Source organism: Arvicanthis niloticus, chromosome 23, assembly GCF_011762505.2.
Source record: "Arvicanthis niloticus isolate mArvNil1 chromosome 23, mArvNil1.pat.X, whole genome shotgun sequence".
Taxonomy (NCBI): Eukaryota; Metazoa; Chordata; class Mammalia; order Rodentia; family Muridae; genus Arvicanthis; species Arvicanthis niloticus.
In genome coordinates, this window is record NC_133430.1 from 30,141,890 (window position 1) to 30,213,978 (window position 72,089).

General features: G+C 43.5%; 1 protein-coding gene across 10 annotated transcripts; it reads right to left on the reverse strand.

Moving 5' to 3' along the window:
• Positions 1–1,875: 1,875 nt before the first annotated feature.
• Gpatch2l (G-patch domain containing 2 like) lies at positions 1,876–49,810 on the reverse strand. 10 transcript variants are annotated; one of them, XM_076921596.1, is made up of 10 exons: positions 49,531–49,797; positions 46,143–46,814; positions 35,108–35,172; positions 31,228–31,404; positions 30,294–30,373; positions 26,673–26,740; positions 24,741–24,780; positions 22,812–22,897; positions 11,993–12,087; positions 1,876–4,892 (listed from the first exon to the last, which is right to left on the reverse strand). In XM_076921596.1, exons 2-10 carry the CDS (start codon positions 46,802–46,804, stop codon positions 4,717–4,719), a joined length of 1,449 nt encoding a protein of 482 aa, XP_076777711.1. In that variant the 5' UTR covers positions 46,805–46,814; positions 49,531–49,797; the 3' UTR covers positions 1,876–4,716. The 10 variants fall into 10 exon arrangements, 8 of the variants coding, with proteins under 8 accessions (XP_076777711.1, XP_076777710.1, XP_076777712.1 ...); XM_076921595.1 differs by lacking the exon at positions 49,531–49,797 and adding an exon at positions 48,743–48,888; XM_076921597.1 differs by lacking the exon at positions 49,531–49,797 and adding an exon at positions 47,111–47,243.
• Between the last annotated feature and the right edge of the window lie 22,279 nt (positions 49,811–72,089).

Sequence of the window (72,089 nt, forward strand, 5' to 3'; positions counted from 1 at the left end):
CTAGAACTCAATATGTAGACCAGGCTGGCCTCAAACTCCTCTGCCTCCTCAATACTGGGATCAAAGATGTGTGCCACCAGGCCCAGCACTATCAAGAGACTTTTGATAGCTATTTAGTAATGCTGCCATTTTTTGCGACACGTGGTTTTAATTGGTCTTTAAGATGGGAAAGAAAAGCTGTGTCCTGTTCTAAATGGCTATTAACACTTGAGAGCCAAGCCAAGGCAACGATACAGGTAAGAGTATAACAAACAAGGCTAGACAGTGCTCAGACACCTTCCCAAACACAGTGAGCTCCTTCACATCTGTCTGGAAGGGGAGACTTAGGTTGTGAGCTCTGGCAGTGGTCAGGACCTGCCTTAACTATGATGACTAAATCATGAAGAACAATGTCCATTTCTTTTGAAGGCTTCAAGATGAGATTATCATATTCTGAAATGCTGAAGCCATGACTCAGACAACAAAACAGTGTGATATTCCTGCTGGATTCCAAGCCCTCACACCCGATTAGCTGTGTAAAGCAGCCAGGAGAATATGGGTGGGCTGTGAAGAACTGAAGTTCTGAGATTAACAAACTCAATAGATGCTTATATGCCTGCGATGAACCTGAGGTTTTTTTTTTTTTAATTTTCATTTTTCTGAGCTTTATATCGAAGTATATACATCATTATGGGGTGGGGGGATTTGTAAGGCTTTTCCCTGAAACTAAGATTTAATGAATAGTGTAAGCTCACAGGTGGCTGTATCTTATGTAACGTTTTTATACTGACAACTCCTATCTCAAGCCACTCCCATCTTCTCCTGTGGCCACTGGGACAGCTTCTTCCACATCATCCTTTCTCAGTAGTCATCTTTCAGGTGTCTGGGAGGAAACACATAGGGAACAAAGCCATTTTTGAGAGTTTCTGCAAGGAATCATACACAGACTCATCTTTGCCGAGTACGTAGGCAGACCCTGTTACAGGAGACAGTCTAACTGGGACCACCTGGGCTGCTGAGGCTTTATGGGATGCCCGGGTGCCAAGTCAGTAGGTAGGTGCTGCTGGTCTGAGGACTGCCCTGAGCTAGCCCTTTCCCTTCGCTGGAGACTGTTCTCCACGGTGACCATCTTTAGCACTGAGCTCCCTGCTAGTCTAAGGACCAGTCTGAGGCTCTGCTGGGAGCAGCCCTTTCCCCTCTCTGCCTAAGATGGCTCCCCTTTGAATCCTCAGCATGGGCTTCATCTTCATATCTGCTGCTCTGCAGAGATGCCCACTGTGAGGAGTGTATTATTCTGTCCATTTGCATTGCTGGGCTCCACACCTTCAGCATCACTGCTCCTTTTTCTTCCACACTGCCATTCCCAGGCATAGGCCTGGGAGACCCTGACACAGGAGCCATCCCTGGTGACTAGCAGCAGCTCTGCTAACTGCAGCAACAGGAGATAAAGAAATACTGACAAGCAAAACTGCTTTCAGCAGAGGGAGAGGCTGACTAGACTGAAATGCTTCCACTACCTCATTGTCTATGAGGTATGTCCCCAACAAGACAGCAGCCATGTTTGCTAGAGCCAGTTTCTCCGCTCTCAGCCCAAACAAGGTTCCTAAGACACTGAATGCAGCCATGACCACAGCAGCCTGGCAGCTTCTCCTAATACCTGTACCTCTCAGTTCTGAGTGGCTCCTGTGATGATAACTCAGGTGCAGCAAAACTTCCTGGACATTGGGAGGAAATTTTAGATAGACAGATAAATAGGTAGATATTGATAGGTAGATATAGATGACAGACAGACATGCTTAATGTCTCTCATCCCCAAATGCAAAGCTTAATCAGGACTGGTAATTAATTTAATTACTTGTTCTCCATTGAGCTTTACTTAATAAAAGGCCTCGTTCATAAGCACCACAAGTTAAGACGCTTTATTTACTTTGGGTCATTTGCTGTGAGAACTGCCTTGTTTAAGAGCCAATATCATCTGAAATTTTTCATAGCAATTGACTTCTAAAAAACTCAAGGCCCAACCACATGTCACTCAGAACACTGTATTCTGCCCCTCCAAGTGTAGCACCATGTAAACAGCACTGAATTCGTCTTCTCATCAGCTCTGACCAAAGAGCTACCCAGGGAGGGCGGTACAAATGAAGCTCTTTCTGTAATGCCGAATCTGAAGACAGTCTCAGGGCCCGTTACACTTCCTGGTAAAGCTAACATCTTGTGAATGGACTTCATGCAAGAAGATAATGTGACTTCTGTCCACTATAGAAAAAAAAACAAACCAGTGAAATTCAGAGAAACATCCATGTAGTCCATCAGGATATATCAGAACATGGAAATGAGAGCCGTGGCACTTGGCATTAATTCTGATACAAAACGAATGAGCATAGTCAATGGCCATCTTTAAGGCCTGTCAAGTGATCTTCAATACTGAGAACAAACATGATTGCAAAAGCGCATCTCTCCTTGAAAAGCAGACCTTCATTTATGACATTATCCACTGTGCCATAAAGAAATTGTTTTAAATGTAAGGTTTAAAATACAACTGATGCTAAAGTTTGCCCCAAAGCTGGTTAACATAGAAAATGAGCAGGATAAATGGCATCCCTAAGCATGCATTTACACTTTAAAATGAGCATAAATTACAACCCTGTTTCAGAAAGAATTTATGTGCTTAATACTCTATTTTCTTTGTAAATAACTTTATCCCCATACATTATAGGTAGATGCTGTAATCTTGGATGATCCCTGTCAAAAGTATTCAGAAATGTGTAGAAATGCATGACAAACAAAGATGATAAACAGTCATGAAAGCGCTTCATAGATGTGGGCCTCAGGATGATTCAGGATACCAATGAGAAACAACAGATTCTATAACCAGGGCAGAAGAGCATGAACGTCTGTTGTTTCCGTTTGGGCTCACTCGTAATTGAGTAAAGCATGCAACTCTGCCTTCACCTCTAAAAATTGGCATGGCTTCAGAGAGATATTTAAAATATAAATAAATATGTGTATATAAGCTACTTTAAATCCCAGGTAAAAAGAGGACGACAGGCAGTGTACCACAATGTACCAAAAGGAGAGCCACTGGAATACTTTTGCACCTAACTGTGGAGGTCATCATCAGGACCAATGTCTGCATGAACCAGTATAGAAACATTTAAAAAGCATCGTCAGTAGATTTCTCCCTCAACCCAACCCAGAACAGTAGAGGTGTGTTCCACAGGCCACTGCAGGAACACGATGGCACACGTGTCCACTTTCATCTCTGAACTTGCAACAGTGCCACAGTCCCTATCTTCTGTGGATGCAGCTGAGACACCCATAAGACAGCAGTCACTCCTTGTAAGAATCAGGGTGATTCTGGGGGACAGGTTTTAGTGTTACCCTTCTCATCCTATGATCTCTTTCTGCACCCCCCCCCCCACACACACCACCACCACCATTCTTGCTATGGTCAGCTGATACATTCTCAGCCATCCACAAGATCTATAAACACCGAGCTTCAGGTTCCCCTTTGCAAACAGACTCAAATTCGGCCCCTGTCCACCTCACGGCTGAGGAGTCAGTCACAGAGCATCCTCCCAAATGAACACACTGATTGCACTCCGTGTGGGAGGGAGAATTACCCTTTAGGAAGAGGAGGCACCGGACCACCTGGTAGCTGTCGTAAGGAGAGGTTATTCTCTCCTACATGACCAAGGCAGTGAGCATTTAACAAACACTACTGTTGTGTTTCAGAGTCAACACACTCAGCTGATAAAAACAGAGAGCACCCTGTCAGGCAGGCCCCTGATTGACAGGCGCTCCGGATGACACTTCTGGGAAATGTGGCTCTTCCCCAGCAGCTCCAGGCACTCACTTATTCCTCACCTTGACAAAGTAGCATTGACTTCGGGCAAGACTATATATACAACTGTGCTTGCATCTGAGCAGCCATAGACACACCACATAGAAAGGCATATCAGAAAAACATCTTTCCTTCCTAAACCATGGCCCCAACCAACCATTGTCATAACAGATAACAGAGCACAAGTTTCTGCTTATCACTGGTTACTGACCTATAAAACACTAACAATGACACCGGGGTCAGAACATTATCCACTATGTTGCTGAGCACCCAAACCCCCATCTGCACTGTAGTACACAGACCTTTGTGCCCTGTCAGTAGACACTGAGCACGAGGAGGGGGTCAGGTACAATGGAGCTGCTGGCCATCCCCTCAGACCATGTGCAGGCAAGGGAATAAACTCCCAACCCAAACTGCTGGTGTCTCTTCTAGGGCCCCAAACTGAGAACTTGGTGGATGTATCTTACTGGCACTGAGTGAATCAAGGCCCCATGGCAAGCCTCACTGCATAGACACAATTCCATCCGGGAATGTGTTTCGAATTGGCTGCAAATTTAGGACTTCACCAGTGATATTAAAAGCTTTACACAGAAGGTAGGCAAAAGCTGTTACTAGATTTTCAGGAACAAAGACAGCTGCCAAGGAGCAGTAACTCTAAGGCGGCAGCTGGAGGTGAACGGTGGGCTAGCAACAAAGGAAGGAATACAGCAGAGGATGCCCTGCCCATTTAAAGAAAACTTTTTTTTTTTTTTTTTTTTTTTTTTTTTTTTTTTTTTTTTTTACAAAAAGATTCCCCTAAAAGAAAGAGTGACTGCTGCATGTGAGGAGTCGGTCCTGATGGCATTAGGACCAAGACTGCCAATCAGAACAGTAAGACTGTACAATACAAAGGCTCAACACCCATTGGTTACTGGGCTCGAGCTGCATCCAGAGCTCTTTTCCTGCGGCGTTTTGAAAGACGTGGCTGGAGGAAAGGCAGTGGCTTTCTCTGCTGCGGAAGTCCCGTCCAACCACTCTGAGTCAGGAGGCTTCTGTGCTGGCAGGGCTGGCTCCAGAACATCTGGGTGCACTGTGTGTCACAATGGAAGGGGAGATGAGTTAGTGTAAGAAGTTAGGATAAGAGGCATTTAGAAATAAGCTTCTTGGGGGCTGGAGATGGAGAGATGGCTCAGTGGTTTAAGAGCACTGACTGCTCTTCCAGAGATCCTGAGTTCAATTCCCAGCAACCACGTGGCGGCTCATAACCATCTGTAATGGGATCTGTTGTCCTCTTCTAGTGTGTCTGCAGCATACTCACATATATAAAATAAATAAATCTTGAGGCAGAAGGAAGAGGAGGGGAAGACAAAGAAAGAGGAAGAGGAAGAAGAGGAGGAAGAGGAAGGAGAAGCTTCTTAATCTTTGAATTTCATGTCCTATTGACCTATTACTGTTTTCTTCATTTAAAACATTTAGAACAAATTTACAATATAGAAAAACCCAAAACATTTCACCCACAGAGCATACATACATGTGCCAGGCACTGCTCTGCTAAACATTGCACACTCAGGACTCCCTACCCCACTATCCCTCCTATACCATGTGCGTGTGTTTCTTTTTTAAAATAACATCTTATGAAGTAGCCCAAGATGGCTTCAAACTCATGGCCTTCTTGCCTCGGCCTCCAACTGCTGGGATCACAGCTGTGCCATTCATTATCTGCATGACCTAATTTCTTAACAAAAACTCATACAAGTAGGCACTGTCATCCAAATTTTATGGATCAGAAAAAAAACTAATGAGATCAAAAGTAGCAATTTATGCTCAAATATTGGGCTGGAAGCCCTATGGTTTTCTTGCCACACTGGACCCCAAATATACAAGGAGATAAACAGATTCAGGCACAGTACTTTAAGGACGTGTCGTGAGACACTCTGGACTGGGAAATCAGTGCTGGTGCAGAGCTGTGCTGTGTGCTCACAATACTCAGCACCCAGGACCGGGTCCACTGAACCCCAATGGCATCCCACCACAGTGCTGTCATGTTCTTCACCTCTCCAAACGCCAAAGTGGATCATGACAGACCACCCACACCCCACCAGAGTGTCTTCACTCTGCCAAGAGTAAAATACACTGAGATATAGCAAAATACAGCACAGTTTAGATTTTTCTTTCCCATCCAGTAATTCTACCCATGTGTGTGATGTGTATATATATGTTTACATACACACACACACACACACACACACAGAGAGAGAGAGAGAGAGAGAGAGAGAGAGAGAGAGAGAGAGAGAGAAAGAGAAAGTGAGAGCCTGAGAGCAAGAGCGAGAACAAGCGAGCCTTGGTACGTTTCTAATAGTGGGTCACAAAAACAACTTAGCTAAGTGGCACTCCACGTGTAAACGCACTGTCTTTTGATGCCCATGCACCTGGCCATGCAGATCTGGGCTGCTCTACTGTGACCAATGCTTCTGTGAACAGCAGTATAGGAAAATCTATGTTTGGGGCTGAAGGGAGGCTCAGCAGTTAAGAGCACTGGTTGCTTTTTCAGAGAAATTAGGTTCAATTCCTAGCCCCCACAGGGAGGCTCACAACCTTAAGTAACTCCAGTTTCCGAGTATCCAACATCTTCTGGCTTCTGTGAGTTTTGCATGCATGTGGTACATAGACATACAAGTAAGCAAAACAGCCATACACATAACATGATAACAGTTTTTAAAACATTTTAAATTTTCTTCTTTTAATTCTTTAGGTGACATAATCAATAAACAGAGATGGTAGATCTCATGACAGTTTTATGATGACCATCTTGAGAAACTGCACGATTTTCTACAGGATACAGTACTTGACATTCCACAGAAATGCTCTAGGGTTCTGACCATGTCTCTGTCAAGTACTGTCTGTTTTCTGAGACCACCATCAAATGAGCAAGAAGTAACCTAGAAGAATGTCTATGCCACCCCACCCAGAACAGCGCTTTTCACAACAGTATAAAATAGGCCATAATCAGTAGCCATCAAGAACATTGAGCTGTGGCACAGGCCTCCTTATACACTGGAATACTCTGTGTGTGGCAGTCAGAAACAGAAGGATTTCATACAAGAAAACATGTATGAATGTCAGAAACAGAACTGGGTGAAACTTGTCAATATGAATTCTTTTGTACAAGGTCCAGAAACACTAAAAAGTAGACAACATATTCTTTAGCAATATCTTTAAAGAAGCATGTCTGTTAAAAAACAAGGGACGGTTAAAACAAAAGACACCAGACAAGCAGGAAAACAGCTGCTGCTGAGCAAAGTGGGAAACCTTTCCCAGGGTGAATAAGACTGCACGCTGGCCACACTGTGTTTCTGTACACCTTATGTATCAATCGTCTTTTATAGCAATTAAGTCTTTGACAAGGGGTTAGAATAACTTGGAGAACATTGTTTAAACTTAAAAACAATTAATTTAGATATATAAATTGGAGGTTGGCACCCTATGTTCAGTTCTCTCACATTCTCATCAGTTAGTTGTAGCTAGCTGTAATGGTTTCCAGCTATCGCAAAAAAGGAGCTTCACTGAAAACTACACTTAAGTATTAAGAATGCAGTTAGAGATTACACTGATTTAAGAAAGTGGCAGTAGATTTCCTTTAGGTTCTGACTCACTGATCATGCGTAGTTGGCTAGGTTTAGCGTACCAGCCATAAAATCCTTCCTATTGATCATGCCTTAAGACCAATCATAGGGCTGGAGAGATGGCTCAGCAGTTAAGAGCACTGGCTGCTCTTCCAGAGGACCAGAGTTCAATTCCTAGCACCTACATGGTGGCTCACAACCATCTATAAAGGGATCATATGTTCTCTTATAGCATGCAGGTGTACATGCAACAGAACACTCATACAGCTGTTGGTTATTCCCAATATATAAGTACTACTATGCATTATTGGTGATGTCTTGTTGTCACTTGTGGTCACTGTGTACAACCTAACCTACATCTAAGGCACAGAGAACATCAAGAAGATGGAAGTTGGGAGGACTGCAAGAGCGAGAGGACCAAGACATCTCCTGTGAGATTGTCCTCTACAAAGAGGGGATGCCACACCCATAAAAGATCAACAATATGTCTGCCTAAACAAGACCTAGACAGTGACATCAACTGACATGCCAGCATGAATGGAGAAAATCAGACAGGGCCTACCTCTAGACGAAGAGCTATAGAAAACTGATGACTGCAGAGAGGGAGAATCAGTCTCCCACAGGGATGATACCTTAAGTGGTTATCCCAAACCCAATGGTGAGTCCCAAAATCATGTACATATGAACAACACTAAACGGATTCAATAGGTTGTTCACATATATACATATATATGTGTGTGTATACATGTGTATGCATGCTTTGTATGCATGTATAAATATATGTATATGTTTATGTGTACATCACAGAAATAATGAAAGAAACTGAGAGAATATATGAAAGTAAAAGGAGTGCTTAGAGGAAAGGAAAGAGACAGTGGGAGGGAGATCAATACATGGTAATAGGGACTAACGGTGATCAAAGTGTATTGTCTACATGTGGGAAATGTCACAATGACACTAGTAGCTTCATAAATGCTTATAAAATAAACAAGATATCGTTGGTCTATTTATAAATAAGTCTGTTGTAGTGCCAGGTGTCTTGTTAAATGTTGGGGGTTAGCAGTGAACAAATGGATTAAGAACACCTACCCTTCTAAATACTCAGCTGGCTTGCTGCTCAGGGTAAAACAGCTTCTCAATGGCAGTCATAATCCCAGGGAATGGAAGGTTGGGGGAAAGGCTTTAGGAACAGCCTAAACTATCCAGGCTCTGAACAGAATCTCCAGTGGTCCTGGTTCCCCTATTCTAAAAACCATGGTTTAGCTTTTGAAGGGAAAGGAGTGGTTGGCATGTCAAGGGTTCTAATGAGGACAATCACTTCAAGCAGCATGGTTCAGTCTAAACCTGGGTGCCTTAAATTTCTTATAGCCTCTGACTCTCAAGGTTTGAAGAAAATGGTTATTTCCACTCCTACCCCCAAATACAGTACATTTAAAGTGCCTAATACAGCTAGTTTGATCCAGCATGCAGTACAGCATGGGTACCAGTCTTAGAAAAGGCTTGCACACTTAACTCTCTAGGATCCAGGAAACAGCTATGCACTAAACCTCTACCTGCTATAAAGCCAGGGCGGGAAGGGAAGCAGAGACAAAGAGAAGACAATAACAGCGCTCCAGTTCCAGAAGGATCTACCTAATGGCTGAGAGGGCACTTTCCCAGCCTTTGCGCTATTAACACACACACACACACACACACACACACACACACACACACACACACACACACACACACACAAACAAGGAAGACCTGAGTGTCCCTTCCTTTCTTCACCCTCTAGCCTTACTAAGATCTTTAAATTCAGTCAATTTCAACTCAAAACTTTCTACGGGTGGGGGAAGGGCAGAGATTTGTGGCTGCATGCTTAAGAAAGAAGCTGAATTCATCACGATGACAGGGAGAGTGTTGGCAGAGATCTGAGCTATTTATTCTTTTAGGAAAATCCTATAAAGAATGACACAAGGAAGCCTCTATCTGCAGTCTTGTTCATCACACGGGTGAAGAGCTGATAACAGATGTGTGCAGCTGTGTGATTTAGTGCCAGGAGCTGGCCCCTGATGTGTATTAATACAGCGGCAAAGCGGGACGCACCTCTCTTCATCACTCATTTCTATAAAAGAGGTGGAATCCGAGATGGCCCGATGGTAGGCAGAGCAAGCCCATTTGTTCTCCTGACTGATGGCGCAGGCTCAGGCTGTGTCCTTCACCTCCATGGGGCACTCAGGTTGTGAGTAGAAAAAAAAGAAAGAAAGAAAGAAAGTGCTCGGCGAAGCCGGGCTTAGTCAACAAGTTCGGGGAGGAGTCGGCAATCGGAAAGACGTCTTCTTTAATGCACTAACTATACTTCCTGCTTTGAATGTGGAATAAACTCTTCCCATGATTCTGCTCTCATAAAGCACTAAGGCTGGGCTGGGGTGGAGCTCAGTACAGCACTTGCCTCTGGACATGAGGGCCTAGGTTTGATCCCCAGAACTGGGAGAAAAATTAAAAGCAAGAAAGAGGACCAAGGTATTAAGGAGGGGGGAAAAAAAGAACAGAAATTAAGAAAAAAGGCTTAAATTCTTTAAACAATGCAGGCAAGACAAGGAGTGAGCTGAGTTTCACAGTCTGGAATAATCCTATTATACATTCAAAGGACGGCCAAGTGTTTAAAGGGCGAATCTAGGGCATCAGGACCCTGTAAGTTACGAACACTTGCCTTCAGAAAGGGACTTACACTTACCCTCAGTTTTCTCAACTATCAGTGGGAACAGTAAGAACTGCATTTGTCCTTAAAGCTGAGGCAGAGGCTAAGTCAACTACTATAGACCAACAGGGCCTGGCCAGGCGGAAACCACAACAAAAGTTCACAAGAACTATTAGGCCTGAGGTAACTGTTAGGCCTGAGATAACTGTTTAGGATGAGCCACAGGGTAACAGTCACTTCAGACAGAAGCTCAGAGGGCCACTCTAGAGCATGAGAAAAAAAGTGTCCACACTTGCCTGCCCTCTATCTTCACTCAGCTCACAACTGATCTCAAGTACGTGATATGTAGCACAGCTAGTTAAATAAGCTTCATCCCAGCTGTCTGGGTACAGAACTGCTTTGGGTGTAGGTCTGTTTCACAAACATCTTATCCTCATAGCTGAAAGAGGTCATTCATATGATTTGTTACCACACTTGCTTCTGACTGCAGGCCATCACACAAGCCAAGTTGAGAATTCAACTTACGTGTGCATGTCAGTGCTCAAAAGTTTCTCCCTCTTGTTTTTCTTTGTTTGGTTTTCAAGGCAGGATTTCTCTGTGTTAGCCCTGGCTGTCTTAGACTCACTCTGTAGACCAGGCTGGCCTAGAATTCGTAGATCCACCTGCCTCTGCCTCCTGAGTGCTGAGATTAAAGACGTGTGCTGCTGCTGCTGACTGCTTTCATATTTCAAATTGCTTCAGAGTTTGAATTTTTTAAATTAGGGACATTCAACCTGTAGTTTATCTAGGGAAACTAATTTACTTACATGGGCTTGATATTCAATATACTTGATAACATATGTGTGGTAAAGTATACACATTTTAAGTGTAAAGCTAAAAAACATTTACATATATAAACACCCATGTCACCCGTCTAGTCAGTAATGTAGACCATTTCCAGAGCCCCAGATTTTTCTGTGTCCTCTCTTGGGCACTTTCCCACCAAGGATAGCTGCAATCTTGGCTTCTACCAAACTAGCATAAGTTTTATATAGAAACAAAAAAGGTTTATCTGGAAAATTTGTTTTTAATCAGACATTTCATGGTGAGTAAAAATGAGCACACTATTATACATAACCAGTGAGGATGCACTGCACTGTATTCACCAGTGAAGAAAGTAAACAGGGCCAGGCATAGTGGCACATGCCTTAGGAGGCAGAGGCAGATAGATCCCTGTGTGGTGAAAGCCAGCCTGGTCTACAGTCTATGTAGTGAATTGAAGGACAGCCAGAGCTATATAGTAAGACTCTATCTCCAAAAAAACAAACAAACAAACAAAACCAAAAAAAAAAAAAAAAAAAACCAAAAAACAAAAAACCAAACAACAACAAAAAAAGCAAACAAGGACTAGGAGATGGGTCAGTGGTTAAGAGCACTGGCTGTTCTTCCAAAGGACCCAGGTTCAATTTCCAGTCCCCATATGGTGGTTTATAATCATTTATAACTCTAGTCCTAGGAAATTCAGCCCTTTTCTGGCCTCTATGGGCACGAGGCACACATATGTAAAATAAAATAAAAATTATTTTTTAAAGAAGAGAGTAAAGGAACCCAGGTAACCACTGGCCACTGACCAAGCTGCTATCCAGTTGGGTGTGCTTCAGCATGGACCTCACTCCAGCTTCGGACAACTGGGACAGCTGACAGAGGAACACAGAAAGCCCAGTGACAGGAAGCAGACTCCACTGTCAGAGAGACTTGTGAAAATTACTGTCAGCATTCAACTTCTTACATAAAACAGGATTAGAGATTCCTTATCACAAAGATCAGAGGGAAAGGTATATAAAACACGTAATTTAGCATTCGGAACACAACAGTGTTCTATAAATGACAACTGTATATAATCACCTGTACTAGGGCTAGAAAAAGATGCTGAGGCCACAGGTTTCCGTTTCCTTTTAATGTCACGTGAACATGGTGGTCCCCAGTGTACACTTGCCTGCCTGCAGAAAGAGAAGAGAAAGAAGAGGAAGAAGAAAGCTGTTAACATTGCAGTCCTTGTTATGAGGCACTGTGTTGTCCAGATGAAGTCTTTGCCCTGCTATAGATATATGGTAACAAAGCAGGCATCATCTCTTGCCACTCGTCACTGCAACTTCTGCACATGCTCAGAATTATTCAGAACCCACAATACATGGCACTCTCAACTATTTTCCAGATTTCAGGAAAGCAGAAATTCGAGTTTAAGTAAATATGTGTTTCATTACATCATGTTTTTTACATTGCTTTCACGTGAAAATTCTAACTGCAATTGAGCTGAACTTACTAAGAAAATATTTGAATCACACGATTGAAAAGTTGTTGATACCCTGTGAACAGGACATTTACATAGAATTATAAAAAGTTTAACTCTGCTGGGCAGTGGTGGTGCACATCTTTAATCCCAATACTCTGGAGGCAGAAGCAGGTGGATCTCTGAGTTGAGGCCAGCCTGGTCTACAGAGTGAGTTCTAGGACAGCCAGGGCCACACAGAGAAACCCTGTCTCAAAAAACAATCAAACAAAACAAAACAAAACAAAACAAAAACAAACAAAAAAACCTACCACTATCACCATCCCCACTCCACCCCCAAAATCTTAAAAAAAAAAAAAAAATCCACACAAAAAAGTTTAACCCTGTTGTCACTGGATAATCTGAATTTTTATGTGTACAGGTGTTTTGTCTACAAGGATGTATGTACATCCTATGTGTGCCTGATGTCTGCAGGGGTTGGAGGGGGAAGGACCTGCATCTTCTGGAACTGGAGTTACAAACAGTAGTGAGCCATCATTCGGGTGCTAGGGATCCAAGGATTCTGGACCACTGGGCCAGATGTCTAGCCCTGATAATCTGAGTTGTCTTCTTTTTATTAACATTTTATTGGTCCCTTGTGAAGTTTAGTATCATGCACCCCAATGATAATTTGGATTCTTAATACTGTTTATATCACAAGTTAAATATTTGGTTTCTGTGACCTTAAAAATATAAATTGTGTGTCAATGACGTCAAACTGTTATATTTTCAGCTTATTTCACAAATGAAACACCTAAATAATTTAAGGAAGGAAGGCGAGATTCTCCAGAACACGACAGTCTTACCACTGGACTAGCTGCCATGATATCCTAGCTCCTACCCTCCTCCTTCCCTGCAGTCTGATTAAGCTTCCCTTCAGCACTGCAGGGCTTCCGTGCCACGAATCATTATCTGACTGGTGAACATACATGCTTCCCTAATGAGGCTTAATCCCCTTGAGATTAGAACGGGGATCCTGAGAGCAGGCACCAGATTTACGCTTCTTTCATAATTACCCAATGATCTACTATCCTGCGCACAGGGCGAGCTGATCCTCAGTAAGTATATGGTAGCCAGAACTTACAGGAAGAAGAATTTTAAAAATCAAATGGTCAAACGAATAAATGTACCCTGAAAAGTAGATTAAAATTGTAAAGTTTATATTATTTATATTTTGTCACAATTAAAAAATAAACAGCTATAACCCGTTTTTAAGAAAAGAAAAAACAGAAACAGGAAGTAAGTCTGGTGTGTGGGGCTGGAGAGGACAATCAGGAGTTGCAGAGAATCCAAATTCCCTTCCCAGCACCACATGAGGTAGCTTATACCTGCCTGGACTTCATCTCCAGGAAATCCAGTGCACCCATATGTGTGCATGTGTGCGTGCGTACGTGCGTGCGTGTGTGTATGTGTGTGTGTGTGTGTGTGTGTGTGTGTGTGTGTGTGTGCTCGCGTGTGTTGATGCACATGTTAGATGTCTTAGCACTCAGAGGACAAGCAGAAGGAGCTCAAGGCCAGCCTGGGCTACACAGCTGAGTACTGGACTGCCAGGTCTACATAGCAAGGTCTTTTCTTCCCCTAAAGCTAAACAAAAGGAAAAAAGAAAATCGATTTAAATCATCTTTACTGATCACTCTGTCCTTACATGCAAGAGTTAACTTCAAGTTATATACTTTATGATGTTAATTCTGAAAACAATTAATTCTGAATAAATGGGAAAAGTAATGAGAACGGCTGATTTCTTATACCTTACACAGATCCACTGAACGGCTCTAAATCAGCATGCCGACTTTAATAAATTAATGTAGGTGACTGAACATCAAAAGCACACAAGACTTCTGTCTGGAAGGAGGGACAGACACTTTGATGCCAAGACTTAGGCAGAAAAAGAGGTGGCAGTACAGAATTGTGTTCCTGATCTAGAGATTTGTACACATCAAAACTGCATCTTTCCACGCCAGGGCTCTAATTACATACCGACTGAAACCCTAACTGCTTGTGCTTTCACCTAACTTGGGTACACTCAGCCAGAGTCTTCAGGTGTGTATTAGCCATGTTTTCTCTTCACCATAAACTTATCAAAAAAACCAAAAACCTACTGACATCCTTCTCAGCATAAGTGTTGGGAGCAGTTCTTAGATCAGGACAGCAGGAAATGGAGAGAGGGGTGGGTGCAAGAGGTACAGGGGATTATGGGTTCTTCCTGCCAAGATTTACATTTTGCTGGAGGGATGGCGTGGTGATTAAGCACACTGGCTGCCCTAGCAGAGGACCCAGCTTTGAGTCCCAGCACCCATTTAGTAGCTCACAGCCACTGTCGCTCCAGCACCCTCTCGAGGCTCCCCAGGCACTGCACACATGTGGTGCACAGACTACTTGGCATCAAAACGGCCACACACGTAAAACTAACAGATGCAAAATGAGATGAGTGGTGTTTATTTATATCACATTCGTCACTTTCCCAAGCTTTGCATCTTTGGTTTATGTCTGTAATATGGTTAAAGGCCCAGATTATCAACTTCTCTGTGTACTCAGGAATACTTACCACACTTTCAAGAAATATATTTTAAGTAAAAAATTGAATTTGTTAATGTATCAAAATGTTAAAATGTTAACCACTTTAAGTATAACTGTATCAGTTATAAAAATACTTCTTTTAGCAAATGGAATTAAGTGCTACTTACTTGCAGTGCACATCAGCATGTGCACTGTATGTCCATGGGGCCTCTGTGGACTGGCAAGCTCAGAGAAGCCCACACTCTTCTGCCCTGGCCCTGGTGAGCAACACCAAAGACTTGAGGGTCAGCTGCTCCTCAACTAAACAGTCCCAACGTCCAAACCCATCATTTCTCAAAGGCTTATTTCTATTCCCACCTCTAACAGCTCCTGGGATGTTCTAATTCCTTCAACTTTTGGAACTCTCTCTAGTTATAGAGGGGAAAGAACTGCAGGATTCCTAAGCAAATCAAGCCCCCACCCCAATCGTTAGTTGATCATTTTACTTGATTGTCCAAGTTTATTTTGTTTTGTATCTTCTATCATTCGCTAAGCTCTAAGTGACTACCTACTATATGCCACACATAGTACGAAGCACTAAGAACACAGTGATGAGCAGTGTCTCTGCTTTTATAAATCTTCCAACCAAAGTCTGATCTGCAGCTTTATGGCTTTTCTGGGAACAGACATACGTTGGGATCAGTGTTTCTCCTACTGGTGTCAGTCTCGTACTATGGATTGTGGGGGCATTTGCCAAAGATTGGAGATTAGAAGCTGGAGGAGTGGCCAGTGGCTGGTAAAGTGGATGGTGCATATTAATGAAGGGCTGAGTCTGGACCCCCAACACTCACATCAAGACCAGGCACAAGAGCGTGCATTTGCAATCCCAGCACTGGGAGGTAGAGACAAATGGGATTCCTAGAGTTCACTGGAGGGTTGGTGAGAACTCAGTGGATTAAGGTGCTAATGCCAAGCTTGATAGCCTGGATTTGAGCCCCAGGGCCCACGTGATGAAAAGAAAGAACCAACTCACACAAACTCTCTGACCTCTGACCTCAACATGAGTGCTGTGCACACATGCCTCCCACCTCCACCTCCAAAACAAATAAATGCAAAACATAAAAGTAAAAACCTAAGACACCCAATGGTGACTTTTGGCCTCCATGTTCAAGCATGTGGACACACACACACCACACAAACATGTACATACACACTCAAAAAAGCAGGTGTGGAGATAGGTAAGAAGAATAATTATTAATAATTAATACACCTTAAAAATATATTCCTTCATAAGCAGCCTCTAGATTCTTCTGTGAAGGTGAATGGTGAAGATTAACAATTAATGAAAAGAGAACGCTTTCTATGCTCCTGTAAACACAGCATTTCTACTTTATTTGTGGAAGGGTCAGGTGAGCTGCCCAAACTGCAGGTTACTTAGGTGACTAGGCTGATTACTGTGTCCCAGGGGCAGGAATGTACTTTTAGGGGAAAAATACTTTGAGAGAAATACATGCATGTTTAATAGAACCAGTGCTGGCAAAAATATTAAGAAGAAGAAGAAGAAGAAAGAAAGAAAGGAAAAAAGAAAAGAAAAAAGAAAGAAAGAAAAACAACTCAAGTGACTGTTTCTGGTTTAGAACAAACATACTGAGAGTCACTTCAAGGGAGCAAAAGCAGTCTTTGACTGCCAATGGCAAGCTAATGTAAGGAATAGTTCACCTCCAAAACCGCTTGTTTTTAAAAGCTATAGAAAAGTTCATTTTTTGGTGTTAAAAAAAAAGAGGTATTTACCTGCTACATTTTCTTCTTATATAATACCCAAGGAAAAACTGATATTAGTAAGAACCAAAGGTCATACATTTTATATATTGTAATTATTCTTCTTAATTACAAATCCATTCACCTCAATTTTTTTTCAATACAAATTTATAGACTTGCTCTGTGTAAAACCTTATGCTGGAGGCACATAGTGTCAATCCATGGTGACTGCCAGGACCTTGTCCCCAGGAGCTCAGAGCATGGTGGGAGTCAGAGAACTAACACTTTTGAGACAAGGAGTCATAATCAAGGAAGAAGCCAAGTACTGGGTAGAACAAGGGAGCAGGCGGCTACACCTGGAGAAGCAGGGGAACCCTCCCTCACCTCTCAGTGTTTCTTCAGGGTTCCTGGCATTTATTAAACACCCAGTAGGAGAAAGATCTTCCTTCATCTACCTGCACAAGGGCTAAAAAGGAAGGGCCATGGCAGGAAGGGAAGAAACCCACGAGCATACAAGAGGCAAGCGCTGACCTAGCAAGAAGAAAGCCTGAAAAGTCCTTCATTGCTTCCTGCTTAAACCTAACCTCAGCAGCGTATGGCAAAGGGCTCCCCGCACTTAAAACTGCCTTTACAGTCTTCCGTTAACAAGGCCAAGGCAGATGTCACCCACAGGAACAGATGACTTGGCATCCTTTGAGAAGATGTGTATTACAGTGGAAAGACGGACAGACAGAAAGTGCTTTCATCAATCCACACAAGCAATAACATGGCAGCCATCCAAGAGCTCCTGCAAATAGGTCCTTCTAAGAAAAGATTTAAGAACTGTGTGCTATATAGCAGGAGGTTGCACAACAGCCCCGATGACCTATGGATGTATGTGGACATCATTACAGCAAAGCCCTTCCTCTCACACAGCTGAAGCCCGGGCAGGCACTAAAGAGTTGAGCTGGAGCTGCCGTGTGCCACAACATCCCACATAGACAGAGGACTAATAAAAGGTTCCTTCCCCCAAACCCTGGGGTAAAACCTGAGGCTGTTTATTATGGCTCCAAAGGTCAAAATTAATAGCATGAATTGAGTCTTCTTCTTGCTCTTTGAAACTCCTTGTCAAGTGGTACAGCCAGCTGGGCACACAACTCTGATATGCAGATTGTAAGGCTGATGAACAGATAAAATGAATTACAATGAGCTAGGCCCATCATATTTCAACTCTCTAATGGGCAGGAAGGCCCCTCTCTCATTCTACCCAAACACTGTCCAAATGTTTCTTAAGAGTCAATTTGAGGCCATTTAAAGTTCTCAAGAATCTGCATAGCATCTTATTAGCAACGAAGTCTGGAGCCAGCTCAAAGGTCTTAAACTTGAAATCATCCTAAGGATAGGACAGGGAAGTAACTCAAAAATAATGGTGGTTGTCAGGCTACTGAATATTTACATACATCCTTTCATTTTGATCCCCACTAGTCCCATAAGAAAAGTTCCACTTCAAACATGTGGAACCTAGGAACAAGGAGGTTACATGCTTGCCCAGGTAAAGCCGGCATTCTCTCCCAAGTGCGTCTGCCGTATTTGACACCCATGCCCATAATGTCATGTCTCCCTCCAACATCGCACAAGCAATGAAGACCACAGGAGAAGCTATGTGACTTTTTGTTCTCTCATGAAAATTCATGTGTATTCTATGAATACATGCCTGGAAATCTATCATCCTTAATCAACTGAAAAGAAGATTTCACAAGTGAAAAAATTACTTACAAGGAAACTGGTTCATCTGGTGCACACATGGGGGCGGGGGGCACACATGAACACTAGAACAAGTGTTTCCCGACTGCAAAACTTAGGGAATAACTGGAAATGGATGGATGCATTTCCAAATCACCCAAAACAGAGGAAAGGTCACAGGAATCAGAGAAAACTGAAAGTTTATAAAGCATTCAAATATGTGGGCCACCAACATGGACCAGAGAGATGCAGCAATTAGTAATCACCCCTTGTTTTCTGTAGGTGCTGACATCAATCTCATTTGGGGAAAAGCTGCCTACAGCTCTGGTCTCATTTGTCTACAGTGGCACAGTCTCTGGCAGAACCCAACCAGCCCATCTGCTGTTTGAGTAGCAGCAGTTCTTGGCCTGCATGTTACTACTTCAGCCTCAAATGCCAATGCTAGCAAACAGAACCAAACTAAAACAGCGCTATGGACTTGATGAAGACATCCAAGTGTTCATGCACCCCGCCCCCAACAAACTCCGCCTGCTCACTCATCAACTGTGTGCCCCACACTCTCCTTCACCTGAATGGATTCTCTCAAGCTAAAGGAATCCCAGTGGTCTGCCTCCAGGAAGAACAGTGCTCACAATACCAAAGCATGGAACCCATGCCAGCTATAAAATAGGCACTCCTGCTAAGGACCAGCCAGAAAGCCATCACTACTTAGGGCAACAGTCCTTAACCCCAGTTGCCTAGCAGTCACCTCAGAAGCTGTAAGGTCATGCCAATGCCTGGGCCTTGCCCCAGACCAACAACATAGGATCTGTGAAGGTCAGGCTCAGCATGGATGGCGGTGCTATTGTTTTTAGTTTGTGTGCATGTATGTTCATGTATGTGTCTTTGTGTGCCGTGTGTGTGCTTGAATACAGGTGCACATAGATGAGCATGGAGACCAGAGGTTGGTATTAGGTGTCTTTCTCAATCCCTTTACAACCTGGGGCTCACTAATTTGGCTAGAGTGGCTGGCCAGCAAACCCCAGAGATTCTCTTGTCTCTGCTTGCCTAGTATTGAGATTACAGATCCACACTGTGGCAGCCCACTTTAAAAAAAAAAAAAAAAAAAATAGGTGCTAAGGATCAAACTCAGGTCCCAGTGTTTATACAAGTCCTTACCAATAAAGTCATTTCCCTTATTGCCCCATAATGCATTTTTAAAGGTTTTTCAAATGACTGCCAAGTAGAGTCAGGGTTGAAAACTTAAGTATTTTTAGAGTAAACCTTCAAATTTACTGAATGGTACAACAACCACAAGTCTCATTCCTGGCTCCACACCTGCACATGACACATCCACACAGTGTTGCCCTAAACTAGGTCTCGTTAGTTATTTGACTATAGTGAAATGCTAAACTACAGTACCTGAGGTCACTCGCCACACCCCAGTGGCCTCAGCTTATCCTGAAATCCCTGGCTGTATGTGGCTTTTGAAGTGGCCATGTTCAGATGCTGAAGTCGAGCTGAGTGCAACCGGCAGTGTCCAGCAAGGAGGTAGCTCAGCTCAGATCCCTGACAGGAGGGAACCTTCAGAGCCAGGCATGATTATCAGACTCTTTGTGCTCTTAAAGGAGAGTAATTATAGGCATGTGAAAAGGGGGAAGCACTCCCCGAGGAACTCTTCCTCACATGCTTCCCAGGAGGAACGAGGGCCATTAAAAATTCCATGATGAAGAGGAAAAACAGCCTGGGAACAGCCAGGAGGCAATACAGCAAATTAATACAGCAGCCCTCCTCAGGGAAAGCTTCGATAAAACAGGAAACACTTCTCTCTTTGCAAAATAAAATTATACCACTAATGATAACACAGTCACCACACACGGGCACAAATCGTTCTAATGATGGGTGTAAAATTCCCAGTGCTGCCCAGATGCTTTGAAAGAAATTTCTTCCTACTACAAATAAAATGGGACAAGAAAAAGATAAACTCTTTGGTGCAGTCACTCAGCTGTCTCTTCTCTAGCACTCTGCTCCTCCACACCCTGTCCCTGATGTGGGGCTTCTGCTGAACAGTCCACTCTTCCTAAACCCACTGCATAGTTCCAATCCCATCTTATGAGCTGGAGTTAGATGGGTCCTGCTGCAATGACACCTTGCTGCATGGGACCTCATCACTATAAAGGTGCTGAGCGCTATCCCCAAGAACTCAGTGTTTCTCACTCCTGTTTTCTGATCCTTCACTTCAGATGTCTGCTGTGCTTCACTGAGTGAAAACTGTTAGGAACAGCAGATATTATACATATCACACAGAGGGAGAATGCACACACATGTGGTTTTAGGACAAACACACGTATAACTTAAAGAAAAATTTAAGAATAAGGTAATGGATGTTAATTCAAACTTTTTCCTTCCCCAAACTCAACGAGCATGCATACAGCCTACTAATCTGGACTGTTACCTAAAGATAAGACAAAGACAACTGGCAACCTTCTCCATTCTCTCCCCTTTGCTTCTAGCAGGAGCTTCAAGCAACAGCAGCACACCCCTCAGCTGTGTGCAGTAGAAGCTTGGCTGAGACTATTTAATGTTCCTAAGGCTAGCCACACACATCACCAGTCAGGAGAGCAACAATGATAATATTAACAGGACGCACAGAGGATTGGGAATCCAGCTCTGGGTCCCGGCCACGGGTGAGGCTTCTAATGTAGAGGGAAGTGGCAATGCTCCCCTCAGCGCAGCCCAGGTAGTGGACATGAGGAAAGAGGGCAGAGGCATCCATTGTACGATGGATTTGTGTGGTGCCGCTCAGCTGGTTGTCCCAGCTGGTTATCCCAAAGAACACACACAGCCACTGCTCTCCTATCAAGACAAAATACAGAGGTGTGTGCTCTTCTTTGAACTAAAATCTAGGAAACTTCCCATGGCCTGCAGTAGGAGCCTTGCCTCTGTGTGTCATAGCTTTTCTGTGCAGACTTTTATCATGGCTGTCAGTTTCTATACCGGATTTTTTCATTAGAGCTTCAGGTATAGACAAAGCCTAGCACATAGTAGGGAGTCAGCAAATGCTGTATGAATGAATGAACGAATGATAATCAGGCAGCCTGACACTGATGGAAAGGCCTACAGGAAAAGTTTGTATCACCCCACTATTCCACATTCATAGCAACACTATTTACAATGGCCTTTCTTCTCAAAAGACTTTCCTTATAAAAATACTTTTTAGCAGAAAGATCTAGCAGCAGATTCTGAACTACGGCTCGTTGTCCAAACCCTATGGAACTATGTCTGAAGAATAGTTAATTTCTACTGTGTCATCTACAGGACAAGTCTGAACACATTTACTTAAGAGCTAATAATGATGATGATGATGATGATGATGATGATGATGATGATGATGATGATGATAATAATAACAACATCAGAAGACAGGCATTTGTGAGGCAGAGGCAGGTGGATCTCTGAGTTCAAGGCCAGCTGCAAGACAGCTAGGGTTACACATGAGAGTGAGAGTCTGTCTCAAACAAACAAACAAACAAACAAATAAAACCAACCAACCAAAAACAAAACAACAACACAAAAAGCATTAGAACTTTGGAAAAGGAATCCTTTATGCTACCAAAAATAAAGCAAGAATTCTTTGGCCTAAACTGTTAGCTGTTTTACACACAGTAACACTGCTAAGAAATGCCATCATCAAACTTCCATGACACCTGAATTAAGAGAATTGGTAATGAAGTGACAAATAAAATGTCTAACAAGTGCCAGACCTATGTGCTGGGATTTATCAGGGAATAAGACAAGCTCTCTGTGAGAGCTCTCTCATCACAGTGAGGAAACCAATGGAGCAGGGGTGGAATTTTAAAGAAACTAGTATACGGAGTCATTACAGACAAGGTAAGCACTGAGGAGGAAACAGACACAGTTCCCAGATGGTGCTGCAGGTGGCCTAGGTATCCAGGGGCTCAAAGAGCTTTCTAAGCAAAGGGAGTGAGAGGAAAGGTCCAAGGCAGGAAGGGCTGCCATTTTATAAGAAGAAAATAGAGCTCTCTGGTACTGTCTGATCTTTCCACTCAGAGAGGGGCAGGACTGTATGAGAGGAAGGTGGCCATGTTGGCAGAAATCAGATTATGCAGGGCTTTGCAGGTCAGGGCGAGAGGCATTAATAATGTTCTTTGAGGATGGGCTTTTAGCAGCAGAAATAATGTGAAATGGGAGCCAGAAGACATAGACCCAGGTCAGCCTGAATCACAGAAGCACGTGATCACAGGAAAAGCTCCTCGGGCCTCAGCCTGCTTCTGCATCTGTGAAACTCCAACTTACCTCTGAAGATTGTTGTGAGGATCAAACTGGATCCTTTGCACATACACTGTATGACCTCAAGGGTTATGAAAAGGAACACAGAATTTTCCAAAAAGAAAATAATAGCCACTGGAAGCCAATTACCTGGCAGACCACTGTGCAGGTGAGCACCTTTGATGAGAGGCATCAGCAAGAACGTCCAGGGAGTAAAGAGGAGAGAGTGGATTAAACTGTGGGGATGAACGAGATTATTTCAGTAAGGCTTAAATCAAACAGCCGGATTCCAAAAGGCATCCTACATGCTTTCTTTAACAATGTCCCAACCCTCCTGCCATAAGCACCAATACCATTCAATAAGGGTATGCAGTCTAACTTTCTGTCCACAAATGTTCCAGCACAGAGCAAACACAACTACTGCCTGTCAAACAAAACTTTCATGCAATAATCACTTAAAGGGCAAACACAGTACTTCTTAATGGACAGTCCAGGAATTTATACCTCACAAATACCCAGTGTATCAGCCCTTTCCCAAGAGGGCTAGCATGAAATTACCTTGTCAGGGTCAACGTCACAGCACATTCCAGTGTAAGAGACAGTGTCTGGAGTTAGAGTGCCCAACTGGATGTACCACTGAGCTGCTGTACCTGTAAGAGTGGCATCACCTGCAAGCTTTGCTAGCATGCTCTCACGGATGTACGCCACTCTCCAGGATGTACACTGGCCACCTTAACCTGTCTTACAATGGGGTCACTGGCAGGGCTAGTTCATCAAGTACTGCTTTTCAGGTCATAAAGAAATTTCAGTTTCTATTGACCTTAAAAGATGATTGAGAGAAGGTGAAGAGCTCAGTGCCCATGTCAGCGGGACATCCTCCGCAGCAAAACTACAAACCCAAAAATGAGGGTGAGGATCAAGTGGGGTACTATGTACAAAGCACTGAGGATCAAGTGGGGTACTATGTACAAAGCACTGAGGATCAAGTGGGGCACTGTGTACAAAGCCCTTCACTTTTGTCCCACAATAAGTACTCCTTTGAAAATGGTAACTTAATGACTTAAGGAAGAAAGAACTTGAGTGGTAACTTGAAATGGACTTAAAAAGAACAGAAATGAAGCTGGTATACACTGCTCTGCAACCGGGAAAATAGCTGAAACTCATGGTGCACCACAGCCATGCAGCAAGTGACGGCCACAGGGCCCCCTTGCCTCTGAATGCTCTGAAGCAATATGATCCGCACTCTAGCCTAACAGTCCCAAGTCTCTTGCGTGCCAGACGCCTTCATGACCCTTCCTTGTCTGCTCACTACTTGCACTACTGCTTATCTAGAACTTGCCTTTACACCAATTACTTATATTCAGCTTTGTTCTGTTTCCACAAAGTAAACTTGACGTAGTAATTGCATTTTTTCTAATGTATATTATAATATATAACTTAAAATACATGACCTAAAATCATCTCATAAACAGACACTGGTTTTATCTTCCACCGTTCTAGTTAGTTGTGAGCCAGCAACTTCACAGTGAACTTTTCATGTGTGAACTGTGTGATGTAATAAGCTACTAAATAGTAGCCAAAAAGACCAACCAAGGAGCAAGAGGAAGCCTAAGAACTTTCCCCTACCAGTCTCCATCAATTTCACTAAGGTAAAGCAACCCTACCCCTGAACTGAAGATGGATCAAACGTCTATAAACATAACCATGACCACTACCGTGAGTCATTTTTAAATCATGGATACCACTCAAAGGCCTGATATATCAGGGCCCCCCTAAAGGGCGAGCCAGGGAAAAAAGACAAACCAAAATAAAACCAGGTTTCCCTTGAAATGTGTGTTACTAATAAGAAGCTGACATCTGCAGAGGAACCTAAGAAGGAACTGGCTACAGTTCTCACAGATGAGCGTGTGGCAGTTGAAGAACACAGTTCTCAAAAAAGTCACAAGTAATGGCAAAGAGCAAATCTTACTCACCTCATGTGCACAAGCAGAAATGTGAGGAAAAGCAGAAGCTAATGCTTTATTCTTTCTAAAGAAAAGGAAGCGGAATGATAAAGATGGCCTCGAAGAGTGACCTTACCTGATTGCGTTCTCTTTTCCCAGCTGATGGTAGCCAGAAACTAAAGAGAGAATAACAGGAAAGAAGACGGTAAGAGGTGCTTGGAAAAGTGCACAGGAAGAGAAAGGGGGCAATACTGCAGGGAAGACAGAGGACTGCGAGACGCGCAGCCCAAGAAGGACACCGGCCATGGGGGAAGTAACCCTGACTAGAGCCTGCCAGCCCTTATCTCAGCTGTACAGTCAGAAGAGGGCTCTAACTCCAAAAGCAGACCAGGTGAGACATGTCTAGGACTACCACTGGGTGTTGACCACAGCATATAAGTTATATAGATGCTTCAGCATATACAAATGTGGGGCTTTCTTGTATGTGGAGGTGCGTACGGTATGCGTATGTGTCTGCAGTGTATAAGTGCATAGGTGTGCATGTGTGTGCAGGCCACAGGTATCAATCAAGTCTGATTGTCTTCCTGGACCAGTCTCCATTACTTCAACTGAGCCTAGGTCTCTCACTGACTCCTACAGCTCACTGCTAGCCAGCCTGCCCTGGGATCTACTTCCCAAACACAGGTATTACAGGCAGGCCTGCCACGCCTGCACTTTGATGTGGGTGTTGGGGATCCAGACTCAAGTCCTTATGCTTGATTCACCGAACCATCTCTCCGGCCCCAGTATGTACGTATTTATTCAGCAAACATTTAAATTTCTGCCTTGGAAGACCCAGTAGGAAGGTAAAACACAGAGCAAAGCCAACTGTTTAGGAGATGAAGCTTTTGAGAAAGGCAGATGATTCCTGAATAGTTACAACTGGGCTTCCCACTGTATTCATCAGGGTAAAAAGGATACAAAGATTTCTCCTTAAAGAGGTCTAAAGGAGAACAGAAGCAGTCAGCCATTTGGAATGACTATTTAAAACCAAAAAAAAATTTTTTTCTTTTAATTTTTTATTGGTTATTTAATTTATTTACATTTCAAATGATGTCCCCCTTCCTGGTTTCCCCTCTGCAAACCATATCCCATCCCTCCTCCCCCTGCTTCTGAGGGTGCTCCTCCACCCACCCACTCCCATCTCACCGCCCTAGTATTCCCCTACACTGGGGCACCAAGCCTCCACAGGACCAAGGGCCTCCCCTCCCACTGATGCCAGACATGGCCATCCTCTGCTACATATACAGCTGGAGCCATGGGTCCCTCTGTGTATATTCTTTGGTTGGTAGTTTAGTCCCTGGGAGCTCTGGGGGATCTGGTTGGTTGATACTGTTGTTCTTCCTATGGGGTTGCAAACTCCTTCAGCTCCTTTAGTCCTTCCCCTAACTCCATTCAAACAAAACTTTTAAAAGAGAAAACTGCATTTAAAATACGGCATCTTGCTCCTCTTCCCCTCCTCTCTGTGCACACGCCCTTTCTCTTTTTCTCTTCCCATCCCCTCTTCTCTCCCCAGAGTAACTCCCCTGGCCTCAGTCCTTGGGGCCAGTGAACTCGCCAGAGGCAGCTTCCCAATAAACCTGGCTTTAAAATAAAATAAAATATGGCATCTTAGGGGTGGACACTAACTAACACAACACCTAGAAATACAACAAAATAAACACTAATATGGAAGGAAAAAGGAAACCACAGTCATAATTTTGGAACATTAGCCATCTTAAAATCTTATTTTTAAATTCTTGTGTGTGCCACGGCACACTTGTGGGGTCAGAGGTCAAGCCTGTAGAGCTGGCTCTTTTCTCTACCTCTACAGGAACTCTAGGACTGAACTCAACAGCAGGTGGCACTTTTAGCCATGGAGCCATTTTGCCAGCCTGAATTCAGCCATCTTAACTGCTAGGAAGCACCAATCTTTCAGATCTTCTCTCTGAGCTCTCAAGTCTAATATAAAGGTTGCTTTATAAAAGCCTTCTCTGCCTCCATCTCCAAGGAGCAGGCTAGCTCAGCCAGTGGGCACTCAGTCACTTACTCTGTCTGCCGGGGGTCACTGATGGTATGGCTGATCCTCTCGGTTCCCAGGTTGCTTATGCTGGTCTCCTATGAGGACAAGAACAAGAGTGTCATCTAACCACAGACGCAAACGTAGACAATGCAAGCTGTCACCAAGCTCAAATTTTCCCTACTATGCCAGCCAAGCAGCCTCAAGGTTGTGTCAACCTTAAAAACCAATAGCAACTATGTTTCGTGTGAATCCATCTTAGAAGTATTACATACTATCTAGCTATTCTCTGGTGATCAAAAAAGAAAAAAAAACAAACCTTTAAAAAGGCTGTTATAAATACTGTTTGTTGGACATGAGGCTTCTTCTGTTTTAAACTTAGCTTTGTGTAAATACCTGGGGCAGTACATGTGTGTAGGCATGCGTAAGAATGTATATGTACAGAAGCCAGAGGCCCATATCCGGTGTCACTCTTCAGGCACTGTCTACATCTTAGCCAGAGCTTACCATACAGATAAGGCTGTCTGGCTAGTGAGCTTCAGGTATATCCGCCTCTATCTATCTCCCCAGTGCTGGCATTCCAAGCATGCCACCACACCTGAGGCTTTTTTCCCCTCTCACATGGGTAAGGAACAAACTCAAGTCCTCCAGAAATGTTTCACCAGCTTGAGCCTTCTCTCCAGCCATAAATTTATTTTTTGATTGGCACATAAGTGAAATATAATAACAAGTAATGTTGCAACATGTGTATATACTATTTACTGTTTACATGTGTATGTAATTTTAATATAGGAATATTTCCTGGAGTACTAAAAGTAATAAAATTTCCTACAGTATTAAAGTATAAAGAAGTAGAAAAGCTTTTTCAGAAGACTCACTTTTGCTGTTGTTGTTTTGTGACATGGTTTCACTATGTAGGTAAACCTGGCCTCACTCAAAGCCTGCTCCAGACTCCCAAGTGCTGAGAATGGAGTTCTAGATCACCAAATTCAACAGGAGCTAGATTTTCACAGAAGAGCACAGGAAGCTCCATGAGCTATGACTGAGGCTCAACAACCACCACAGGCGAGACCTAAATATCTGTATGTTAAATGTGTGTGTTAAAGAACTGTGCTACTAACACACACACACACACACACACACACACACACACACACACACACACACACACATCGGTCAGGCTGGATACACAGAGTTCAGTAGCAGGCCTAGCATGCACAAGGCCCTGAGTTCAGTCCCTACCACCACAAGAAACAAGACCCACAAGGAGTATCACTGTGTCCTGTCCCTTGCACATCATTTCAAAGTAAAAGCAGAAGGCAGTATAAACCGACTCTTCCATTGGGGTTCTCGGGACTGCAGTGTGAAAGCATATCCAGTACCCCACAGCAGGCCAGTCCCCTCTGCTGGAGTGAAGGCACTCTCTTCCCGGAACTGTAGCATATTTACAAGATATTTGCCACAGCAACCTCACAAAGCCCAGAGTCACAAACCAGAGTAAGTGCTAAGGTGACAGGTCACGTCATAGACATGAGTGTCAACATTACTCAAACATATCTGTATCTTGGCAAATGTTTGTATTCAACTATGTGTATGAGTTAACCTAAAGACTAGGAAACACACTTCAGTAGAAGCACCAGCTTTAGACAAATTAATTTGAGGTCAGACTCTAAACACGGGTGGAGCTAAGTGGAAGGTTCATACACATTAATTGTTTATCCCTCTGGCTATGGCTCCAGGTCAGAGATGGAGACTGGTAGAAGGGCCAAGGGAAAAGACGAATGAAAAATGAGCTATTTATTAAAGCAGAAAAATTATTAACTTAAAATGCCGTAATATTTAAATTTACAGTTTATTACTGTGTAAATTACAAGCAGTACTTTACGTAATTAGCAGCTCGCTGGCAGGGAGCTGTGAATGAAACTCATTATTTATGATTACAGTTTAGACAGAGAGGAGAGAGACTAGGGAGGGAGGGAGAGGAGGGGAGGAGCAGTGACCTCTGCTAGAAATGACACATTTCCCTTTAAGGTGATGAAGATGAATTAACAAGTGCATGTCACCCTGTTCACTTGAGATCGTTAGCTGCACATCCTCCCAGGCACACTGAAGAGGTGGAACAACTCACTTCCAGGAAGCTAAAGGCTCTTCTTACTTTACATGAGCTTAAAGCAAGGCAGCAGATGGTGGGGAGAACATGACTGCTGCTCAACAGAAGGGGAAGTAAACGTCCTCACTGTCCTCTACTCACGACCTTCTTCTACCGTCCTTAACCCTAGCTACACAGAAGCACTCCAGTCACGGGCGAGCTCCCTAAAACAGCACAGGGAGCGAGAGGTCCACGTGTAAACAGAATATGCCAAAAGAAACACCCTGTGACTCTTTCAATGATCAAACGCCTCTCCAGTTAGAGACTGGAACTGAGCTTCAAAGGTAAGAACTAAGACCTGGCCGGAGAGGCAGCTCAGTAGGTAAGGGCACTTGCTGCCAAGTCTGAGGACCTAAGTTCAATCCCTAGGATCCACATGGTAGAAGGAGAAGAGACTTCTGCAAGTCATTCTCTGTAGTAAATATATACAAATTAATTAACCTCACCTCTTTTCTTCTCTTTTCCAGGTCCTAAACTTCAGAAAATAGTTCTCTGGGTAGACTGCAGTACAAAGCAGTAGTCAGAAGACTGTGACCAACAACCACATGCATGGCTTGGCAAACAGATAGCTTTGTGGCAGGCGTTCTGAGAGCTCGACAAGCTCTTCCTTACTGTCATCGATGCCTGAATGGGGAACCTTGGCCTTGGCCTATTTCTCAGTCTCTAAGCTAGAATACAAACTAGGTCAAGTGCTAGGGGCATGCCTACAACCCTAGGATTCAAGGAGTTAGGATAATTTCAAGTTGAAGGCCACAGAACAAGTGAGACACAAAGCAAGTACTAGGCTAGTGTGGACTTCATAGAGACCTAAAAATAACAAGATAAATTCAATTTAAAAAGAAGAACATTGCCCTAGGTCCGAGTTTCTTCTCTACTACTTCAATGCAGGTAATGCCAAATGTTTCCTACTTCTCCAAACCTAAGTTCTTCTTGTGGGAAGAATCAATGGCTGGGTGCCTAGCACAGATGCACCTAGCAAGAACAGAACTGAAGGAACGGTGGGTGGCCCTAGGGGCCACTAGGAGCTCTTGGACTTCTGCAAAACAAGCTTAGTGTTGTTTGTGTGGGAGAGGTTCCTTGTTTCTGTGTGTTTACTGTTGTATCCCTTTAAATCATTTCTAGGATAAAAGTCCTCTTAGGATAAAAACACACTCCTGAATTTAGGAGTTGTAAAAAAGTCAAGAGATTTTTTTACTTATACAATAATATAGGATTAGTCACAAGTGCAGGAGCGAGACCAAGCCAGCAGCTTTACACACAATAGAGACTACAGGGAATGTTTGCTTGGTCAGAACTTCTATGTTGATAAAGTGCTTATCCTTCACGTTTGTCCATTCAAATCCTACATAATGGTCATTCACCCTTTTTAACTCCCAGAACATTTCAGTTGGTTTCATTAACTCCAGAGAGTCCTTTGATGCCTTCAATTGTCAGTAGGGCACACAAATCCCATGGGGACTACCACCTTCCCACAGCACCGGAGAAACCATGAGATCTGTCACCTTCCCAGCCAGCCTTCTCCGACCCTTCCTGAGGCACCGAGCTGCAGCTCCTGGCAACCGATTCAGGCGACCATGGTATCCTGGAGAAAGAAGGCCTCAGTTATTGAACGCACAAGATGCGTACGAAGAGATGTTGTAGCACCCTGGAGCCCTTCCCACAGCATCCTCACAAGGCTGTCTGGCAAAGGCTTACTGTGCCCAAATCTTTGTCCTGGGCAGTATGCTGGAAGGTGAGCCACGCTCAGCACCAACAGATACTAGACAGTGGTTGATTTCCACCTCCTGAAGGTCCTAAAGTTACAGAGCTAAAGAAACCTGCACACCAGTCCTCTTTCTTGTCACACATCTTAGGCAATAGCTCTGACACTCTTAACAGTGAAACGACTGGGTCAGGAGCGTGGAGCTGACTAAAATAGAAGTACCATTACATTTCCGTCTCCTGTTATGAGCCCTTTCCAACCCATTCTGCTACTTTAGAACTGAAAAAAAGCAGATATGCATTCGTGTCAAAGTACACAATAAAAGGATCATTAAAACAAATACATTTAAACAAGTATTTTTAAACCATCCACTTTAAAATGCCATCAGTTCCTATCACATATGTGAATGTCCTTATAAAAGCCTGTTCCTTGTAAGAGCCAATCTTCTAAGCTTTCAACGTGCACTCAAAAAGTAATGCATTAGCAGATGCTAGGCTTCTAAACACAGCACACACTGGTTATGTGTCCCAAGAGTCGACATGGATTGACTTAGGAGGAGACCTCTGAGCTTTGAGACTCACCCTTGAATCCCCCAGAATCCTGCCGGAGCTAACTCCACAACTGAGAGAGCAATGCACGGTCAGAGGCATGCAAGTGCTTGAGCAGAGCACGCTGACTCTTCCCATAGAGAACTATAAAGCCATGACCCGGACTTCCATCTTCTCCACACTCACCTCTTTGAGCTGGCCGGGAAGGTAAAAGGAATGTGGGGTCTGAGCGTTTCTCCAGGCCGGAGTCCATCCTTTCTACTTCAGAGCAGTGATCAGGAGCCCACGTGGGCAGAAGGTCACGGACAGTGAATCCAGGGACACATTCTCCTTCATGAAACCAGTCACTCTGCTCATCATCCCCTAGAGCAGACAGATTGGGTCCTGAGCTGTCATGATAGAATCCAAATGCCGGGAAGGGGGTGGGGGGAGTCTCAACGGCATAGCTGTGAGACTTTCAAGTAAGCCAAGGGGCAAAGAACCTGCCCAGTCCCTCTTGGTGGACAGTAAGATGAAAATCAGCCTAGTTCCTCATGGATGGCGGAATGTTTTCACCACTTAAATAGTAAAACTAAGATCTAGCCTATGTCCTCCAGAGTCCATGTGGAAAACCGGCAAATAATTTATCTCTTCCAAAACACACAATAGCTCCAACTTATAGTGAGGCAATGAATGCCTGGAAGTTGGGGTTCACCTAGTAAGTGAAGTCAGAATTTGAACCCAGAACCTGACAAATGAAGCCCAAGGTATTTTCTATAAAAAACAAACTGCCTTTCTGACCATTACCTATGGTGTAGATAAATAGAATTCAAATCCATATATGTTCCTCAATTCAAAAATTAGCTGTTATTGCTGGAGGGGGGTATTATATATTTATATTTTATCATTATAGATCAGTAACAATGTATGCCCACACTTTGTTTTGGCCTTGGTATCCCATTGATAGGACAAAAAACAAATTTGAACTCAAAATCCAAGCTTCCAGGAAAAAAAAAAAAAAATAAAACAAAAAAACAAAAAAAAAACAACCATGGTAACAAGCAATAAAATTCTCTAAGGCTTTTCAAGAAACTATGCCATCAAGCTGGGCGATGGTGGCGCACGCCTTTAATCCCAGCACTTGGGAGGCAGAGGCAGGCGGATTTCTGAGTTCGAGGCCAGCCTGGTCTACAGAGTGAGTTCCAGGACAGCCAGGACTACACAGAGAAACCCTGTCTCAAAAAAAAAAACAAAACAAACAAACAAAAACAAAAAACAAAAAAAAAACAACAAAAAAAAAAAAGAAAGAAAGAAACTATGCCATCTGCCTGAGCCTACACTGTTCACTAATGGTCCCAACTAACCCATATATCCAAACTCTTGGTTCAAATTTCCAACTAGATAAATAACGACAGCTCGGTTTCCATTACAGTGTATTCCTGCCAACAAGAAGACAGGTAAGAAAGAGGCAGCTGCATGTCTGCTAGCTACCTCATCCCCTTTCCAGACGGCAAGAGTACAGTCAACTATTACAGCAGCATCTAGAGTTCATGCTGCCTTCGTTCTCTAACATATACCAGATCCTGCCTTGCCACTGACACCCAAAATAATGATTCTAAAAATTAATGTGAAACTTTCCAAGAGGGGCAGTGAGACCTGCATCCTGTAAATAGTAGCTATATCATCAAACACCAAACAACTTGCTCTTTGGTGTATAACAGTATCTCACTATAAACACAAAGGGCAAACAGCTGTCTCAGAAATAGTGATTCCCAAGCTTCAGCAAGCTTCAGCAAGCATCAGAAGGGCTTGTTAAAACCAGGATGTGGGAGAAGTGAGAGGATGATGACAGGCAGGAAGGAAGACACAGGCCAGATGATGTACATACACAGTTAGGCCCTATCTACCAAAGCTTCTGATTCTGATTTTAACCAAATACTAGCAAGTTCCCTCATGACGCTGATTGTGTGTGGTGAGCAGAATTTGAGAACACTATTCTACAACCAGCCAGCCAGTGACACAAGTGGATCAGGACAGGGACTAGTAGACATGGCTAGTTTATGCATCTGACATGTCCACTCCATTCTCAACCATAAGCATTTCTCAGGACATGCACTGCAACAGGTAAACCCATTAGGTTATGTTTTCTGACAATGAATTAATCCAGATTTTTGGTTCTTACAATTCACTCATGATCCAATAATAAACATTTTTAAAAGGAATTGTAGCTGGATGTGGTGGCACACTCCTTTAATCCTAGCACTCAGGAGGCAGAGGCAGGAAGATCTCTGTGAGTTCAAGGAAAGCCCAGTCTACTTAGTGAGTTCCGGGACAGCCAGAACTACTTAGAAAAAACCTCTCTCAAGAAAAACAAAAACAAAAACAAAAATGGGGTGCAGTGGGGGGAAATCACTTGCTGAGCTAGAAAAGACTTTGTGAGACTACCATTCAAAACCCTAGTGCTTCCCTGCCATTTTGTTTATCTCTGCCTCCCAATCCTAGAGACAGCCTTGGCACTGTGACCCCAACACACAGTTTGTCTACCCATGGAATAGTCTAATTCAGTGCTTTCACTGCACCCTGGCTTACACTTACCGGAGTCTGTCAACTTAACAGGGGCTCTTACATTCCAGGCAATGTCTAAGGGGCCATGATTATAAATAATTCCAAGAGCTCGAGAGCTAACTCAGTGTTAGGATCACTTACTGCTCTTGCATACTACCTGGGGTCAGTTCCCAGCAGCTACATAGCATCTCACAGCTGTCCTGTGACCCTAGTTCCAGTGGTCTGATACCTTTTCCAACCTCTTCAGGTTCATGCACCATTATGGTGCGCAGGCACACACTCAGATGCAAATACATAGACACCAAAAGTAAGTAAATATATAAAAATAATTAATTCCCAGCTGTGGAATCCTTCAAAGGAAAGCACAAAAAAAATACATAACACAATAAGCAATGTTTTAAAGCAATGTTGTAAAAGGCAGAGGTTAGAGAGATGACTTAGTTGTTAGAAGCACTTGTTGCTCTTACAAAGGACCTGAGGTCAGTTCCCAACACCCACATGACCATGTATCTAACTCCAGTTCTAGGGATCCAACACCTTCTTCTAATCCACAAGAGTACCAAGCATACACATGGTACATATTACATACATGCAGGCAAAACACTCATATACACAAAATTTAAAAACATCTAAAAAACAAACAAAATCATGATATAACAGGTTCAAGGAACAAGAATCTGTATGTGCAGACACATGCATACACTTGCACACACACATACATGCACACACTCAGGTAAAAACTATCAGTCAGGGTTTTTTTCAGGGAAATAAAATGCATATTTAAGTGGGATATATGGTGACTTTTAAAGACATTTATTAAATATTCACTCAGGATACTACAGGATTTATTCACATGAGTCTGTAATAATCTTCAGGCATTTAAAACTTAAATAACATCAAAGTATCTCTCAGTAAAAATACAAATATGTTGAACCCCCCCCCAAAAAATTACATATCAGAATATTATTGGTTATAACTAAAAGAAACTTTCACAAGCTCAGCCTTGATGCTCTGATCCCATGGACCAATGGTTTTCAAGCGGTAATCTACTAGATAAGAACCACTTTAGGGGCTTATAAAAACAACAGATTCTAGGGACCAACTCCAAATGTATTTGATTTCTAGCATCTCAGAAAATCTGAAATTTTTATAATTCCCCAAATGAAAATTCATACACCTTAAATAAATCACTCCATAATCACAGGAATCAATCACTGAGACAAAGTCCCAAAGCTGGAATCAAGATTACTTTGTCAGGGAACTAGAGAAATAGCTAAGCAGTTACGAGTGTGATCTTCCAGAGGACCAGAGTTTGGTTTCCAGCACCCATATCAGGTGGCTCACACAATGTCCTGTAACTCCAGCTCTAAGGGGATCTGACACCCTCTTCTAGATGGATCTCTGTGGGTGAATGCACTCACATGTACTTATCCATACTCAGACACATAGGTGTATATATAACTTAAAAATTAAAAACTAAGAGTCTTTAAAAAAAATTAAGCCTTTAACACTTTAAGATTACCTTGCCGTCCTTCATCATTGGTGAAGAGCCCCGTGTCACTGCTGCTGCATACACTGCTAGTTTCACTGGGGGGAAAAAAAAAGACAAGGGAACTCAGCAACTCTGGTCAAAACTATATTCCAATTGCCTCTGTAACTTCACTTCAGCCCATTAGCCAATGTGTGACATGTAAATTTCACACAGAAGACACAAGTAAGGTTTATCCATCCTCCCCTCCAAAGGTGAGAGAAGAATGCTAAAACTCGTACATATTAAACTAGTTTTGAAATACTTAAAGCCACTGTTAGAAAAGCCACAGGGAGCCGCAAGCACTAGCCTGTTCTCCTTCTTTCTTCTTGCTCTGGTCTAACGCACGAGGACTCTGTGAGCTGTCTGTTCTCTGTCACACTGCTTACCTGTGCAGCTGAGTGCAAATGCCAGCAAATGCTTTGTACAATGTTAAGTGGCTGGAAGAAAAAAAAAGTCTCAAAAATGAGTATTTTCTAACATGTAGAAAGCACATAAAATTCAAACTTCAATGTACATAAAGTGTTATTGGAGGCAGCCATGTGCATTCACTTATGTAACCACTCAGGGCTTCTGCACTCATCCCCAAAGGTAAGCAGCTGCCACAGAGAATGCACAGGCCAGAGTCCTCAGATACTGGCTGTCTAGCTCACTACAGAGAAAGCTCTACTCTGACATGACTACGTTCTCATTGTTTTAATGTTAAAACTAAGGGAGATGTTTATCATAAAGTCTGTCAAATCTCTTTCCGTCAATTTCAAGTCACCAGTCACACTACAACATACAATGCCTCTATGATTATTTTTACACAGAATCTATTCCCTCCTTATATTGTAATTAAAAGAGCAGGCTCAAAGAGGGTCTGCTGATCAAAAGGATGATAAAGCATTTTCTCATACTGTGTCAGCAGCATTTCAACAGAATATTCTTGAAAGAACTTGGACTGAACTCATCTAAGACATTCCTATATGGAGTTTGTAAGGACAACGATGTCATGAAATCATCTTCAGGACTCAAAGACTCTGACCAAGGGAGGTTTGTATTTTCTTAATTAAAAAAAAAAAAAAAAAGTCTATAGAATATCTATAGAATACTTATTCCATACAAGTATCTTATTTTACCAATGTGAAAATGAATGTATTATCTGATGGCATTTTCTAGCCCTGTGTATTCCCTTAGTGAAATCTGCATTGTAAAACTGTAAGTATATGTAAAAACATGTTAGTACAATTTGCAAAGAAAGAAAAAAGTAGGAGTGTCACAGCAAGCACATAAGAACTAAGAAGCAGCCTGCAGGTGTCCTTATTAGAAAGGGAAGTGTGTCCCTTTGTGAGCTGGCAAATGTGTCCAGCCCTACAGCCTCCTCACTCATTTTTTTTTGCTCAAAGATTACGCCATGTTAACAACTAGATTGATTTATTTTATGTGCATGAGTGTTTTGCTTGCATATATGTGCCTGGTATCCTTGGAGATCAAAAGAGAACATCAGATCCTTTAGAGATGGAGTTACAGAACCAAATCCTGGTTGTCTTGCAAGAGAAACAAAGTACTCTTAGCTGTTGAGCCATCTCTTCAGCCTGAGATTATAATTTATAGCAAACTAGATCTATAGGACTTTCTGAACAATGTAATCAACTATAAAATGTTAATTTAATATCTATTGGAAACTAACTCATAAGAGGCTAGATGTCACTCAGTGGGGAGAGTGCCTGACTATACAAGAATACAAAAAGCCCTGGGTTCAATCCCAGCACCACAGAACCTATGTGCAGGGATTCACAATCTCAGCGCCTGGAGGTATAGGTAGGAAGATCAGAAATTCAAAGTCATCCTCAGCTACATAGTTGAATTCAAGGCTAACCTGTGTACACGACCCACTGTCTCAAACAAAAAACAACCAGAAACAAAAGGCGAGGGAAAAAGGTGTGAGTAGGCAGATGGACAGACAAGCAGGTAAGCAAGCAGGCTAAACTGGCTGATAGCTTTTGTTTTGTATTTTAGAAACAGGGTCTTTCTACAGAGAGTCCCTATCTGTCCTATAACTATGTAGACCAGGCTGGCCTCAAACTCACAGAGATTCTCCTGCCTCTGCCTCCCTAGTGCTCAGTTAAAGTTGTACGCCATCACATTCAGCTGAGGCTGATACTTTTCACTAAAAACTATTTTCTTTTGACATCTTTGTAGACCACAAGCCAAGAATGACCATGTCCGGCTCCTGAACATTCTTTCCCATCCCTAAGCTTTCAAAATCTGTTTATAATTTACTCAGGAGCCTTCTGATGAGACAAGGAGAAAAGCTCTGTTCCTCCTTTCTGTTCAGAGAAACTGATCCCACCTCTCTGGCATCTATCCCAGTCGCCCTCTGACGCTCCGCAGGAAGACAGACAATGCAATGCCAATCTCTTGACTCACAAGACGTCCTGTCCTCCCGGGGATTCTTAAGGGCTTATGAAATCCGAACCTACCAACAGTGTGCATACAAACTCTTCCTAGACTAGCTCTGAAATAATGGAGAGGACTATATTATCTTTACAAATAACTTGTACATACCACCCCAATCCAATCCTAATATGAGAGAATAAAGATGTTTCCAACAGAAAGGTGAAGGCACATTAGCCCAGAGCTTCACTGAGGAAGCATTTGTTCGGTGTTTACCAGACATGGCTGGAATCACATCAAAACCAACAAGAATCATCTCAACAGGGATTTAAATGATGCATTTGATAAATACTCCTCGTGAAGCTAATAGGAAGGAGATATGAAGAATTAGAAGAGTGCCTCCCCAAACACAAATATTCCTCAGTCAATAAGGGACAGTGCAGGTCTGGAGTCTAACCTCATGACACTAGAAAAATCACCCCCTTTAACAGCTAAAAACTCTCTAAAAGATTCATGGGAGGATAAGAAGAAATGCAGAGGAGGTCTGAGGCAAACCTGGGGTTAGCTCTCTGGTTCACTTACTTGTGCATGTGTGCACTTGTGTGGTGGTCTGAGAACGACTTCTGGGAGTGGGCTCTTGCCTTCTCTCACATGCATCCTACAGACCGAACTCTGATTATCAGGTGCAGTAGCAAGCTATTTACCTACTGAGCCATCTCACTGACCCCATACGCCTCTACTAAAAAATGTCCATATTTCATTGAGCGGCACGATCACCATTTTAAATGAGACACAAAATTAGAGCCAGGATTTTGGACTACCGACAGCATTATCTAATTACTACAGTATTATTGGAAAAGCTACTGAAGCACATCCAAAGGAAATAACAGAAGTGTAAAGAAAGCTACCTTAGCCAGCTCCTCTAAAGGCTGATCCTCCCACCAACATTCTAGTAGAATTAAAAGGTGGCTGGCACCCACTTATCACTTACACTCTTCAAGTGGCACTCTGCTTATCCCACATCCATCCATCTAAGCTTCCACCAGAGCCTCCTTGTAATTAGAGGCTCTCTCAGTGGAGCAGATGATTGGGCACAGGACTCACATCCACATAAGCATGTATCACGGGAATGAGCCAATAAACTGCCTTATACCGCTCGCCTACTGCAACCATCTCAATCACTGCCAGCCCAGCATTATAACCCTCAGGAGTGACTCCACTGCTTTTGTCTCTGAATGTTGCTCTTTCCAAATTCTGAAAAGGAAGTGTATGCACTTTTGGGAGAATTAAAGGTTATTGTTTCAAATAAACACAAGGTCTCGGTTTTAACTCTGTGGTATATTTATTCTATAGGGAAAAAAATCAGTTGTTTGGTTTTATTTTGTTTTCTCAGTCTGAAAACTATGTTATTATATAAAGCTGAGTCAATGAAGTGAAACCCAGTCTCAGCAGAGGAGCATCACAGCCATTCTCAACGGGAGGTGCTTCTGCATCCCTCTCAGGGTCACTTAGCAACGCCGCCAATCTTCTCCCTTCTGTTCTGCAGACAGAAGCCCAGGTCTCATTACTGAGTGCACTATACAGCCACTGTCCACGGAAGGCATGCATCCAGACAGCCTAGCTGAAAATCACAAAGTTCCAGTGGGGGGGAGGGGGGAGATCAAAGGACTAAGGTAGACAGACAGACAGGAAGACACCCAATGTCCTCCTTTGGCCTCCACACTCAGGGGTGCACATCTGAGTGCACACATGCATACCGGCACACACAGACACACACACACGCACACGCACATGCACACACGCACACACGCACACACGCACACACGCACACACGCACTGAACTGTTGTTACCACAGGTTTGTTGCTCATTTATTAAGCAAAAGGTTTAAAAAGAACTTATCTCTTACACATAACTTTCATATATTTAAAACTAAACAGAAACTTATGACTTCTTATTATTACAAAAACTAAAGCTTTTTAGGTTAATTATTCAAAGTAAGTAAAAAATGCATTTAACAAAAACTTTAGCTGGGCAGTGGTGGCACACGCCTTTCTCCTCCAACTATGATCTAGGAAGACTTTGAAGTTTTCCATGTCATCAACTCAATTTTCTGTCCTTGGTTTTGTAATTATAATTACAGTTTAAATTTCCTTATAGTCTTCCTGTGAATACTGGTTGTCTGAATAGTTGCTTTCCAATTCTGTGTGCTAGTTCAGAATGTTCTGAACTTTGAGAAGAATGTTCCCCCTTCCCTTACTCTACAGAATGTGTCCAAAAGCTACTTTGTTCTTTTAGTGCACATGTCCCAAATTATTTGTAATATTTCTTTTATAATAAATGAAACTAAGCATAATTAAATTCAGTTCCTCTGACTTCATATTCTAGTGTGTTTTTAGTCACATATCACTGTGCAAAATATCGTATTTCAATATGGTGAGGCCACCTGCACACCACATCCCTAGTTCCTATCCACCTTCCCATGACCTTCTGCTCCCATGCTGGCCCCTGCCTTTTCCTCTTCTCAAATGGCTGCCCCACTGATTTGTGGACTTTTTTTTGTTTTAATGTCCAGATTCTATCTATGAGAGAAAACATGATATCTGTCTTTCTGAGCCTGACGAACACCATTTAGCATAATCTCCAGTGCCAGCCATTATCCCGAAAATGATATGATTTTATTATTCTTAATAGCTACATAATATTCCATTATTTGTGTCTACAGTATTTTCTTTATTAGCTAGGTTGAGTCTATAATGTGACTACTGTAAGTAGTATCACCACAAACATGGGCATGCAAGTATCTCCTCCATCTGTGTTGGCAGGAATTCCTTCAGGTATCTAACCAGGAATGGCACAGCTGAATCAACTCCAAAGTTGTCTTTGGAGTCTCCACCCTAATTTCCATTGCAGCTGCACTGACTTACACTCCAACACTGTCTAAGTGCCCTCAAACCCCATTCTTGCCAGCATTCGCTATTGTCTGACTTCTTGCTGACAGCCATTGTGACTGAGGTAAAACTGAATGAAGCCAATGTAGTTCTGATTTGCTTTGCCTGACAGCTAAGGATAACCAACATTTTTTTCACTTATTTATTGGGATTTTGTACTTCTTTTGAGAACTGTCTGCTCACATACTATGCCCATTTCCTGATGGATTATTTGTTTTGGTGCTTAATTTTCTGAGTTCTCTGTAGACTCTGGATATTAATCAGATGACTAGCTAGCAGACTTCCTCCCATCCTAGAGGCTCTCTTTATTCTGGTAATTATTTCCTTTGCTGTGTAGCAGCTTTTTTATTTCATGCAATCGTATTTGTCAAGTCTTAGAATTATTTCCAGTTCTCCAAAGTCCACTGGTTCCTATCTGTCCCCAGATACTTATATGGCCTCAGACCCTTTCTCCTTTGCCAGACCCACACCTGACCAATGGGCATGAGGTGAGGAGGCTTTGAAAACCCCCAGGGCTACTGGAGAAAGCGACACTGGATCATCTCCCTACTCTCTCTGGGTGACACTCCCTCATCCCACCCTAGACATTTGTAACAAACTGAGATATATGCAACACTACAATCTCTAGAATGCATTACAAAGTGGGATTTTTTTTTTGTCTGCCCATGCAATACTAAACTGTCTGCTTGGAGGCTCAACTTCCCAGAACTCAATACCTGTGGCTGCCTCCTATACACAATATAAAACACACAGAGAGAACCAGACTTCCCCATCCAAGTATACTCCAAACAGAAAACTCAGTTGTAGGTTGAAAGTGAAGGAAAGAGCAACATGCCACCTGGAAAGTTCAAGTCATGTTTGCATTTCTGAAGCCAGGACTGCCTGGGGAGAAGAGCCACAGGGCAGACTGACATACTATATTCCGCAGTATACCAGCCTAAAACAGAGGAAACCTTGATGACAGGCCAGCTCTCGAGTCCTGATGATGTTAGTATACAAATGGTTCATTTTCCTGATGCTTTAAGCTTTTATTCCATTTGTTTCATTGACTGATTGTGCGTGTGTGTAGTGAGAGGAGGTTTGTAGGGGACTGGTTCTCTCCTTCCACCTCATGGGTCCTACAGACTGAATCACATCGTCCGTCAGGCTTAACGGGAAGCAGCTTCACCCTCTGAGGCATCTTGTTGACCCAAATGTTTAATTTTTTCTAAGTATTCTAGTAGGCAGTGGAACAGTCTCTTAGATGCCTTTTAAGATATGAGTTCACAGTAGCAGGTAGACTAAGCATCAGAGTCTTCCATGTCAGGGTCCTTAGAAGTGTTCCAGTTTATGTTCTTCAGAATGCTATGGGTTTACCATTTAGCTCTGCATTTCCTAACAAAGTCCTCTCTGGGAGGGAGAAACTAAGGGATAGACCTTCAAATACAGTCATCTCACATGTGCCTCCAGAGGTGTTTTCCAGCTCTTTCTAAGGATTCACCAGAAGAACCAGACTAAGCCTGTATAAGCAGTGTCTGCTAGCCTTCTAATACCTTTCAGGGAATGTTGCCAACTGCAGAAAAGGTAAGCATGCTCTTAGTCGGCACCTCTGTTTACAGACAAGCAGAACGTTCCAACACTACAGATATTCTTTCCACTGCCCCAGTAACCCCTGATTAATGACCTCCACTTGCAAAGGAGACTACTTACCTTAACCATGAAATAATGAAGGCTATTGATCCAACAAGCTACTGCTATAGAGTGTTATTGATCACCCAATCTTTGGTTAAAATGATCCTCATTTAGCAATTTCACTGTCACAAACACCTGGAGCAAAGCACACTGGTAATTAAAGAGTTTGGGGCAGTTAAAGTGAGAGGTGATGGACAGAGATTTCAGCTTTCTCCCATTTATTCTTGCTTCTGAGCTATTGTTTGTGTCAGAAGGGATATTGATTTTCTATAAAAATAAGAAAACAAGAGGCACCAAGGGGCTGCAGAAGGTCAGCTTGGGCTGGGGAAGGAGGGGACAGGTCTAGCACTCCATCTCTGTCACTTGCCTTCCAGGACAAGGGAATATTTTCTTTCCTGTGAGACTGGCCTCTAATACATCACCTGAGGAAGGCTCCTGATGTGACTTTGGGCCACCACCCGACCAATTTTCTCATAACAGAACTAAACTCTACTCAAGAGGAACAAACACTGTGCTCCTCAAGAGCAGAGCAATCGGCTGAGTTCATCACCTAATGGAGAAGTGACTCTCAGAGGATCTGAATGGAGAGGGCCAGGGACTAACTTCACAGGATTTGCTAAATCTCAGAGCATTTGCTCCCATACATACACAGAAGAACATTTCAGTAATAACTTGATCTTTACGTAGCATAAATAAAGCGACTATATTGTACCCATTTCTACATCCTCATTATTCTTGACTAGAACACAACTGAATGAAGAACAGAGAGAAAAACAAGAAGAAATAGTGGCAAGGCTTAAAGCTGTTGGCAATTTACAGTTGTTAGTAATAAGTGAATTTAAGTAAACTAGAAATAAAGCCAAATTAAGATATACATTTCCAAATCCAAAACATCTAACACACAGTTTCTTAAAACACTATCCATAGACTAGGCTAAGATTAATGATCAACTTCTCATGTCAGTAATTTTACAGGGTAGATCAAGATTAGCAATCTTAGAAGGCTGCTAGTGAGAGCCCTCAACATGACTGAAGGAAAGTAAAATCCAACACTTTGTTCTCTATGTGACTAAACCATAGCACCGCCAAGCAGCAACAGTAAAGAATGACCACTCAGGGAGTCTTCAAAGTACTTCTTTTAAAACAGGAGGTACAAACATTTTGACATAACCAACTCACCAAATATTTGTATATTTGTAATATACAAATCATCACTATTTTCTACTTGCAGTTTAATGTTAGCCCTGTTTATACAATACGCTTAAGGACTGGGAGTGGGGCTGGGGGTGAGGCTCAGTGTCAGACTACCTGGCCAGCAAGTTCGAAGCTCTGAGTTCAATTCCCAACACCAAAGCAAAACAAAAGTCAGGCCACATGTCTGGTAATTCCAGCATTTAGAAAGCTGAGGCAGGAGGATTGCAAGTTGAAGGCCATCCTGAGTTAAAGGTCCTAGTCCAAATAATGAGACAGTGCCTCCTCTGCTTGGCACTAGCATTTCAGCCCCTCCTGCCCCAGCATGGGACTCCTGGGAAACTTTAATTCTTTAGGATCCATTGTTTTAACAATCTTAACAGTGGACACTGAGAGCACAAGGGTAGTTCTTTAAGGCAGGTTTTGTGTGTGTGTGTGTGTGTGTGTGTGTGTGTGTGTGTGTGTGTGTGTGTGTGTGTAGAGAGTATTGGATTATAGGTGCAAGCCACCCAATGTAGGTATTGAGAACTGATCTTGTCCTTTTGAAAACAAGTGCTCTTAACTGCTGAGCCCTTCATCCAGCCTCCGCATGAGGGTATCTTTTTAGAACATCCTTCCCAGCCATGGTTCACACAGAACCAATATCGCACTAGCACTCCACCCATTGTTTCTTCACAGTGACAAGGACTTTGCCATCCCTATCACTGTAAGGCTCTGAAGTCCTGGCCAGGAAGGGAGCCCACAAGGGAGAACCAGGTCTCCTCAATGTGAAAACAAGAATTTCACAAGAACTCTTCTCGACTTCAGTGTCTCCAGGCAAGAACTGAGAGCCTGACAGCCTAGGTGGGCCACATACACTGTAACTTCAGTTTAAGAAGAAACTCTGGGAAAGAAAAAGACAGAAGTAACATTCCAAGGGCCTATTTTAATTCCCCATTCTCAACTCTAAGAATATAAGATGTCTATGCTTAATCTTGAATTCATCTTGAATGTCTCAACAGAAGGTTTATTATAAAGAGCTACACGTTAGTTAAGTAATTCTTGTTTGGTTAAAAATAGTATGATTATGGAAGAAGAGTGCTGAAATAATCTAAATATACATATAAATTGGATAAATAGGCCTTAGAAAGAATCAAGCTTAGAAGAAAATTATGAGTCGAACTGTAACACAGCTAAATATGCTGGCTAAATATACAGTTAGTAAAAAAAGAAAAAAGTTTTAAAGTTAAATTAAAAAACATTCAGAAAAAGAGGAAGCATACAGACCTACAACAGTCTCACCTCCGCATACCTAAGCTTTATGTCTTTGGGGTGCAAACCTTAAAAGAATAAGGTCCTAAGAAAGGTTCCTTGCTTTACAGCTGTAAAACATAACAGGCAACAAAACCTGGTGAAATATGAGCCTGGAAGTCAGGTTTGCCTCTCAGTTTGGACACGAGGTGACCCTCCCAAATTAACCAAACTCTAAACCTAGTTTCCTCTTCTAGAAATACAAATAATGAGGTTCCACCATCCATAGAACTGTAAGCATTAAATCTGAATACCCAGCAGACATACAGCTCAGTGCCTACCAGAGGACCTAGCAAACCGGCAGTCCTCAACCCACCTAAAGGCCACCTCTGGCAGTGGCTACAAGGAAGGGGCGTAGCAACATGGCAGAGCTGCTAGGCATCCTACAGTGTGCCACAAGGCACTGCCCCAGCCACAAAAGGCATCATCATTGAGAGCTCACATATTAAAGTATCAAGCTACCAAAGATCCACGTTTTCAGGAGATCTGACGTGGAGACAAGTGAGTTACCAAAATTACACTGACATTTTCAACATGCAGCCATCAGATCCCATGTTAAAGGGACTCGCTGTCACTTTCAATCCCCACTCTAGATGCATACAACTTAAACGTCTGCCATAGACACTCAAGGACTGGTAAGATGGCTTGGAGAATAGGTGAAGGTACCTGTTGCCAAGCCTGATGATCTGAGTTTGATCACACACATACATAAATGGGGGGGGGGGGGGGGGGGGAGTGTGACTGACTCAAGAAGCTGAGGAGCTGACTCAGTGGGTAAGGTGCTTACTGAGCAACCATGAGGACTTGACATCCACATGAAATTCAGGCACAGCAGTGCACCTCTGTAATCTTACTGTGAGAGCCGAGACAGGTGGATTCCCAGAACTCATTGACCACCTAGTTAAGCCAATCGGTGAGTTCTGGGTTCAGTGGCAGACTATTCCCCAAAATAAGGTGACAAGTGACAGAGGAAGACAAACACCATCTACCTTGGGCCTCCACAAGCACCTGTGCACACTTACAAATACACACAAAGAAAATGCACTCAATATCATCGAAGCATAACTAGCAGAGAACAGAATTATAGCTCCAAAATATATAAAGGCACGATTCTTAAAAGACCAAACAGCCTGCATTCATTTACAGTCTGCCTAGACCTGGCACCTTCATGGCTTCTCTGCCACAACTGTCAGTGCCAGCCCTTGATGGTACCTTGGTTCTAAATAACAGTATCTTTGTATGAATTGCATGGTATAAAGCACAGCAGATCATTTTTTAAAACAAATTCTTGGTTATGCACTTCGAGGTACATGTCTGAAATTATTTTTAGGATCAAATTATTTCTGTTACACACAGCCTTAACATAGCAAAACAGAGATTGATGAAGGACACTTTGCAAAGCAGAGATCAACTACCAACCGACTTACAGAGGGCTGCCAAGGCCCTTCTGGCAGGGATAGTTTAAAAGAGTGGAACTATTCAGAGGCTGCAGGTTGGCACTTTGGGTACATGAGCCATAGAAACCCTCGCTTTAGGAAGGGAGAGCTCACCATTCCGACATGTTCTCGTCAGAGCCGTGTTTCTGTTCCTCTGCTTCACACTCCATCCTCTCTTTCCTTCCTGTTTTGCTTAGGAAAGTCCGACTTTCTGCTGCTTCACACAGCCCGTGGCCAGATGAGGTCCAGGGGGTATTCTCCTTCCAGCGGGATAAACGCTGCTTCTTGGCAGACTTGAACCTGCATCCTCTCTCATAGCTCCAATCTGACACCTTCAGCTTCTGCTGAAGACTGGCAGCCACCTCGGATGTCACTCTCTTCACCTTCCGCCGGCGCCTGAGCGGTCGACAAGGTGCATTTTCCGTAAAGGAGTCAGATTCATGCCATGAGTGCTGCTTACCCCTAATGATGGCGCTGAGAGCTGGGTGCCGTTTGGCCACCACTGTGTCATCAGAGTCACTTAAGTTGGTGAGCGGCGCCACTTCTCGACAGTCCTTGGTGGCCTCATCCAGACTTGACTCAGAGGCCTCGCTGAAGCAGCAGGCGTGCTCTGCCAGATGAGTAAAGTCAGAACGGCGCTTCCGGCCTCGGCGCTTCCGAAGCTGCCGCCTCTGCTGTCTGGGGCTCAGGGCCATCTCTTCCCACAGCTCACCAAGCTTGTTCTGCTCAGATGTCTGCTCCAAGGCTGAGGCTAAGTCATGCGCCAGCTCATCCATGAGGCCACATCTGCCAAATTAAAAAGAAATGCTTGAAAAGACCTGCTGTTTTCCCAGTAATTTTATAAAGCACATAATTGTGGCTCCCTGCCTAGCTATAGAAAATAGACTTCTTTCATCCACTACTCTTTCTGCCATCATGCACCACAAAAACAGGTGTCCGGCCATTGCTAAGTCTTGAAATCAACATATCCGGTAGCTCACCAGATGACAACTGGGACATTAGCAAGAATAAACAAACTGAGCTTCCTCCTTTCTGCAATTAAATGTATCCCTTGGTAGCCTAATCATGAGAAAGTGTCTCACCAGAGAAGAAAAGCAGTCCCCACAATGCATCACTATGGTAGAGCCAAGGGAACACCAGACACCATCCACACAACGGAGGGCCACACTGCCGTCTGGGATACCTGCTACAAAGGCTGTGGTAGTGAGGAGAGAAAGAGCTGAGCGGCACCTATGAGGAAGACTCTACAATGGTCATCGTCACAGAACCTGTGGTGAGCCAAGTAGGTACTCAGAATAGGAAAAAAGAAAGCCCACGTCCGGTAACTACCATGGTACCAACTGCCACCTGAAAGTTACTAGAAACAGACTGCTATAGAGTATGACACTGATTTGGTGGTGGTGTTAGTAGTAGAAGGGGTAGTAGTACAGTGTAGGACTTTTCCTGCTCACCCCAATTATGTGCTTTAGTGCCAATCACATAAGAGAAGGACATAAATGAGACTAAAATGGAGGCACAGCGTAAGATCTCTACGATATCTGGCTAAGAGAAGCAACCCTTTCAAGGCATGCGTAGTAGAGGCAATTTTCAAATTTTCGCTTTTCAAAAGAAACTATCTTCTGTACAACACCTAAATTTTGTATGCTAAAAAATAGCACTTTCTCCCCAGCTCTTGTTAAGCCCAAAATACATCTTGCCCATAGCTGGAGCTTAAAGCTAAACTCGGCCCATATTTCCCTCCATGCAATTTACATTTTGCAAGGGGTTTTCTAAAAAAGTAATTCTCACAGGGCCCCCATGTCAACAAATACAAAAGCAGGAAAAGTCTTCTGGCTTATGTGTCACACTTGTGAGAGCAATGGAGCCACCTAGCTCCAAAACCACCACTCAAACTTCCTCAAAGTGTCAAAAGCCTTAAATATAGAAAGACCAGGGCTGTGGTTTGGAAGACAACTGTCCCTAAGCCCAAAGCTTATAAACAAGTGAGAATAACATTTCTAAGTTTCTAATAAAGAATCACAGCTTTGAAACTCAGAACTGTACAAACTTTAACGCGAGACGAGTGTACTTAAACAACGTGTTGTCAAAAGCTGACATAGAATTCTTCCACGTCTCAAAGGAGACAAGACAGAGAACCCTGGTGTGCCCACACCTCCAGTCTCACTCTCAGGAGCACATCCTAGAGACCCTGGTCTGAGTCATAGGACGCTGGTGGACCGTAAAGCAGCGAGCCAACCTCCGGGTCAGAGTGACGGGAGGTAGGGGAGACAGGAGTCAACTTCTCCCCCTAGACTGGGGGTCAGCTGTCTGGGGCAGAAACTGTCTCAAATCTCATCCTGGTGACTGCATTCGCTCTGTGATGGTGGGGAGAGAGGTATCACAGCACCACCATAGAGATGAAAAAAGCCATGTTTTGGAGGACTCTCCACCATGCCCAGCCCGTCCTCAAGGGCTAGGGAGACCCTGGCTAGGGACACCAAGCCTGAGCTCTCGCTGTCGCCCACCGAAGAGACAGTCAGAGTGGAGGGGACTGTCGCCAAGGAGGCGGCCCGACCCTCAGAGCCCAGGCTGGGAAGACGCGCCTAGGGCAGCCAGGCCCCGCCACCCTCGGTCACTCGTCGTAGCCCCGTGGTGCCCTCGGTCGTCCTGCCAGAACCCGGAGGCCCCGATCCCGCCCCGGACTGGCCCAGCCTCGCCGCCACCCTTCCCCTCACCGGCTGCCGCAGTCGCTTGCACCCGGCGCCGCCTTCGGGGCCGTAGCTCCCAGCCTGGGTTTCCCTCTCTGACCTCATTTCCGGTCTGGGCCTAAGAGGTGGAGCTGAAATGGTAAGGGAGGGGCGGACTGCAAGAAAGGACGAGCGCCCGCCCTCACTTCCGCCCTACGACGCGCCCACTTCCGCTCCACGATGGGCGGGGCCACCGGGAAACTAGGAAGTGGTGCCTGGAAGCAAGGAAGGACAGTATGGGCTAGAACGGAGTGAGAAGCCCCTTAGGCCTGAGTGAGACAAGGCCTCTCCCTTAGGGTGCTCACGTTAAGAAGTGGGTCATCTGCCGTCGCATTAAGTTACTCATGATATTAAAAGTGTATGTGGCTTGAGCAAAAAGCAAGTCATACTATATTATAACTCAAAGCATAAAAGCAATATTAATTCCATATTAAGTGGTTATTGATATTCCATATTCAGTAAGTGGAAAAGAGATACATTTTCCTGTAGAAGACATAGGCTCTCTTGGAGCATAACCGGTTTCCTCTTAAGCATTTTGAACTATGCATAGTAGCTTCCTTCCTAATAATGCTGTATCAGGAGTCACTTTACACTGGAGAAGCTGGCCAGCCTGGTCTACAGAGTTTGTTCCAGGACAATTAGGACTACACAGAGAAATCCTGTGTTTAAAAAAAAAAAAAAAAAAAAAAAAAAAAAAAAAAAAAAAAAAAAGCAAACAAAACAAAGAAAGAAATTATACTGCATATGGTTAAGAACTAGCCTACAGAACACCTCACCAGTATTCCTCAAAACTGTTAAGGGCATTGTATTAGTCAGGTGTAGTCCAACTCCCCGACAATGATCAGCTGTGAATTGGAAGTCCAAGAAGCTAGTAGTTGCTCAGCCCCACGAGGCTTGTTGTTTCCGCTGGTCTTCTTTAGAAGCAGATTCCCAACAGATGTGGTGGTAAGTAAATGCAAACAGCGAAGAAGAGCAAATCTTCCTTCTCCCAATGTCCTTATGGAGGTCTCCAGCAGTCCGTTTGGTCCTGATTGTTAGTATTCGGTCTAAACTCCACCTCCACAGTTACCTGGCAACAGCCAGGTATGCTCCTCCCCACAGTTACCTGGCAACCGCCAGGTAGGCCTGGCCCACTATAAAAGGGGCTGCTTGCCTCCTCCTCTTACTCTTATTCTCTTACTCTCTTACCCTCTCTCTCTTACTCTCTTGCCTCTCTGTCCCCTCCCCCCCCTTCCTCTCTCTCCACGTGGTCATGGCCGGCCTCTACTTCTCTACACTTGCTTCTCTGCTTTCTCTCTCCTCTCTCTCTCTCTCTCTCTCTCTCTCTCTCTCTGCTTCTCTCTCTTTCTCTCTCTCTCTGCTTCTCTCTCTTTCTCTCTCTCTCTCTCTCTCTCTCTCTCTCTCTGCTTCTCTCTCACTCTCTCTGCTTCTCTCTCTTTCTCTCTCTCTCTGCTTCTCTCTCACTCTGCTTCTCTCTCTTTCTCTCTCTCTCTGCTTCTCTCTCTCTCTCTCTCTCTCTCTCTCTCTCTCTCTCTCTTTCTCTCTCTCTCTGCCTCTACTACCCTCCTGGCTCCCCTCCCCATGCCCTCAATAAACTCTATTCTATACTATACCAGTGTGTGACTGGTCCCTCACGGAAAGAGATGCCTCTACATGGGCCGGCTGAGACATCTCCTTCCCCATACCTCTCCACACACCCACAGAACATACTCTCTTTATCTTTTTATTTTTTTATAAACACTTCACTGATAAAGATATGTACTACTACGCCTGGATCTGGGACTTGTTTTGTCCCAGGATGACCTTGAACTCACAGATCTCTTTGCCTTAGACTCTTGGGATTAAAGGTATGTACTACCTTGTCTGGGCCTAAGCTTTTCATAGGCCACTATGCCTTAAGATCTCTATGGCAAGATCCAGGTCAGAAACTTGTGTCTTCTAGCCTCAAGATCTGGATCACAGGTGAGCCCTGGATTGTAGTTCTGAATTCTGGATTGTAGTTTATTCCATATAGTCAAGCTGACAACCAGAAAAAGCCATTACAGGCATCAAAGATAAGGAAAGCTGCCTAAAACATTGTCAAAGCTTAGTGGAGCCTAAAGTAAAACAAGCCATGTTATATACCAGGTGGGATACTAGAATAGGAAAGAAAGAAACTCAGATAAAATGTAAATCTGGATAAAGGATAGACTTTTATTAATAATGTAGTAAAAATTTACTAATTACCTGGGTGTTTTGTATAGTTTTATGTCAACTTGACACCAACTAGGATCATCTGAGAGTGGGAAACCTCAATTAATAAATGAGTCCATTAGACTGGGCAAGTCTGTAGGACATTTTTCAATTACAGATTGATGGGAAAGGGCCCAGCCCATTTGTAGATGGTGCCATCCCTGGGCTAGTGGTCCTGGGTGCTGTAAGAAAGGAGGGTGAACAAGCCATGAGGAGCAAACCAGTAAGCAGCATCCTTCCATAGCCTCTGCATCATCTCCTGCCTCTAGGTTCCTGCTCTATTTGAGTTCCAATCCTGTCTTCTGTTGACGAAGAACAATTCTGTGAAAGTGTAAACCAAATAAGTCCTTTCCTCCCCAGTTTGGTTTGTGTTGGGTTCAGGAATTTTCACTCAAACCGAACACTGATCTCAGTTAAACAATACTGGACATTCAGGACTACAAAAAGGATGGTGGAATGAGTCTGCTCTCAGTGTAGGCTTATTATATAAGAAACCAAGTTCAAAAGTTTATTGAGCAAAGAGGAGAGCAGTTGGCTTACTAGGCAAAGTATTATCAGCTAACCTTTAAGCTGATTGGTACTGAGTAAGATAAAGAGGGTGGTGGATGGGTGGTGAACAGGAGAATTTCAGAACATTGAGATAACAGAACATGAGTATTATAGTCACAACTTTTTGGCTTCTTAGTAGCATTCTTCAGTGTCAGCCACAAAAACCATAGTGAGCTCAATCATAGGTACAGAAAAGGCTGCCTGGTGTTCGGCCCTGACTCAAGACATTTTAGACATAACTGTTCGTATTGACCTTTGGTTTGATGGTCCTACATAAAGCTTTATGGAGTTTCTTCAGATTAGCGATCCTCACACAAAACATACAGAACAAAACAAGGTACGTGGTCAGCATGTCCTTGAGCCAAGCATGTCTCTGTGCCAATGACTGGCAGGCCTGTTACAGCAACAATATGAAGTAGCTGGCAAGCATGGATCAAAATGGCTACAGATTTGGTTGGGGGAAGGGAGTGGTCAGACCACAACAGTTTGGTCATGATGTTTCCTTGCAGCAATAGAAATCGTGTAACTAAGACACTGGGCATGGTGGAACATCCTTGTTCTTGGAAGGTCAAGGAAGAAAAATTGCCAGCTTGGGGGCTAGTCTGAACTACACATCAAGTTCCAGCTAGCATAGCAAGACTTGTGTAAAAAAAAAAATGTATTAATTATGATAAATATACTATGTATTATATAAGATGTAAACAAAAGAAATTAGGTGTGCGGCAGCTGGTGGAAACAGATGCAGAGACCCACAGCCAAGCATTAGACAGAGTTCAGAAAGTCTCATGAAAGAGTTGGGGGGAAGATTAAGAAGCTCAGATAGGAACTTCACAGAAAGACAGTCTCCACTAACCTGGATCCTTGGACACTACCAGAGTCTGAACTACCAACCAAAGAGCATACAAAGACTGGAACGAAGCTCCCCCACCACCACCTCCGCCAACATATGTAGCAGTTGATTTTCATTTGAGTCTCCCAACAACTGGAGCAGGGGCTTACCCTCTGTTGCCTGCCTGTAGATCCTGTTCCCCTAACTGGGCTGTGTTGTCTGGCCTCAGCAGGAGAGGATGTACCTAGTTCTGCAGTGACTTGAGGTGCCAGGGTAGGTTAGTTCCCCTGGAGGGACCTTCCCCTTCTCAGAGGTGAAAGGGAAGAGGGATTGGGGGAGGGGCCTGTGAGGGGAGAACTAGAAAGTGGGGGCTGTGATGGGGATGTGAAGAAAGAAAGAAAAAAGAAAGAAAGAAAGAAAGAAAGAAAGAAAGAAAGGAAACTTCGAATAAACAAAATGTTTAAATTATAATAAAAAGACAAGGGTGTATATGGTTCATATAGAAATGTAGAATCTTCATAATTTTTCTGTACACTTAAAATAATCTCAAAATTAAAAGTTTAAAAAAAACACATATGAACTTTGGCTCAGAAAGTCTTCTAAGACTTATTCTAAGGAAAAACTGAAATAGACTTTTTAAAAAACATCAAATATGTAAATTTGTTTCTGCAGCATTTGTTGTAGAAAAAGAACAATGCTTCTGGCTAAAAATAGCAACATGTGGCAGGAGTTAGTTAATGAAATATGGTATATCTATGACAGGGGTTAGTTAATGAAATCATGGTATATCTATGACAGGGGTTAGTTAATGAAATCACGGTATATCTATGAAACAGAATCCTTTGCAGCAGCACAGGATTGATGTCATGAGCCTGGGTTGTCCTTAGTGGTAAAGCATGTGCTTAGCATGCACAAGGCCCTGAGTTCCATCCCCACAATATGAATAAAAGTTGATGTAGCAAGAGATTATTTGATGACAGGAGAAGTTACTGATTTAAGCCATGCTTGGCGGTGCATGCCTTTAATCCCAGAACTGGGCAGGCAGAGACTGGCAGATCTCTTTGAGTTTAAGGCCAGCCTGATCTACATAGAGAATTCTAGAATTTTCAGGACTACACAAAGAAACACAGTCTCAAAAAAAGTTACTGATTTATAATTGCATATATTTCTATATAATATTACATTTCAACAAAAAAAATGACTATAGAAAAGTTAGAATTAGACTCAATAAATAAAAGAAATCAGGACTGTGCTTACACAGGAATAGGACGAGACTGTTACACTATATAAGGCTCCAAATGCTGGGCATGGTAACACACACTTTAATCTCAGTATTCACTGGGCAGAGGCAGGCAGATATCTGTGAGGTCAAGGCCAGCCAGGTCTGCATAGAAAGTTCCAGGCTAGCCAGAGATACATGATTTGATCCTGTCTCAAAAAAAAAAAAAAAAAGGTTTGTATAAATACCTGTATCTCTAAACTGTTGTTGTATCCATTTCCAGAATTGTCTGTGGGTAAACTGTGTAAAGAATTAGGGACGATGGGCGGTGGTGGCGCACGCCTTTACAGAGAAACCCTGTCTCGAAAAACAAAGAAAACAAAACAAAAAAAAAAACAAATCAAAACAACAACAAAAAAAAAAGAATTAGGAAAATAGGAGCTGAAGAGATGGCTGAGTGGTTAAGAGCTTGCTATATAAACATGACTTCAGATCCTCAGTATTCACATAAAAACCCAGGTACCAGCCTGCTTCTATATTCTTGGTGCAAATTAGAAGGACCTTGGAGTCCTTCTTGATTGACAGGTAATATCTGAAGTCATCCTCTGTACACGTACACATACACACACACACACACACACACACAAACACACACACACAAGATTGCCCACAAAGAGTTAGGGGAGATAGACAAAGATAACAAACTTGGAACCAGAGTGACAGAGAGACAGATCAGCAGAGAAGTCAAAGGAAGAAACAAGTTGGTGGGAAGACGATTCATTCTGTTTTGATCTTGATGAATTTGTGACTCCCATCGGGCAGGAAATATGGAAATAGGTATGCACAACCAGCAGACCTCTGTTCTGCTTAAGTGAAATCCTGTCCCATGGGTCTCGTCTGTTCCTGTACTGTCAGATTCCTCCATCGACACTGAAAGCTCCCAAATGTCTTAAATTCAGCTTTAGTGTCTGCTTCCTGCTAGATGTCATGTGTACACACTCCACTGCCATCTGTAATTTAAGATGTCAAAATATAGCTTAGTTTCTTCCATAGTTCATATCAAATCTGTCCCTGTTTTGGGAGATGTCACTGCCACCATGTAGTCACCAAGGCCCAAAGCCTCTGTCTCTGTCTCTGTCTGTCTCTGTCTCTCTGTCTCTCTGTCTCTCTGTCTCTCTCTCTCTCTCTCTCTCTCTCTCTCTCTCCTCTCTGTCTCTTTGAGACAGGGTTTCTCTGTGTAGCTGTAGGTGTCCTGGAACTCTAGAGACTAGGCTAGCCTCAAAGATGGCGGGGTGCCTCTGCCTCCCACGTGCTGAGACTAAAGGCAAGAGCCACCACCTCCTGGCTTCTTCTTTCTATCTAGCCTGTGATTAAAGCTTAGCCCCAGGATGCCAGCCTTACAGTGTCCTTGAACCCATCCATTTTGTTTGTTTGCTCTCTGCCATTGACAGGCAGTCACTCTAGTAAGTGACACAACAGCAGCGGCCTTACTGGTCCTAGCCCTTGTCACTCCTCCAGAAAAGCCATCTTTTCCTTCCACTGTTTAACCTTCTAAAACACAATTTGGATCATATCATTTCATCCACGGTCTACTGCCTCCTGCGTCACGCTTGAGTACGGCATCCCACTTGCTGCTTCTGGAACACCATGGGGATTTTAGGGGTGATTTAAAGGCTCTAAAGGTACCTCCATGATGACTTCTTGCTGGCTTGTCCACTCCTCTGCCCCATCTCAGCACTTATCAGAATCTTTATTACAGCACTTTCTTCATTCAACCTTGAATTAGAGGCAATTATGAGCAAGTTTGCCTCTCCAACTAAATCACTCAGCAGGCAAATATTTACTGAGCACCTTCAGATATGACTATGTAAACAAAACAAAGCCTGCACCACCTCCCTGAGGCCCAGGCCTATTCATCATCTTACTGCTATGGCTTAGAGCTGTGCACATGGCAGGCACTTAATAATAGAGTCAAAAATCAAATAGGTGGGTGTTGTTGTTTTTGTTTTGTTTTTTTACTAAATACTGGACCAGGGAATTAGAATCACTTGCCCACAATCCTAAATTAAGTTTTTAATGAAAATTCCATCCTTATGGAAGCCATGAGCAGAGATTCAGGATGAAAGAGCTGAGGAGGCAGCTCATTTAAGAGAGTTGTTGCCTAGCATGTATGACGTCCTGGGTTAGTCTCCAGAACTGCATAAAGCTGGTGTGGTAGCACAGGAGCCAAGTCCCCAAACCCAGGAGGATTAGGAGCAGGTGGATTAGAAGTTCACAGTCATCCTTGGCAACACTGGGGCAAGCCCTGTATACATGAGACAAGGGAGAGAAAGGTAGAGGAGAGGGGAGGTGGAAGAAAGAGAGGAGGGTGGCAGGAGAGAGGGGAAATCTGAGATTGTTTTGATGCTTTTCCAGCCTGGTCCCAATCACAGCTCTCAGCCCTGTCTAGGACATCTGGCACAGTAAACAACCATTCTTTCTTATTTCTCCCATTTCCAGCTCAAATCTTCTCTAAATTAATCCCTGACACCCTGGAAATTTTCCAGAAGTTTGCTTTTGTTCCTCCTGCTGCTGCTGTTGCTCCTCCTCTGCCACCACCTCCTTCTCCTCCTCTTCCCTCTCCTCTTCCTCTTCCTCTCCCTCCTCTTCCTTCTCCCCTCCTCCTCCTCTTCCTCCTCCCCCTCCTCTTCCTCCTCCCCCTCCTCTTCCTCCTCCCCCTCCTCTTCCTCCCCCTTCCCCTCCTCCTCCTCCTCCCCCTCCTCTTCCTCCTCCTTCCCCTCCTCCTCCTCCTCCCCCTCCCCTTCCTCCTCCTCCCCCTCCTTCTCCTCCTCCCCCTCCTCCTCCTTCTTTTCTTCTTCTTCTTCTTCTTCTTCTTCTTCTTCTTCTTCTTCTTCTTCTTCTTCTTCTTCTTCTCCTTCTCCTCCTTCTCCTCCTCCTCCTCCTCCTCCTCCTCCTCCTCCTCCTTTTCCTCCTTCCTCCTTCCTCCTCCTCATGCACCTCTTCTTCCTCCTCTTCTTCCTCTTCCTTCTCCTCTTTTTCTTCTTCTTATTTTCAGCAACCAAAGAGGGCAAGAACCTTAGTGTTTACTTATAAAACAAGAGGTTCCCAGCAGTGCATCTTCCTCCCCTGCCCCCAGCACTCTGGTATCTTCTCACTGTAGAAGAAACCTCCTTGGAGGCAGGAGCTTAGAAAGGGGAGATCATTGGTCACTTCTTGGCAGCAGTGGTGGTAGACATGGAATTGCTGCCTTAAAGCATACCAAGAGAGGTCTGTGTTACGGTCCAGGATGACAGAGGTTCACCCAGTTCTATGCGGCATCCCTCATCTTATCTTCCTCTCTTCCACTCTGTTGGATTCTGAGGTGTTGTCAAAATAGTATTTACTAAAGGCTTCCCATAGGCAGGCATCATGAGAAGGCTTCAAAGTTACCATTTTCTTCAACCCCCTTGTTGTGTAGCTATTTGAAACATTCCCTCCCAGAGGAAGAAAGGGGGCTCCTTAAGACCCAGGCCGCAGAGAAAACATGTAAGGCTAAGGAAGTACACAAACTTAAAAGTGTCATGAAGAGTCCTAAGGTCCCTTCCCAAGCTTATGCAGGTAGTGATATTGACTGCTAGAGAAAGGAAATCTCCCATTGGCCTGACAGACCTGCAAGGAGCTTTAGGAAAAGGGATTTGCCCTGTGCAGGGGTAGGCTTTTGTGACAAAGCCACAGCCTCGGAGTTATTCATGTTCCTGTAAGTTGTCCTCAACCAGGACTCCTGTAAGCAGCTACAATGCTCACTTGTTCACTAGACTTGAGTGGAATCATTTTGTCGGTAATCTGTGTTCTATTTGAAGTAAATATACATAGACATTTGTTTACATCTCTCCAAAAGATATTTCCAAAAGGAAATATCTTCACACTGTACTATCTCAATAACCATTTGATATCAGGGGCTATCTGTTTCCTGTGGCTTCTACAAGAAGCCAAAAAAACACGTAGTGGCTTTAAACACCAGTTTACATCCTTACAGTTCTGTATGAAATTGGATGCAGGCCTCATCGGGTCAAATTCAAGGCATCGGATAAACTATGCTTTTTTTCTGGAGTTTCCAAAGAAGAATCCAACCTCTGGACTCTGCCAACCTGTAAAGGCTACCCACCATCTTTGGCTTGTGGCTTCTCCCACCAACCTCAAAGGCAAAGACATAGAAAATCTTGGGCCTGTGTTCTGTCCTCACTCTTTCTCTAAGCATAGCTGTGGTGGCGGGGGATGGGGGAGGGAAAAAGGGGTTTCCTGTCTTTATTAACTCATGAGCTAGACTGGGCTCACTCAGATAAACTACACTGTCATCCTCCCAAGGTCCTTGACTGTTGCGTTGGAGCTGGGGGTGGTTTGTTTGTGGCAGGATCTCACTATGTAGCCCTGCCTTGCACTGGAACTCTCTATGTAGACCAGGCTGGCCTTGATCTCACAGATTATCTATCTGCCTGCCTCTGCCTCCTAAATCCCAAGGATTACAGGCATATGCGACCACACTCAGCTCAAGGTCCTTAACTTTGATGACACTTGCTAAAAACAAAGAATACCTTCTGTCACAGTGTGTGCGGGGCCCTTCTTCTCACTAATAGATTAATTTTTAGTAATTAATAATTAATTAGTAAACCACTAATAATTGTTTACTATAGATGTTACAGATGAGAAAAACTAGAGCTAAGAAGTGAAATTTGCCTGAATCCACACAGATGGCAAATGATGAAGCCTGGACTGAAATCTAGTTCCATCTGACTCCCAGCTTTACATAAACTCTGTTCATATATTCCCACTCCACCCTCCCTTGGCACAGCTGTGCTCAAGAACACCCGTGGGTCCTTACCGGAAAGCTCCCTTCCTCCTTCCTTCCCACACTGGCATTCCCACGTGGGGCTTTGCTGATGCTCCCTTGATAAAATACTGGGTAGCTTACCTCGTGGAAATTTGTTCTCTCCATTTCTAGTGAGCAGAAATCTGAAGTCAGGGTGCTGCAGGAGTCATTTCCTCTGAGGCCCTTCTTCCTGTTTGTTTTACTTTTGTTTGTTTGTTATTCTTTTCTTGTTTATTGTTTTGCCTTTTAGCAGCCCTAAGCATCACTCAAGGCAGCAAGCTCTCCGCCTCTGAGCCACACCCTCCTTAGCTTGCAGATGGCTGCCTTCTTGCTGCTGCTTCCAATAGACGTCCTTCTGGGCATGTGCTCCCCTGGTGTCTGTGTGTCTACGTTTCTTCTTATCAAGTCATCAATCAAACTGGATGAAGGTCCATCCTCACAGCTTCCTGGGAAGTTTGTCACCTCCTTAAAGGCCTGTCTCCTTTCCAAATACAATTATATTCTGAGGTATTGAAGGGATCCAATGCATCCCATAATACCTCAAGAGTCCATGGGCTTAAAAATTGCTTGTCCTTACCCTGTTTTAAGGGGTGACCAATCCCAGTCTTTATGCAGATTGTTTCAATATCGGGCACACGATTCAATAACTAGCAAATAGATGTGAGGGACCAGCTCTGACGCCTTCTGAGGAGCATGTCTGCTATGTAGAATCACAGCAAGAGACCATTTTTTCTGTTAATTGGACCAAGTCTAAGATCTGGGAAAGCTACATCACCTTGCTAACCTTGAGGGAAACAGAACTCACTTCTGTTACATACTCATGCTTCTATTTAAGCAACTCTTGAGTTGTCAGTTTCTGTTGCTTGCTAATCAGAGCCCCTAGCTTTCACACTTGCTAATCACCCAGGCCAATCCCCCATACCTACTACTATCTTCTTTCTTACTTATCCTCAAGACTGAAAAACAATGCTGTCCCTTACATGGACAAAACCCACAACTCCTCTAGTCATCGTAGACTCTCATTGTCTTTACAAAAATGGCAGTAAACTACCGATTTTCTACCCATGGTTTGAATATGGTTGGCCCATGGGAAGTGGCACTATTAAGAGGTGTGGCCTTGTTGGAGTGGGTGTGGCCTTGGAGGAAGTGAGTCACTGTGGGGGTGGGCTTTGAGATCCTATGTTTAAGCTCCACCCAGTATGGAACAGAGTCCCCGTCTGCTGCCTGTGGATCAAGTAGATGCGCTTGAGTCCGCCAGCACCGCATCTGCCTGCACACTGCCTTTTTTCCCACCACGATGATAATGGAAAGAACCACTGAAACTGTAAGCCAGCCCCAATTAAACATCTCCTTAATAAGAGTTGCTTTGGTCATGGTGTCTCTTCACAGCAATGAAACCCTAAAAAACATAGAGACTTACAAGTTGCTCAGTCATTAAAAGATTGGCAAGAAAAATCCCTGAAGCTCTAGTTGAAAGTACTTTCTCAAGGTAATGAGGAGCTATAGTACCAAAATCAGATGATTTGCCTTCTCCGTTTGGTTGAGTTTGTTCTCACACGGTCCCACACCAGAGGTAAGTAAAAGCAGATAACAGGAGCTCACAGAAGTAAGGACCCAGGCTGCCTACCCCAACATCCACCCATTTATGAACTGCCAGAGTACGTGAAAAAGCCTGTCCTGTAGATTTGGTTCAAATCCACGATACAGGACAACAACAGGATATCTGAGAAGAGTCCCAGTGAGGGTACAGTGTAGACAGGATAGAAGACAGAGGCCTTGAACCAGACCAATGACTCACGGCAATGAACATTTGCAAGTAAAAGTGTGTGTGACACATCGTGACACACCACAGCTTCCATGTCAAGATGGGTTTTTTGGTTTTTGTATTTATTTTGTTTTGTTTTCTTTTGGGGAGGAGGGCAGGTATAGAGAGACAGGGACATGAGTGGGGTAGGGCGCATGCTTGAAATTCACAAAGAATCAATATAAAGTTTTAAGAAAGATGGAGCTGGGTAGGCACTTGGAAGAGAGTAATAACACCAGCAAGACCTGCCTTTGGATGGGCTACAAAGAGCTTGGTGAGAAAAACCAGCTTTCAGGAGCTCTGATGTGTCAGGAACTGCCCTAGAAACACATAGACTAAGTCAGACAATTAAAACACAGCCATGCTTCACTTAGTAACAGGAACATGTTCCGAGAAACGTGTCCTGCAGCAGTTTCATCATTTGGAAATATTGTAGAGCACCTTACACTAAGCTGTCCAGTATCCTGTGATGGCCTCATGAAGTCAGCATGACCTGCATGAGGCGGCTGCTGCTGGTGTAACTGCACACTGTTTTACATCAACTCATTCTGATAAGAGTAAAGCATGTGCTCTAAGGTAACAATATAAAGTAACACATAAGCTAATAACAATGATTCACATCCTTATCAGGAATCATCACTATGTACAATCACTTGATTATTTTATTCTCTTATTTATGCACGTGTATTTGTGTGCTCGCTCATATGTGTGTGGCTACATGTGTGTGAGTGTGTGGTATGGAGATGCCAGAGGACCACTTTGCATGTCATCCTCAGGAACACTGGATGCCTGCTTCAAGATAAGGTCTCTTATTGGTCCGGAGCTCCCCAATTCCAAGGTTCTCCTGTCTCCCTCCCCTTCCCCTGAGCCAGGATTGCATGTGGATACTGGCGATGGAACTCAGGTCCTCATGCATGTGAGGCGAGCACTTTACAGACCAAGCCATCCCCCAGCCTCTGTACTACCGTTGTACATGGTATACTTTCACACAGCCCACAGTACCAGCCTCACCATGAACATCATTACAGCAGCTGTGGTGCCGCTAAATGGTGGGGTGATTCAGCTTTGTTCTGATCTTACCATTCCACCCTAATGCATGTGCTTTACCATTGATTAAAGCATCCTTTGTGAGGGGCAGGCCGTAATGGTCATTATCATCTTTTGGGCACTCAGTACTCTAAACGTTAGCGTGGATTAACTCATTAATCCTCTGAAGATTACTCCTCAAGGAACTCATATATGTGAGTAGTAGTATTATCTTTACTTTAATACATTTACTTACTTCTCTGTGTGTCACATCTAGGATTCAGTTCTCTCCTTCCGCCTTACGGGTTGCAGGAATCAAACTCAGTCCGCAGCCTCAGCAGCAAGCACTAGACCCGCTGAGCCATTTCACCTGCCCTATTATCCCCATTTTATAGATGCAAACACTAAGGCAGGTTAGCCAGCTTGCCTAAGACACACAGCTGGTTATTGTGTAACCAGCTAGAGTAACTCCTAGAACCATACACTCAACCGCTTAAGCTATAATGCCTCTAAAATAAGAGTTTGTCAAACTGGCATCTTTCCTGGTGCTCAGAAGGACACATGGATATAGATATACTACCTGTTGGGCATACACTGTGATACAAAGAAAACCATACCTCTTTTATTTATTGATAAGTTGGTTTCATTAGTCCTCGAAATAACCCTATAAGCTAAGTCAGTGGTTCTCAACCTTTCTAATGCTGGGACCCTTTAATACAGTTCCTCATGTTGTGGTGACCCCCAACCATAGAATTACTTTCATTGCTACTTTATAACTGTAATTTTGCTACTGTTATGAATCCTAATGTGAATATGTGCTGTGCAGGATGTCTGATATGTGACCCCGGTCATGATCCACAGGTTGAGAACTGCTGATCTAAGGGATCCTTACAGACATGGAAACTGAGAGTTATAGCTTCCACATACCGATTTTAAGGGTAGGAGAGACACCCCAGCCCATAACAGTTACGCTTGTATATAACCCTTGTTAGCTTATCATGTACACCTCTGTTCTGTACGTTCAGCAGTTGCTTTAAGATTTAAACTACACACTTTAACTTAGCCTGCCTTTCAAGTAATATTATTCCTCTTCATGCTTAGTATAAGACGCTTATCATGGAGTCCTACAACCTTCTCTGTGATGGTGGCGTTATGATTTGAAAATGAAATGCCCCAACAGGTTCCTCTGTTGAAAGTCTGTTTGATGCCCAGCTGGTAACATGATCTTGAGAGGGTCTGGAAACTGGAGGAAGTAGGTTGTAGCTGGAGGAAGCAGATCACCAAAGATGGGCTCTTGGGATATCTTGTCCCCAGCACCCTCATTCTCTACATCCTGTTCACCAAAAAGTAAACGTCTTCTGCCACATGTTTCCACCACCATGATGTTCTGTGTCACCACAGGCCCAGAAACAGCAGAACTCACTGCGATGGATAAAACCATGAATCAAAAGAAACGAGCTCTCCCTTAAGTTACTGTCAGCTTCGTAAAGGTAACCAGCAAAGGGCCTGACAAGAGAAAAACAGAAGTGATATAAAATGAGTTTTATCTGACCCAGAGTTTACATAAATAAAGACTTAGGGAACAGCGAAGGGCTTAGAGATACGGTCCTGTGGTTAAGAACATTGGTTGCCTTTGCAGAGGACCCAAGTTCAAGTCCTGGCACCCACGTGGTGGCAGCTCACAACCTCTGTAATTCTAGTCTGAGGGAGTTCAATGGTCTTTTCTGACCTCCTCAGGCACTGCATGCATGTGGTGCATAGACAGAAATGCAGGCAAAACAGGCATACATATAAAATAAAGTTACATTGTCGAAAAAGAGACAGGGCAGCTTGTGTTCATCAGTCATATGGAAGTATCATCAGAGGTCGAAGGGATATAATTAAATGGTAACAGAGATCAGTAACTCGACAAGAGTTTTTGGTCCAGATTCTTATTGTCAACCTTGTGTGACAAGGATATCCTTTACCTAGGTACGGGGTACCCTCTGGAATGGGAGTCTTGGGATCTGTTTTTCAAGACAAGATCAGCTATGTTTTACAGCCCATTTCAAGGAGAGGTGAGAGGGCTATGTAGCTTCTATGGTGGCAGCGGCAGTGGTGGCTGCCGCTGTTTCCGTTTCCGCTGTGGGCACAGTGCCACGTTTTTAAGTGGTATGTTCTGTACCCATCAGTTATCATGCGTTTTATTTCTTCATATGGCAGAATTCCCTCGACATATTTCTATTTCTCGCCTTTACTCACTTTATGTTATTGCTTAAATATTTTAAATAAAATATTTTCGTAACACACAAATTTTATTCCCATATGTAGATTCAAATCTGCATCTATAATGTCCTTTCTGTCTGCAATATTTTCTTGAGTATTTTCTGCAATTCTGCTTATGTTGATAATGATCCATTCAGATTTGATTTCTCTGGGGGAAAAAAGTCTTTATAGTTTCATTTCTGAAAGGTGTTTTGTTTGGTGGAAAATCCTGGGACAACATTTTTGTTTATTCTCTTCATAGTGTTGCTCCACTGTTGCCTGGCTTACATCACTCATACTCAATCCAACGTCCCCCTTCCCTTTCTTTGAGCATCGTGTGTCTTTGTACTTATTCTGCTGTTAAGATTGCTTCTTTATCACTGGCTTTAAAAAGGTGCTTTTAGACTTATATTATGTGTATGAGTGCTTTGCCTGCACAAATGTATGTGTGTCCTGTGAGTGCCTAGTGCCCATGGAGGTCAGAAGGTTCCCTGGATCTGGAGTTACAGATGATTCTGAATCATCATGTGGGAGCTGGGAACTGAACAGGGTCCTTGAGCTCTGCAAGATTAGCAAGTGTTCTTAACCCCTGAGCACCTCCTTAACCCTTATCACTTTATCACTGGCTTTTTTTTTTTACTACATTAAAAAAAAGTTTTATTTATATATTATTTATATGAACACACTGTTGCTGTCTTCAGAAACACCAAAGGAGAGCATCAGATCCAATTACAAATGGTTGTGAGCCACCATGTGGTTGCTAGGAATTGACCTCAGGACCTTTGGAAAAGTATTCAGTGCTCTTAACCACTGAGCCATCTCTCCAGCCCTTTTTAAACTTTTTATTTAAAAAGATTTATTTATTTATTTATTTATTTATTTATTTATTTATTTAATGTATGTGAGTACACTGTTGCTCTCTTCAGACACACTAGAAGAGGGCATCGGATCCCAATATAGATGGTTGTGAGCCACCATGTGATTGCTGGGAATTGAACTCAGGACTTCTGGAAAAGCAGTCAGTGCTCTTAACCACTGAGCATCTCTCCAGCTCATGACTGGCTTTTAAAAACTACGATTATGTTATGCCTAGGTGTCATTTTCAGCCTGTTTCTTGTCTTTGGAGTAATAGGACTCCTTTTATCTACAGATTTTTAGTTTGTGTTGACATTAGAAAACCTTTAGTGCCCCCAGACAGAGTTATTAATTTAACAGGCTGGCAAGCCAAAGATGGGTAAGATTCTGCACAGAGCCTTACCAACCTAAGACAGAAGTACATTGTTTTTGATAATGAATATTCTATGATGGGTAAGAAAGGCATTCTTGTCAGAACGACCTAAAACAGGCTCAGTCTTGTTCATGAAATAAAAAAGGGAGAGATGTGGAGCGCTTTGGGGGCTTCTTGGCAGGAATCTGACATTGGCCAAGGACAAGGAAATAGGCTTCAGGCAGGAATCTGACATTAGGCTAGAGCAAAGAAGTAATTTCAGGCAGGAATCTAAATCTTAGGCTAGAACAAAAAAATAATTTCAGGCATGAATATAAATCTTAGGCTAGAACAAAGAAGTAGGCTTCAGGCATGAAAATAACTTTGGGCTAGGACAGGGAAATAGGCTCAGATATTTCAGTCTTCCTGATAAGCCCTTAGAAATAAGTAATCACGGAAGTGATCATGGAACTTTGTTTATTGCCTTGCTTGTTCTTTGACTATTTGTGTTTATTGTCTTGCTTGTTCCTTGACTATTTGCATCTACTGTATTGCTAGTTCTTCAACCTAGAACTGACCTTAATACTTGCATGTAATTAAAATGGTATAAAAAGCAAAAGGAAGGAGGAGGAGTGATGGTATAGGGAGTTTAAGGGGGGTGAAAATGGGGAAAGGGGATGACATCTGAAATGTAAATAAATAAAATATCCTTTAAAAAAAAAAAAAAAAGAAAACCTTTAGTGATGATTTTGCTCCTCCCATTTCTCATCCACTTCTGGAACTGAATTTACAAACAGACTTACAATGGTTCAACTATCAGTTTATTTTATTTTGCAATGGCATTTAAAAGTTTCCAAATAACTAGGATTAGGTGCTAGGAACTAGAGACTTGGAACTAGGGACTTGGAGAGAAGAAGAGAGACTGAAGAATAAACAGGATTGAAACACACACACACACACACACACACACACACACACACAAAGTTTCCAAATAACTTGTGGTTCTCCCTCCAAGTATAATGCCCAACAAATAGCGTGAGATATTGGCTTGGGTATTATATTGGCCCTTGACTGCAAATGGGCTTTGTGTTGGATGATCTTGCCTAGGCTCAGGTAAGCCTTCTGAGCATGTTTAAGACAGAATAAGCTATGATGGTCAGAAGGCCAATGATATTAGTTGTATTTTAGACTCATATTTTCAAATTCTTATAGGTCCGTTGGGATGTAACTCTATCTTCCATTAAATCTGTGCATATATACTGGGTTATTTTAAGTTCTTCCTTTTCAATCTTTCTTTTCAATTTTTTTTTTAAACTTTCTGGTGGACTGAAACGGGTCTCTGTGTAGTCTTGGCTGTCTTGTAACTCACCATGTGGACTATAGATCAGGTTGGCCTTGAACTCACCTTCTTTGCCAAGTGCTCAGATTAAAGGTGTGCACTGCTATGCCTACCTCTTCTTTTTTAAAATTTAAAAACTGCCGGGCGGTGGTGGCGCACGCCTTTAATCCCAGCACTTGGGAGGCAGAGGCAGGTGGATTTCTGAGTTCGAGGCCAGCCTGGTCTACAGAGTGAGTTCCAGGACAGCCAGGGCTACACAGAGAAACCCTGTCTCGAAAAGACAAAAAAAAAAAAAAAAAAAAAAAACTAAAATTTAAAAACTTTTTATTATTTCTTATGTGTAGGTACATGGGTCTGAGAATACCAATGTGTTTGACATGTGTGCAACCCACAGACTCCAGAAGAGAATGGAAATCCCCTGGAGCTGGAGTTAGAGGTCATGGGCCAACGGTTATGGTGCTGGGAACTAAACCCAGATCCTCTGCAAGAGCAGCCAGTGCCCTTAACCACTGAGCCATCTCTCCAACCTTTCTTTTTCTTTTCTTTCTTTTCTTCCTTCTTTCTACCCTGTGTTCTTTCCTCTCTCTCTCTCTCTCTCTCTCTCTCTCTCTCTCTCTCTCTCTCTCTCTCTCTCTCTCTTTCCCCTGTGTAACCCTGGCTGGCCTGGAACTCATGCTATAAACTAGGCTGGCCTTAAACTCAGAGAGTTTCACTCTTTCAGAGAGGGCCTGTCTCTGCCTCCCAAGTGCTAGGATTAAAGGCACATGTCATCATGCCTGGCCCTTTATTTTTTTTTTTCCCTTTCTTCCTTTCTCTTTTATGTTTGGCCCTTTATTTTAGACAACTCATATTGCTGTCTTCAAAGTCAGTCATTTTCTCCAACTACAATATCAAATTGGCTATTTGTACCACTGATGAAAACTGTATTTTTTTTTCATCTCAGATGTTGTGTTTAAACTGAAGCCAGACTTGAAATTTACTTTTGTTACTGTTGTGGTATCTAGCACCATTTTCTACTAATTTTTCAACTGCAGTTCTTTCTCAACATTCGGTGTTGCTTCTTAATGCGTTCATATTTTTCTACCTTGTTATTCAGATGAAGTCTAGTGACATGGTTTTGTTTGTTTTTGTTGTTTGTTTGTTTGTTGCTTTGTTTTTCAAGACAGGGTTTCTCTGTATAATAGCCCTGGCTGTTCTCGACTAGCTTTGTAGTCCAGGCTGTCCTTGAACTCACAGAGATCACCTGCCTCTGCCTATCAGTGCTAGGATCTAAAGCATGCACTACCACGCTGCGCTCAGGATTTTTGCTTGTTTCCTTTTTATTTATAGTGTTTAATTTTATTTATATCAACTTTCTAGTAGGATACTAGTAGAAAATCATGTTTGTTCATTAATTCTATTCTTTAGCAACGTTGGGCTCTGTTTTTATTGATTGACTTTCTTTCTTTTTTGAATTACTTATTTATTTTATGTATGTGAGTACACTGTCACTATCTTCATGCCAGAAGAGGTCATCAGATCCCATTACAGATGATTGTGAGCCACCATGTGGTTGCTGGGAATTGAACTCTGAACCTTTGGGAGAGCAGTCAGTGCTCTTAACCACTGAGCCATCTCTCCAGCCCCTTGACTGACTTTCTTTATACTATAATCATAGTATTTATTTTCCCTGACACTGCTGGATACTGAAAATGTTTGCACTCCTTTGTTTAATATGAGGTAAAAGCAATTCTTGCCAGTCCACTAATGTCCCTGTTGGCCAACTTTCTATCTCTATGACAAAATGCCCTAGAAAAAATAACTAAAGGAAAAGTTGAGGATCTGGAGAGATGGCTCAGGTGTGAAGAGCATTGGCTGCTCTTCCAGAGGACCTGGGTTCAAATCCTAGCAACCACATAGTAGCTCACAACTGTCTGCAACTCTAGGTCTAGGGGATCTGACACTCTCTTTTGACCTCCTTGGTACACACGTGCTGTACAGACATATCCTGACCAAGCATACACATAAAAAAGTACAATTAAACTAAAAAAAAAAAAAAAAAAGAGGAGGAGACGAGGAGGAAAAGGAGGAAGAGGAAAGCTTGGGCTGCACACAGTCCAACAGCCTGGATTTGGATTCTCAGAACCCACATTAAAGCTGGATTCGGTAGCAGAAAGATCTGTGGTTGTAGCCAGCAGAGATGGGAGAAACTCCAGAAGCTCTCAGTGCAGCCGTGCTGGCTGATACAGCATCACACAGACAGAATAGTGAGGACCAGCACCTAAAGGTCTTTCGACCTTCACACATGTACTGAGGAGCACACATCCTGATTCACAGTCATGAATACACAAGCAAGCGTTGATACAGCTAAGAAACACATGCATACACATGCATAGTAGGGCTCTTTGTTTTGTTTTGTTGCAGGGAGTGGTTGGGTTTGGGTTTGGGTTTGGGTTTGGGTTTTGAGACAGGGTTTTCAAGACAGGGTTTCTTTGTGTAGTCCTGACTGTCCTGGAATTCACTTTGTAGATCTCCCTGCCTTTGCCCCCTGAGTTCTGGGATTAAAGACATGTGCCACTACCCAGCTTTATATTGTCTCCCTTCTTCCTTGGTGTTGCTTGGCTCTGATATTTGCAGGCATAGGGTGAGGCAGAGCATCGTTTAAAGAGAGGATGTTGCAGCCAGGGTCCTTACCTCTTAGCAGCCAAGAAGCAGAGAGAAAGAGAAGATGGGATTGGGATAAGACACCACCTTCAACGGCACACCACGGAGGGCCACACACCTTTCCACCGCTTCCTAATGGCCTGTCAGAATATGAACTCCCGATGGATCCATCCATTCATCAATTCATGAAGTCAAAGTTCTCATGGTCTAGTCATTTCCCCAAAGGCCCCTCCTCAGAACACTTCTGTACTGGGAACCAAACCTTCAACAACTGAATGATCATTTGGGGACATAGCAATGTCCAAAGCCAAAGGTAGAAGCCTCAAGCCCTGTATTTTGTTTAGTGTCTTTTACAGCGCAGACGGCTGGAGATAAGAAATAGTCCTTTCTCCGGGCAGTGGTGGCGCATGCCTTTAATCCCAGCACTTGGGAGGCAGAGGCAGGCGGATTTCTGAGTTCGAGGCCAGCCTGGTCTACAGAGTTCAAGGACAGCCAGGGCTACACAGAGAAACCCTGTCTCAAAAAACAAGAGAGAGAGAGAGAGAGAGAGAGAGAGAGAGAGAGAGAGAGAGAGAGAGAGAGATATTTTTTTCTTTCTTCCTTTCTTCCTTTCTTTTTAAATCTATCTAGCCAATTCTGGGTCCTTAATAGTCTCTCTAAATCTTGCTACCTGGTCATCTCCTTCTCTACCTCTTCCTCAGTATTTGATCAGTTCAGCAGTCAAGAGCATCTGACCCTTTCAGAACTCTACCTGTTCTTCTCATCACTCACACCTCTAAGTCCATTAGGTGCTTCCATCTCCAAATGACCTCGGGCAACAGTTTTGCCAGTTAGTTCAGCTGACATGGCACAGGTCACCCTCTTTTCCATCCTGCCGTGCCAGTTCCTTCCCATCCTTTCCAGCTCAGCCGCCCTGCTTTCCGAAGCCAATGCTCTGATGTCCGGTTTAACCTGAGTTTGGCTCAATGCAGGGGATCTCCAGCATCTGCTTGCACATCAAGTATCTGTTGTCAGGTGATGCTGCTTAGCCAAGCCACCTCAAAGCCCAATTTCTGGGCAGCTGAGATGACTCAGTTGGTGAAGACACTTGTCTCCAGTCCCGATGACCTCATCATTCCAGGGAGAAGGAGAGAACTGGCTTTTCCAAGTTGTCCTCTGATCTCTGTGACAACCCCACATATACAAACACAAATAAATAAAAATGTTAAAAATAATCAAGGTAGTTGCTTAAGAGAGGGACATAGTGAGAACAAGGTACAACACACATGCCTGGAGAGGCCATGATAAAACCCATTGCTTTGCCTGCTGAGGTTTTTTTAAAAAAGTTTTAAAATGTAGTTACTGAGGTGGTGAGATAGCAAGATAGCTCTGCAGATAGAGGCACTTGCTGCCAATCTTGGCAAAGTATGTTCAATTTCTGAGACCCACACAGGAGAAGGAGAGAGCTGATTCTCTCAGGTGGTCCCTCTGACTTCTTTATGGGCATTGTCACGAACTCACACTCGCGCACACGTGCATGCATGTGTGTGTGTGTGTGTGTGTTCGCGAGCTTGCACTAAACAAACAAAAATAAATAAACATTTAAAAATTGATTACTTAAAACAGTATTCATTCACCAGTTCTTACAGATCCCTGTGCTCGCTGGGACATTCTGCTCATCTGGGCTGGGCTGATCATGGCTGGGCTTGCTCGATATTTCTACAGTCAGATGAAGGTTGTATATTATCCCAGGATATTGTTGTGTAAGGCAACTTGACTTTCCCTCTATGACTACCACATGCCTCCAGCAAGCTGATATAGCCACTTTCTCACGATTAGAGTTGAGCCCTTACGTGTCCTTCCGATCATAAGGACACTAAGAGAGGAGGCAGAAACTCTCTGGACTTAACGCGTTTTCAAGTCCTCCTTGAATTAACGTTGTGAGTGACGTATTGGATAAAACAGGCAGGTCTCAGAGCGAAGCCTGAAGTCGCCAGAGAAAGGCTACATACAGGGAGACATTAAAGTAAAACAATAACGACATTCAGAACAAACTCTTAGGGTAGGGTCAGAACTAAGATCCATTTCCCCCACCCATGAAGTAGGCTTCAGAACAGTTCTATTATCATGTTATAGGAAAGTTAAAGTACACATACATTAAGCCCTGGGACTTGAGCCCAGGTAACTTGGCCGTGGTGTTACCTACTACAGATAGGCCCAAAGATAATCCAGCCTTGGGTATTACTCCTCTCGCCTCCTCTCGGAGCTTTCCACAGCATAAGCTCAGTCACTGCCTTCGGAGTCACCCTCCAGGACTCTGACTGCCTGCTGCCAATGGAGAACGCCCCTCTGGTTCCTCACCCCAAGTACCCACGGCCCCACGGAGAAGCCATTCAGGGGTTAAAAGCAAGGAAGAGAGAAACAAAGGAAGGAATAAAGTCAAGAAATGTGCCATGAAGCTTCTTGCAGCGCAAAGCAGAGAAAGTCATTTCCAACTTCTTTCATCTCCAAGATGAAGCCACTAAATAAAGGGGCAAAGCGGCGAACACAAGGGCTTTTAATCTGTCTCATCTCCTTCATAATAACTGCAAATTTTCCCTGGGCCCCTGGGAGGGAGCTCTTCCCTGCGCTCGGCCTTATCTCCCCCTCCACATTGCGCGCGCGCTGCCCCGGCCGTCCCGGCGAGGCCTGGGGGAGCCGGCGCTCCCCGCCGCATTGTTCGGCGGCCCGGGGCTGGAGGAGGGCTGCGGGCCCGTCAAAGGGAAGCGGGCTCCGCGCCTTCATTAACGCGGCCTTTCAGCCGCGCGCATATCAGAGCCAGGCCTTTTCAGAGGCGCTAATTAGCAATTTGGAGCCTTGCCCCCTCTGGAGAGGCGCCTTCAATGTAACAAGTGGGAACCGCGGCGCTCCCTTTCTTCTTGCACTTAATATTTATTGTTTTCCATTTTCTCCCTCCCCTGGTCTGTCTCCCCTTCCTCACTCGCCCCATTGTCCGGCTCACTGCCACCAGATAAGGCCTTGGGGGTGGGTGGGGGTGTGTGTGCATCATTAATCACTCTTTTAATTCTTGGCTAATGATAACTTCCTTCTGGAACTGAGAGAAGTTAATCTTTCTTGGATGTGGAGAGAAAGGAGGGAGTCAAGCGGAGTGTGTGTGTGTTGGGAGTAGGATGGGGGTGGGGAGAAGGCGGACACCGGTGGAGACCACAGAGGTATTCGCTACTCTGCCCACCCAGTTCTCCAACTTTCCCAGTGACCTGTTGGCTTTACCACTAGAGCCCTCATTTTCCTGCCCCCCTTCTTCTACTCAGCAGCAGCCTGCACCAGCCTTTATTATAAAAAATATATTCTTCAGGGTTCCACCGATGGAGGCAGACAGATGGTTCAGCCATTAAGAACAATTCCGGAGGACAAGGGT

Excerpts from the sequence above, each read along its gene's own strand:
- Gpatch2l (XM_076921596.1), bottom strand. The coding sequence starts at position 46,804 with ATGGATGAGCTGGCGCATGACTTAGCCTCAGCCTTGGAGCAGACATCT. Across the intron at positions 24,781-26,672 it reads AGTGACCCCCGGCAGACAGA|TTTCTGGCTACCATCAGCTG; the intron begins GTAAGTGACTGA and ends TTCTCTCTTTAG. Across the intron at positions 22,898-24,740 it reads GGAAAAGAGAACGCAATCAG|TTTAATCCACTCTCTCCTCT; the intron begins GTAAGGTCACTC and ends TCATCCCCACAG.